The sequence below is a fragment of the Lepisma saccharinum genome, unplaced genomic scaffold (assembly GCF_977018435.1).
Source record: "Lepisma saccharinum unplaced genomic scaffold, izLepSacc3.1 HAP1_SCAFFOLD_768, whole genome shotgun sequence".
NCBI lineage: Eukaryota > Metazoa > Arthropoda > Insecta > Zygentoma > Lepismatidae > Lepisma > Lepisma saccharinum.
The window spans coordinates 20,916-93,004 of NW_028143431.1; the positions used below are offsets into that span (position 1 = coordinate 20,916).

General features: G+C 38.6%; 1 protein-coding gene across 1 annotated transcript; it reads left to right on the plus strand.

Moving 5' to 3' along the window:
• Nucleotides 1-25,384: 25,384 nt before the first annotated feature.
• Nucleotides 25,385-58,943, plus strand: LOC145983311 (dehydrogenase/reductase SDR family member 11-like; the record flags this gene model as incomplete). The annotated part of the gene is made up of 5 exons (XM_083116456.1): nt 25,385-25,573; nt 32,734-32,905; nt 52,006-52,135; nt 55,454-55,583; nt 58,782-58,943. Coding segments are annotated over exons 1-5 (735 nt in total), but the record flags the coding sequence as incomplete, so codon positions are not given.
• Between the last annotated feature and the right edge of the window lie 13,146 nt (nt 58,944-72,089).

The following is a 72,089-nucleotide window of genomic DNA, read 5'->3' on the forward strand; positions in this document are numbered from 1 at the left end:
TTCATTTCATTTTGTTGAGCAAACCAAATATTTTTTAGAATTTTTGTTGAACTATAAAATTATTGTGTCCATGAAGATTGTTGGAGATTATGTATGTAGTCTTATATGGTAAGTGTTCAAATACAAATAAACTTGGGATACATCCTGGCTCTTGACGAAAAAATACAAAATTGTCCTCATGGTCTCCAGGATTGATTTACTTTATTTTACTAAGCTTTTTGTGCCACTTTAGGCTAGTTTACGATGCTGGAGATGAGTGGATATGATGAAATTGATGAATGGACACTCACGAACATCCATTCCCAGGCCAGGATTCGAACCCGGGACCCCTGGCGTCCTAGCGCGATGTGCTAACCACTCTTTTTTTTTTTTTGTAAAAAGGAAATACCCCCTACACGGAGGTATCCCCCACCATTCATACTTGTTCTCACTTTTACACTTTTCAATTGTTACATTTTCTTTGTTTCTTATTATCTGGACAAACACAAATACCCATGCCTTAACCGGGACTCGAACCCGGAACCCCTGGCGTTGTAGCGCGCTCTGCTAACCACTCCGCCACGGAGGTCGACTAGTAAGTTGTACAAGCTCCGCCACGGGGGCCGCCTTTAATAATCGTCAATTTACCCATTCTTTGAGGAGAACATTTGGTTCAAGTTAATATTTCTTTCCATGCAGTAAAGTAATTGTACAACTTACTAGTTAGGTGGAAAAATAACTGAGTTACAATTACTAATTTCATAACGTAAGTAGTTTACAGTTACTGTTGCTTGAAAATGTTACTGATACTTCCAAAGATTCTACATCAGCTGCAGAACTGAAAACCAGAATAGACCAAATCCGTAAAGAACTATGAAACAGGACATTGTGTGGTGACATGATATGCAAATAAATTAGATGCGCTACAAAACTGTATTTAATGCTGAACTATTATAAAAATAACAAATATGTCTTCTATTGTGTATCCAGGATTCGTCTGACATTTTTTTTCAAAATCGCGAAAATCGCGATATTAAAACTCAGTAAAAATAAGTGTGCAGAATTACATGTTTATTCACTTGAAGGATAAAAGATTGAGGATCGTTAGAGAGCGCTAATATTTATAAATATTTACAAGATGTTCACTGAAATTCTGCAAATTTATGAAGAAAATCTGCTAACGTCACCGATAAAAGATATAAATATGTTCAAGTACTGTCATATAAAGTGAATTCTACAGTCAATGCAGCATTCGCTTCAAACGTAATTGCAAAATGTTTTCAATTGTTTCAATTACTCTTCTTACTTTATGCATTTCCTGTTTGAATTAACTACAGCTATCTTTGTATGTTCTCTTCTGCTTTCAAAATATTAAAAGAAATACATAATACAATACAAGGGATTTTATATTACTATTACGACTATTACTATCTTGCATTGCTGATAAATTGTTGTATTTTTTTCAATAAGAACGTACAACTAAAATCTCATGATAAACAATTATGTTGCTCCACATCTACTTAGATTTTTCAATAAAATCTGCTAACCAACGTGACGTCATATCTCATCAAGGAGTACCCTAATCGACAAACCTATATGTATCTACCTTGATTACGCGGAGATCTGGCAACATGGCCCTCGGTTGCCATGGCAAACGGTGCTGCCATCTGTTATCGAAAAATTACCACAAAATTGCCTTTAGTACGGCCTTAAATGACAAGAAAATACAATAAGAATTATGTCATGCGACAATAAAAACAATTTCAGCAACAAGTGCGAAAATACAACAATAAGTGTTAAGAATTTTTTTCTTCTGGAAACTCACAGGAATGTTTGGCTCTTTATATTCTGATTGATCATGCTTCTGTTCGTTGATCATTGTTTCATGGAAGCATGTCGGGAAAATGTTTGAAGTTTTGTTGTTTTGTGAATTTTGGGTGTGCATTCCAGACTTGGTGCTTCGTAACTCAATGAGGACTGATAAGACGAGGTTCTGCTATGAGGTACGCTAAAACTGGGACCATCTCTTCTTATGTGTGAGTGAATTCTGCTTCTGAAGTTTAATTTCGAAAAAGAAAAGAAAAAAAAATAATTTGAGCTTTTACTATTAATGATTCTTGGCCCTTAAACAATATCACAGTAGTCAAATAGAGGGAAGATGAAGAAGAAGTTTAACTTCATCTTAGGTAAGAGGTGTCTACTAGAAAATATAGTTGTCATCTCTTGTGAAGATAAATAAACATATACTAACAGTTTGACCAGAATTTGTTATTATGACCTTTTTTCTCTGTATTAAATTAATGGTTTTCTTACATAGAAATGTGTTGTTATACATCATAGAACAAATTTCGTGTGTAGCCACAACCTAAGAACTATAGCCCGGGCAATGGCGTATGCTGGTTTTAACGAGTGGGTAATCTCCTATCCGATTCATCCACATATGCTCCTGAAGTTTCCCTGCAAATTTACCTCACCATCTCTACCGGATTTATGAATGTTGTGTGGAATATTTTATCTTATTTTGGCGACCACTATCAATTAACTCTTCTGATCGGAGTTAATATATGTGTATAGTTTCAAATAATAAAACGAGAAAGTATCACAAAGCTACGAAAGTATAAAATGTAATATGAAAGGCATGTAACAGGTGCGGCAGTGAAACGGGCGATTTGGCAACCCTAGAAATAGCAAGTTACGTAAGGAAACAGATAACGGGAGTGGTGCCATCTGGACAACAAACCTTTGCCATTGACACTGATATCAGTGTTCAGTCGAGATGGCGTCGTGGACGACAGCTACGTGACCGCGCAGCGTTTTTGTAAAACGCCTTCACGGCAAAAGCGCGTTGTTCACCGGTCCACGACGCCATCTCGACTGAACACCGATATCAGTGTCAATGGCAAAGGTTTGTTGTCCAGATGGCACCACTCCCGTTATCTGTTTCCTTACGTAACTTGCTATTTCCAGGGTTGCCAAATCGCCCGTTTCACTGCCGCACCTGTTATTAGTGAAATAAAATCCCTCAGTATTACCTTGTTACCCAAGTACCCAGTGAGTTCATCATTCCCGATTTTTGTTTTTAGACACGGAAAGATAAGTTCAAGACCTGTGGATCAAGAGACAGTACTGGCCTACCTGCATTAACAATTTGCTATTCAGGGGCCTCCCCGATGGCGCAGTGGTAGCGTCGTTGCCTTGTAATCAAGGGGTCCCGGGTTCGATATCCGGTGGAGGCACATAGTGGTTCGGATCCCACTTTAAACTGTAGGTCCAGTCCCGATTAGCCTTACTGTGCATAAAGTGGACTTAAAACACCAAATCAATCCAATCCAATTTGCTATTCCTCTGGAAAAGATCTCGTTCGAAATGGTTTTACAATCAAATCTTCTATTATATCCATTGTCTTCAACTTCGTAAACACAGCAAAGTAGTAGAGGAATTAGATAAGCTCGGTCGCTATTTAATATTCGCAATTAATTTGTATGTAATTATAACTAATTTGCACGGGTTTTAATTAATTTGCATGTACTTAGAACTAATTAGCATGTACTTACAATACTTTACATTTATGTATTTGCATGTTTATAACTTTTATGAATATATAATTATTTATTTTATGAAAAATATGTATATAGAAGGTAATTAGAGGTACTAAATGTTATGCATATGGTTTTATATTCATTACTGCAAAGTATGTAATGTATAAAGCGATAATATTAATGTTTATAATATTGAAAATAAGTTTTCTATCGTTTATGAACCGCTATGAAAGGTGTTAATGGTACGAAAGAAGACGGTCCCGGTACTCGAACCCGCGATATGTAACTGTAATAAATGGTTAGGCTTATAGTGTATACTACGTATGTAATAATGTATGTTATTATTGTATTAAAGACGATGGTACGACATGCTAGACAGAAGACGGTGAACTCCGCACAGGTAGAGGAGAAACGAATTTGGGAGATGTGCGGTCAAGGTCAAATGACGTCAGAACGCCACAACAAAGAAAGAACGCGAGAACCTGATTCACCAATCAGAGAACGCGTCGGTAGATTTTCAGAACCGGTTTTTCCAAGGTTAACTAGTACGCAAGAACAGGGGAAAGGTATGTAATACTGTAGGGCAGGGGAGGGATTGAACCAGACAACAAAGGATGTCTGGAATGCGCAGCAAGGGTCAAATTTTTTTGAAACTGTGCGTCGCTTGCATGCTAGAACATGTTTCTGTCTAAGTAAGCCAAGGTTACCGAGAACACAAGAAAAAAGGATTTTGGATACCCAATTAGATTGGAGCGAGAACTTTAATTTGAACAAAGAGAACGAAGCGTAAGGGTTTATTATCTGTACTAGGAAGAAGGGAGAGCTATCAGGGACTGGGCCTACAGTTTTCACTATTTGTTTTTATCACGGGGTAAGGAACCTAGGACCCTTTGATTATTGATTTAGGTAGTAAATTTATGTTACTGTGTGCTATTTAACATAATATTGAGTTTATGTTTACCAAACTTTGACTTTATGTCAAATATTTTTCCAGCTTATCCTTATTTTTATCAAAATAACACAATTCAATCTGTTCAGGAAAGACTTTTAGTTACATTTTCGACACACAAAGTGTGTGTTCTCAACTTCTATCTGTTTATTTCACAAGTCTTTGGCTGTTTCTTCCTTAATGCATTGTAACAAGACTGGTTCACATTCTAAGTGAAATACATACTCATCGCTAGGAACATCATCTTCAGGTACTTCCATTAAGGGTAATCTTGATAACAGATCTGCCACTTCCACATGCTTAGTGTACTCAATTTTAAAATCATAGGTTGATAAAAGCAAAGCCCATCTTTGAAGTCTACTGTTACCCGTAGAAGGAATTTTAGCTTTTTCCCCAAAAATATATTTCACAGGAAGAGAATCGCTATGTACAGTAAAGGTTCTACCATACAAATATTTGTGAAATTTCTTCACGCCATGTATAAGAGCTAAAGCTTCCCGTTCAAACTGACAATAGTTCTTTTGAGCTTCAGTTAACGTTGCTGATGAACAAGCTACTGGGCGTAAATTACTTTTGTACACATTACATAATTGACAACCTATTCCTACAGGACTTGCATCTGTAATTAGTACAACATCCATTATTTTCCAACGAGACGGAGCACCCCCACATTGGTCTCATGATGTTCTTGATATTCCGGATAGACATTGCCCTGGAAGATGGTCGTGACGGACCAATCGTCCAATCGCCCCGCAATCTGTTGATATCTGCTGGATATTTTCCTTTGGGGTTACATCAAGGATTGTGTATACCAAACCTCTCTTCCAGATCTTGTTACACTTCGCAGAAGGATGGATCATTGCAGCTGTGCAAACAGTTGATGTTGATATGCTGCAGTGTGTATGTATAGGAGTGGAATAGCGCATTGACATCCTGATGGCAACCAAAGAGGTACTGACGTACAAGATAAAACTTCTTGAGCTATAGAACATTTTGCAAAAAACCGCCCTGCTCTATGTCATGTGGTTTCTGAGTTATGTTTAATTGTAGTGGTAACGAAACTTTAGGGACTCCCTGTACTTTCACTAACTAAGGTTGCAACTATCTGACACAGTTTGAGATGCAGGTCTGTACACTATTAAACTGGTACAAATATCCAGCAGCTGAGTTAGCGGTTCAGTTAATACCAGCTAATTTGTCAACCGACTGAATCTGTTAAGAATCTAAATTCAGCCTCTGAAGCTGAATTCGACCAAAACGTACGACAGTATTTGCTGCAGCAAGCGAGAAAACTGTTGTCGTTGCAGGATGTCTTTGTTCTTTCTGTGAGTGTGTTGCTAAAGATACAATCACAGTGCCTCGAAAGTGTGTTACCCAAACACTTTCTGCCACGTATGTGCTTCCTTCACAACAAAAGCCCAGCGACGTGCAATTACACCGGAACTGAATAACATGTATCTGTTGTTCTTTGGATGTCCATTGGGGGATCAAGGCAAGTGTTGGGCACCACACATTATGTGCACATCATGTTCAAATGGATTACGTGACTGGATGAACAAAAGGGAATGTACAAAACAAACGTCCTCTGCACATAAAACTTGGGTTAGTAAAGTGTTTGGTATAGGCACTGGCAAAAATAACTCTGAGGCGTTCCAATACCTTGCTCCTAAATTTCCAAACATAAGTACAGCTAAATTGAAAGAACGGATCTTCGTGGGACCTTAAACTCGAGACATTCTAAAAGATGGAACGTTTATGGAAAACATGACTGCTGAAGGAGGAGAAGCTTGGACAAGTTTTCATTGGGTTTGTGAATATTTTCTAGGTAAAACCAAGTTTGCGGATTTCATCAATGGCGTAGATAAACTTTTGCAAGCATGCAAGGAAATGGGATGCCGGATGTCAGTTAAACTACACTTCCTGCATTTCCATTTGCATTCTTCCCTAAAAACCTTGGCTATGTGAGTGACGAACAAGGGGAGCGTTTCCACCAGGATATAAAGTCAATGTAACAACGCTACTAGACTCTCGGGAATGACTATGTTGACAGACCACTGATGGATGTTGTATCGTCATGATCCTGATGCAGTGTACGACAGACATGGATATTCATCACATTTTTGAAAAATCTTTATTTGTGGTGCTGAAATCCATTATTGTAATATTTGTCAAACTAAAGACAGTTTTCATTCTAATAATGAAGGTTGTTCTGAAAAACTGGTGGGTGTCAGCACAAATCTAAATGTAAGTTCATGATCGGCATTAAAAACCGATCTAGAAAATTATGATTTTTTTCTGATGATTGGCTATGTGAGTGACGAACAAGGGGAGCGTTTCCACTGTAACGTGCATTTAATGTAGCGTTATAATGCATATTACAATTGTATGAGTTTGTTCTGAAAGAAGTAACAGACAGTTAAAGGAAGTTGATCTTGCCAGTTACTCAGCACTGGGCAGTTAAGGTTAGACGCCTTCCTCCACGTGTGAAGGTTGAAACTCGGAGACAGCGGTGGCTTAGCATACACCACTCAAAAGGCAAGGTCTTGGCCATGGTATGACAATAATATCAATCACCAGCTGTCAGTCGTGTAGTGTCAATCATATGATATCATCATATGATTAGGTGTCAGTCATCAAGTGCCAATCATCTGATGTCAATCAAGTGATATCATCATATGTCAATAAATGTGACACACATCCAGTGCAGATGTACCTAGAAGGTTACGCATCTAGTACGGATGTGCCTGGCAAGGCCTTTCTTATAGAAATAGGACAGTTTGCGAAGATAGCCACAAAAACAGGAAAGAACACACTTCTGATTGACAGGCTGAGTAATTAGGCAAGGTCAACAACAAATTACATATACTGAAGATTGGAGAATTAAGTAGGTTGTGTGTGTCGGAACGCTGCCCGAGCTGTTTCAGGGTGCAAGTTCAAGGTAAGCTTACAACTGAGTTCAGTCTTGCTGGAGACTTAGATGCTCCTTGTGTAATACCAAAACTTAACTGATATGATTGGGTTATAACATAGCTTAGGATTAGGATACTAACAAAATAATATTGATTTGCTACATGTTAAATAAATTATATTATTCCGAATTGTGAGTGTCTCTAATGTTCCCTGAACTACTGCCCTTAAGAAATGTCTCTCTCTAAAAGAGCGGCGTTTCATATTGGTGGAGGCGCCGTGTTCCCCCTCTCGGTGACTTTCTTCTCGTTTTCGTAAAGCGTCTGATAGTTTGAATACGTTGCTCCATTTGTCAAAGAAATCTTCGTGGTTGCTGTTGCATCTGTCGTTCATGGTTGTTCATTGTCTCTTGTAAGTGGTCGCTCCACGTCGGTTGGTTGTTCGATTGTCCGGATGTTTGGTCGTCGTCTGCGTCCTGGTTTCGACTCCGGTCTGTTCTCGTTGATTGTAGTGTAAAATCCCTTCATTAGGGTTGTAAATGACTTGTTCAGATCTACTATTGTTACTTGTTTTCCGCTTTTGAATGGTTGTAACACGTCAGCAGGCAACTGGCGAACAAAAACCCCTATTGTCTACTAGCATTAGATGCCCACTCCCATCTTGCTCTGAAGAGGCAATTCGTACACCCCTCCCTGACGAGCATAGTATAGAGACAAATATGCCGATCACTCCGCAAGAGAACAGTGGCGGAGACTCCGCCGCAACGATGCATTCATATGCCAGAGTCCCTGCAATACAGCCGGATGTTTTTAATGCAGACCCTGGGGACAGTAGTGCTGATTTCTTTAACACGTACAAACGTGTAGCTTCGATTTTAGGGTGGACGGAAGCACAAAAAATAAAATTCTTGCCAGCTTATTTGAAGAAAAGCGCTTTGGCTTATTGGGATTTGAATCGAACCACGTTGGAAAACCTACAGGGATTCCAACAAGTCGAAGACGCGCTTACTACGGCTTTTCAACCCGTCTTACCGGTTGGACAAGCCTACCTTGAGTTGGCAGCACGAAAGAAACAACGGGATGAATCCATTGAGAACTATTTTTACGATGTTCTCAAACTGTGTAAAAAGGCAGATCCAAATATGAATGACGACGGAAAGATGAATTTTGTTTGCAACGGTTTAGATGCACGGGATACGGAAAAGTTAGTAACAATGAAGTCTCAAACATTAGACGACCTATTAGCGAACCTGCGGTTGCTCGAACGTGCCAAACGCCAGGCGGATATTGCATCTCGTACTTATGCTCAGGTTGTACAAGGGACCAGCGACCGCCCGAAAAACTCGTCGAATCGTCCGGCTAATCCTACGCGATATGTGCACACCGTGGAACAAACAAGTTCAAAGGATACCGAGAAACAAAAGAATTCCCCAGCTTCGACTTCTTCACGAGGAAGGGGAAACAATAGAGGCCGAATATCATCTCGCGGAAGAACAGGCAATTTTCAGAATAACGATAAACGTTGTTTTACTTGTGGCTCGGCATATCATTTTGCTAGATCATGTCCACAAAGGGGTTCATACTCTACTAACCGTGGAAGAGGTTCTTTTTCACAACGAGGTCAACCTTTTCGAAGAGAAAGCAATCGCGATTTTCCAAGAGATCAAGTTTCAAATCTCCGACGTAGTCCTTCTCCTTATCGTGGGAACCCAAACGAGTAAAGGGGACACGCCTCAGGGGTCGTCTACACCCTCATCAACAAAAACCTCTGAAAATGCAATGTTATGGTGCCATTAATTGTTCCACTTTTTCGCAAAATGAGGTAAAACAAAATCAACGACCAATGATTATGATTTCTATCTTTAGACGTCATTTTCCTGCTCTTATTGATACGGGGAGTACATGTAGCCTTTTGCATTTTGGAATATTACCCCGACACTTTTCCCTCTCTGCTAGAAAAACAGGTTCGGTAACTTTATCTACGTTATCAGGAATTGCAGCAAAACACACGCCAGTGTGCAACTTTCATTTCTGGATCGGCCCTCACAAGTTCAGCATGCCATTAGCTGTCTGTGGTAACCCTTCATTACAAAATCGTATTATTTTGGGTGCGGATTTCTTTAACCTTTATGTTACACATTTGACGAGAACTGGTGTACGATTGTGTAAATCCAAAGCTTCATTTGTACCATATCTGCGGGATAAGCAGATACAGTCCTGGGGTAACGAGATCCAAGTACAGATGGGAAAGGAAGTACAGAACAAGGACCAAATAACATTTCCAACTGCAGAAACATCTACGGCAGTATATTTGGATTCGGATTCATTACATATCCCACCAAATTTTATTGCACCCCAAAAATTTGTCTCTTTCGATACAAAAACTAATCGAGAAGCATATTTTGCCAAGGGTAGTAAAGAAAACGTTGCCGTTAGTAAACAAACGAGGCAGGACGTTTTGGAGAACGATAATTTTCCCTCTTATAGGAAAAAAACCGCGGCACCGAAGTCGAGTGAGGATATAGATAAAGTCCTTTTCGAAGAACTTCCATTCGGATCCGAGAGTGTAAACAGGAAGTTTGCAGATAATCGGCGAATGTTAAAGGCATTTTCTGCACATTCTGCGATACTCGAACCTTATGAATATACAGAATTGGCGATAACTTTATCTCCTTCTGTTCCCCCTCATCAGGACTTCATTCTCGAAATCAATTGCGGCCTGTATGATCAGTATCGCTGCTTGGTCCCTAGGTTGCTCATAAATTCGTACACTACCAGATGTATTCCTATCATTAATATGAACCATTTCAAAGTTGCATTTCCGCCTAATTATGTAGTAGGAGTCTTACACAAACCAGAATATATCTCTTCAAATTTGCAAAGTGCTCCGTCACAACAGGTAAACGCCATAGACGCAGCTAACTTAAAAAGTACCTTGAAATCCCCACAGAAAGAATTTGACATTTGCACTGACTTAGATATATCACCTGATTTGACGGATCCCCAGAAACACGAGTTACTTCAACTGCTCGAAAGATACAAACATTGTTTTGCAGCCTCGCCAGAACAATTAGGAGTTACCAATGCATACGAAGTGACTTTACCACTCGAGGATGATATTCCGGTTAGACGAGCACCATACAGGGTATCACCAAAGCAGCGGGAATTTATAAAGGCGGAAATTGAGAAAATGCTCGGTCTGGGCATCATTCAAGAAAGCGAATCGGAATATGGCGCCCCTATTTTGTTAGTTGCAAAGAAGGACGGAAGTTGTAGGCTCTGTTGTGACTTCAGGGCTCTAAACCGGAAATTGAAAGTTCCAAGTTACCCTCTTCCGGCCATTTCTGATATCATTCATTATCTTAGTGGGGTAAAATATATTTCTACCCTAGATCTTTATACTGCCTACTGGCAACTAAATATCGCAAAAGAAGACAGGCATAAAACAGCCATAGTAACACCTGATGGAACCTTTGAATTCAAGAGATTACCCTTTGGTTTAGCCTCCGCCCCTGCAGCTTTCCAAAGATGCGTCGACAAAGTCTTCGCAGCCCTTAAATGGAACAGCTTATGTGTTTTCCTTGACGATATCATTGTGTTTGCTGAAAATTGGACACAACATTTGGAGAGATTAGAAAAAACCTTCATCGCCTTAAAAAGGTCGAATCTTAAAGCAAAACCTAGCAAATGTCATTTTGCGTACGCCGAAACAGAAATATTAGGCCATATAATAGGCAGGAATGGTGTTGCAACCGATCCAAAGAAAGTAGCTGCCATAAAGGATATTCCTGTTCCAAAGAATTTAAAGGAAGTTCGATCCTTTGTAGGATGTTGTAATTTCTATCGTAGATTCATACAAGGGTATAGTCTCATAGCTAAACCTTTGACTGATCTAACAAAAAAAGGGATACCATTTAACATGGGTGAAAAACAATTGTCCGCATTTAACCAGCTGAAAACGTGTCTGACGACCGCCCCTGTACTCCGACATTTTGATCCCAATCTGCCCATTGAACTCCATTGTGATGCATCTCAGCTGGGATTCGGCTCAGTTCTTTGCCACGTTGTTCCTGATCCCAACAATGAAAAGAAAACCATGACTCAGCCCGTGAGCTACTGCTCCAGATTGTTTACGGGAGCGCAAGTAAATTATAGTATTTGTGAAAAAGAAGTGTATTGCCTTGTCTTCTCCATCCTCCATTTTCGTCAGTATTTGACTGATATATTCTTTACAGCAGTGGTCGATAGTTCCGGTGCTTGTTGGCTGCAACGAGTAAAGGATTTATCGGGGAGGCTTGCAAGATGGAGTCTACGACTTTCCCAGTTTAAATATCAAATTAAACATCGCCCGGGGCGAACTAATTGCGTGGCCGATTGTATGAGCCGTGCCCCAGTTTCTCCTCTAACTGATGACGAAAGAGATTATATCGATCATGGTGACATGGTTGGACTGATTGACGAACTGACAGACTCGACTTTCAATGAAAGACAAAGGGAGATACGAACTAGACAATTACAAGACTCTGAGGTGCGAGCCTTAATTGAGTTAAAGGAAAACGACCCAGACCATCTGACTGTAAGATACTACACGTTAGATAATGGGGTATTGTATCGCCTATACAAAGATAAGAAACTATTAGTAATTCCTGACAATCTGAAGGCTGATGTGTTATCTGATGTACACGACTCACCTTATACCGGGGGACATACCGGACAATCCAAAAGTTTGCAGAAGTTATACGAACGTTATTTTTGGAAAACCGCACGGAAGGACGTACTGAATTACGTCCGTTCCTGCCCAATATGTCAAGAACGAAACAAATCGACAGGAAGGAAACAGGGTTTCCTTCACCCCCTGCCGGTGGGAAATATTTGCGAGAACTGGGCAAGTGATATTCTGGGCCCTATTACCCCTTGTAAAGGGGGGTATAAATATGTAATTGTAGCTATAGACATGCTCTCGTCATGGGTGGTAGCTCAACCCCTTAAGACTATATCGGCAAAGGCCGTGGCAATTTTTTTTGTTAACAGAGTGTACACAGTTTACGGACCCATAGCCAGTATACTCACCGATCGGGGCTCTGTTTATCAGGCTGCTTTAGTAGATAACTTACTTAGTGAGCTAAAAATCAAGCATTTAAACACGAGCGGATATCATCCACAATGTAACGGAAAGGTTGAAAAATTTAACCACACCATAGCTACGATGCTTAGCAAGTACGCAGCAAAAAATCAAAAAGATTGGGTTTCTTTTCTGAATTTATGCGTCTACGCCTATAATTGTAGTCCCCTAGAAGGCCTTGGTCTATCACCTTATGAGATTTTATTTGGGCGAAAACCTTCTTTTCCCCTTGAAACGGGACTAAACGCTAACCCCACTGACCCATTTTCTGAGAATTTTCGCCAACATCTTAAAACAGTTCAGGCTCTTGCCAGAGAATTGCATACCAAACGTCACCAACAAGGGAAAAAACGTTTTGACGCCACCAGACGTGAACCCTCATATGCATTACATGACTTAGTCATGGTCTATTTTCCTGCAAAAAAGAAAGGTATATCAGATAAGCTAAGAAGGAAATACGATGGACCATATCGCATTACTAAAGTTCGCGGCAAAAATGTATATGATGTTGAAATCCTAAAAGGAAAAAGAAACTTAAGGGTAAATATAGGCCGGTTAAAACCATACTGGTCGCGTGCGGAAGTCAAGGAAGACTAAAGCATGACTTTTTTTTTGCACCAAAGCTAATCGCTACATAAAAACTGTCATCTCTGCACCGAACTACTCGTTACCCAGAACTTGCTTTTCTGCACCGACATTAATCGTTACCCAAGGATAAGGTCTAAACAAGAAGCATTACACATGATGAAACAAGTTCGGTAAACAGTAGAAGCCTTTTACTGGTTCCGATTCAACTTGCAAGAGGAGGCATATAAATACCCCCCCCCCCCTGCTTTCTGCCTTCGAAATTTTTTCGTAACACTCAGCTGTAAAAACAACATTGGAAGGGACGAGAAAAGGACGAAAGCTAATTGTCGACAAATAAACAACTATGGATCCATTCGTTCTTCCCCCCTTTTCATATTGTTGAAGGTTGGTTGTTTTGTTGTTGTTGTTGTTTTCCTCTTTCCACGATAACTAAGGCAATGGAATTTTTAGCCAGAATTACTTATCACTACGGATACTGCATTTCCGCCAATACAACTCCGGACTGTTGCCTTGTAACGAAGTAGACGACAAAATTCTTTTCTTATTTTTAAGGTCAGACAAATTCAGAAAAGCGAAATAAAATCTCTTAAAATAACTTACGCTTACCTTTTCTTTTTTTTTACAGTTTGCAGAGTTGCCAATATTGTTTCCCGTGAATTAACGAGTATAAGGTGAATTAATAGTCAGGTACATTTTTTTTCTTCCTCCAACAGCGTGTAAATTAGCTACCGTTTTCTTGTACGCTTACACGAAAGACAGAACCATATGTCCGCTACCGTGTGGAACTTACCTGACGAAATTGTCATTATCATCGCCGAAGCTGTAAATATTGCTCTTTCACAAGCTTTAGGTGAATATTCCACCGAACAAACGCTTGGCCTATTTCCAAACAACACTCTTCAATACCTAGTCTTCGCCCTTGGCTATAATTTCATCGAAACTGTCTGTCATCGAAATTTAACCACGTCTACTAGGTGGGTTAATTGGCTCTACAACACTTTTATTCCATCTTTTGTTTACAAAATTCGCACTTGGGTTGCTACCTTTCAATTTGATTGGGTTCTGAGAGTTTCTTTTGATTCCTTGGGAACGATTACTATCACCAGAACTTTATCGTAGAATACCGCATACTTTGGCCTGCATTCTATTATTGACACTTATGTATTCCGGGAAGATTGTTGTGGAGGGTCTTGGTTTAGTTCTAACCCCTGAAGGGCCACAGTTCCAATCCATTGTCGACGAAATTGCAGCACAAATAAATGTCCCTTCTTCTCGCGTTCTGGAACCAGAAAAAGTTCAGAAGATAAACAAGTATTTGCTATGGTTATTCAGAACGCAAACGGCGGAGAAGTTCTTCTTAGATTGCACAGAGGTTACTAGAAATTTTATACGTATCCACTCTAAGGCGGGAATCTATAGACAATTCCCCATTGATACGGGCGACAAAAGTAATGTGGAAATATTAAATCACCTGAAACAATTAGAAGAAATGGTGAACCGTATAGGGTAGCGCCCTAGAAGCAGTCAGAAAAGCATTATTTATGTGGTACACAGTCTATGCTCAACCCCTCCCTTTTCTCCACGGCAAGCATATATACATATATATAACAGGCACAGTGGACAATATAAGCTAGCTTTCATTAAAATTCCTCATGCCAGTGGCGTACAATGGCCATTAACGTCGACTGGTGGGTATCGAGGTTTTCTCAGGACATATTTGATATATGTGAGGTGGGGAATATACGTGAGCACGTTTGTGAGGCTGTTGTTGACTCTGAACTTAGGCTATTTGTAAAATTTATTAATGATTGTGCTGCTGCTACCGATGATAAAGAGACATTTTTAGAGGAGTCCTTTGACAGGATCAAGTTATTTGTTCAGTCTTGCTATGCTAAATATACTTTAGATTGGACTTTCGACTGTGAATTTCGGGTGGCCAGTAAAACCTTAGATCTATTCGCATATTAACATGGAGGTCTCCAGTCAACCAGTAGGAGAAGCAGATTCTGATAACGACTCTCTCGCTAGTTTAGAGACAATACCTTTCGTTAGATCTCCCGTTTCAGATCTCAGTTTGGACGAGGATTTTGAAGCGATACATTCTAATATGGAATTCGATTCTGCTCTTTTACCTGAAGTTACTTTGGCCCCGCCAAACTTGTTAGGCATGGATGCCATTGATATACAGATTTCACTTTTACAAGAAGCTTCGGATGACGAAGCTGAAATCCTCATTTCACAATTTCTGGTGATAGATTTTGTTCGGGCATTCACTTCATGTGAGAATAACTACATTGAAACAGGAAGGAATATCCTCAACGTTGTTTTGCCCCAAGGATCAGCCACATATTTTCATGTGCTTTACGATCTGATTTCCTTCCTACGCCTAAGTTTGCGACACTTCACAAGTCTTAAGGAACGACTCGAATGGCTGTCGCAAATGTCATTCGAGTTACACGCACGTGTCAATTCTGTAATTCAAGTAGCAGGCGATTGGTGGACCCTTCACACATACTTCGATAGAGAACAGGGCCGTTTGCATTTTTGGCCCCTTTATTTAGAGGCCCGCATTGGTCTCTTTGAGGAATGAAGAGGATATTAATGAAATTGAAAGATTGTAAATAGTAATTCTCAGTTTGTAAATATTTTTACTGTTTTGCATTCGCTACGCTTACAATTTATTATTATATCTCTTTATATATTTATTGTTTTCGGATGACGGAAATTTTGCCCTCTTATGGACTATATATGCTCTCATGTGTATATATAAAAATAATAATAATAATAATAATAATAATAATAATACGAACAAAAAAAACAGGGGGCGAGGACATATCGTTCCCCCCCATTTTTCTTTGCACCTCATTCCAGTATAATTGAGCTCTAACTCGAAGAGGCTTCGGGTCGAAGCTCTCTGGTAAGGGGAGTAAATAGAGGATAGTAGGGTGTAGTACCGTTACTTATATATTTTTAATTTCAGATCAGTACCATGATATTTCTGTACCATATTTTCCTATTTTGGGGATATGTGTGGACTAACCCAACAATCAGGCTCATGCCAGGAGCCTACTGGAGAAGTCTGCCAAAGGTCATTCTCTACGAGGGAAGCGTGCCCCTCACCTATACGGAAAGTCTTCCTTCACCCACGGTGGTGGACCACACTTTACTGGAAGCCACAAGGGGACAAAAGATCACCTTTGAGGAGGAAAATCACGAGTATAAGGTATTTAATGCCTTGGAAGGGATGGTAAGTGACTTACAAAATTTGTTTCTACATCATTTGAATCACACTTACATAGATTTTCCCCCTCCTGCGGATGAATATGAGAGGACAAAGAGAGGGCTAGGCTTAACTTTCATTGGTGATTTCGCTAACTGGTGCTGTGGAGTTGTGAGCGAGAGCCAATACCATGATCTGCTGGTAAATGAACGTGTACTGAATGCACAAGTACATAAAATTACCACGAGTTTGAAAAATGAACACCAACAGGTTCATCTTCTAAAAACTCAAATTCGCGATGCTGTGACACAAATGAATAACACTATAGGCGAAATTGAAAAACAAATAAATCTCTTACGAACTAAATTGGAAAACAGAGTAACCGCTATAGGAAGGGATGCTAATGTGACTAACTACAAAATATATCTTATCGCCCTAAGATCCGTATTGTTGCATCAACTTTTAATAAGTTCCACTATTAATTCTGAGTTACGAGAACTAAGAACTTCCTGCTTTGCAAATAAAATTCCACTGTATCTAATTAGGCCACAGTTGTTAAAAAGAGATCTAAAGCAATTACAATTCACTTTATTTAAGAATGATTATCAACTGGCAATCCCTACCAAGAATTTAATGAAATATTATACTCTTCCTCTAGCTCACTGCTTATTTTCTCCAAATAAAGTAGTGGTAACCTTAAAAATACCCATTGTCAAAATTGGGGAAAATTCCGTATTGGAGGAATTTCTCACAGTTCCATTCCGTTGGGAAAATAGCACTTGTCACATTATACACCCCCCCTTGTTTTCGGCAACAAGCCCCTCCTTCGTAAGGTTATTATCAGGGACTTTTTTGGCCACCTGCGACCCACATAATTCCCCCTTATGTTACTTACCTCGTTTAGGGCACGACGCCACCTTGGGTAGTTCTTGCGCACAAAAGATAAGACAAGGGGCCACGATCCAAGAACTGGCCGGTCACTGCATGTTCCAATGTTACGAAGGAAATAACATTATCGTGACGGAAATTACGCAAGACCATTATGTAATCACAAACCCACCGCCAGAGATAACGGGCGAATGCAACGGTGAAAAGCTGAGAATCAAAACTTATGCTAATGAACCTGGCGCTTTGGAAATCACCCTTCCGTGTCATTGCTCTTTAACTATAGCTAACGAAACCTCTATTTCCCGAACTTTTCCATGCCCTAGTCAGTCCAGCGATAGCGTACAGAGTTATCATATTTTACCTGCTTCGTGGGGTAAAATCCCTACGATGAAGATTAATGTTTTGTTCGCAGGAACAAAAGCAGCTGAATTCAAACATTTTAATGACTGTCTGGACGCATCTTGGCCCGAGAAGATTCCATTTCTGAAAATTTCCACTCAAACGGAAGCTGTCGAGAGTGATAGCGATCTGACGGATATTTCCGATATTCCCTCGTCATTAATAGCGGACAATGGTCGCTCGAAACTTTCGTTAATTATTATATGGAATTTGTGTCTTACATTTCTGATTGGATGGACTATCCACAGATACCGAATGCAAGCAATTCAACTCATTGCCCTTAGCCAGGTCCGAACTACCGAGGCTCTAGATTTCTCAAATGGCATATTAGATCATATACTTATTTATGTAATTATCATCTTTCTTTGCATTTTGATGATTTTACTTGTGTACTGGGTAAGCAGACAATATTTACATTTTTGTTGTATTCGAAAATCCCTGATTAATACACCACCGCACACTGGCTCTAATCAGGTTCTATTCATAAACGATGACGATCCCAGGTTACAAGTTGCTCGAAACACTGGAGCCATACCAAAACCTTTACCTCGCAGGTACAATCCTGGCCGAAAACCAGTGCACTTAACCATGACAGCATGACTAGCTGTCCTTATCTTAAACTGGCCTTTCTTCTCAACTACTTATGGACTATCAATGAAAACCTTTGTAACGTCTGGATTATATTTAAATAAAATTGATCCTCCCATTCTGTACGAAACTTCTGTCCCATTACTATATCGCCTACAATACAGCCCCCACACGTCCCATATCAACTGACCCTGCACTTCAAGGGTGGAGTTATTTCTCGGCTACAAAGACCCATATTAGAACGCTGTTTTTAAAGGACCAAGATATAGCTCAAATTCAGCAAAGAATCGAAAACTTTCCTGCAACAGATTGGATTAAAATTCAAAATCTTCCGCTTCGAGACTTACCTGAAATGTTGCATATCTTAGTGTCCGCTTGCCAAAGTAAAACAATGCACCCCGCATTATTACCATTTAAACTTCTTGAACAACACGTAAGATCATTACAAAATAAATTAAACTTCTTTAATTATACCTTAGCCATTTCCCCTGAGAAATTAGGGCAGTATTATAACCTCCCTATTCTAGAATGTACGATTGGTTCTGTGATCACCTTATTAGCACTTAAAATTCCTTTAATTCATAACTATGCCAATTTTCAAGTGTATAATTTAAACCCTCTACCGTATCAGTATTATGACAATACGTGTCAAATACAATTATCAACAGAGACTGTTATCCGAGATGACAGCAATAATGTTTTCTATGATCATTTATGTTCTCTTTCCCAAGACACCCTTTGCTTTATCACTCCAGTAAGAAACATGTTCACCCCTGAGTATCAATGTATCGACTCCGTTCTACGGAACGATGTGGTAGCTCATGTGGAACGATGTCCTTTACATTGCACCAAAAACCCACAAGTGGTACCACCCATCTTGCTAAATGTTTCCACTTACCTTGTGTTAGCCCCTCCTCAGGTGGAAATAAATGTTAAATGTGAAAGTATTCTTTTTAGTTTCAGAAGAATATCTCCTTTTGGTACATTAGTTATTCAACTGGGTTGCCAATGTGTATTATGTGTATTATCTAAATGTTTCCGAGCGCAGTTCCCCTGCATCCTTCCTAATCCTACCAAAGCACAAATCTCCCGATTCTTACCAGTGCACTGGGTTCATTATCAATTAGTCGATCACGCTAATTACGAATGTACCGAGGAAATGACGCATTATTCTAATTGTACAGTACGATCACAACTCCAAGCACCAGAACTCTCCAACGTACCTTCTCACGTAACTGTTTACACCTGGCTTACCTTGTTAACTTGTCTAGTCACAAGCCTTATCTCTTGGATCCTATATAGGATTCGTAAAAGTAAAACACGTTCTCATACCTCAATTCCAATGGCTATGAGAACTTCTCCAGTAAGGGCACCCTCATATGAAGCTCCCAAACGCCCCCCTATTTACGAAACCATTCTTGAATAGTTAATACACCTTTAAACCTAGGTATTAATATTCTGTTTTGAGTTCCAGATTCCCAATTGTGCCTTTGATGTCCAAGATGTCTCGGGTGTGCGGCCAGCCTGATATTCTAATCTTAAAATGAACAGTGATATCGAAAAACGCATCCCTGTGAAGTTAACCCCGAAATTTGGATCACATCCCTAAAAAACGCTACTACCCTTCAAGTGGACCTGCGATCTAGTGATACTCAACGTCACAAGTGAACGCTGTGAATACTATACTAGTGCTTGTGAATTATAGAGACACACTTTAAATCACCTATATTGTTAACTACCATATATATATATATATATATATTCATGGACTTTCAAAGTTATATTGTTATCAAAGAAGACAACTACCATGAGATATATTCACATAATCATGTAAAATGTCTTCATTTCATGTGTTCTTACTAACCCTAGATTTAAGTGAAATAACCCAATCGTAAATTGGTTCGAACCCAGAGGAACTTTTAATGTGAATTCATGTGAAGGTAATTTTACTCTTAATGTTACACTCAACAATGTCATTTGCAACACCTGGAGCTGCAATCATGTAAACGCTGCCTTATATATATATTTTTGTATATGTGAGCTCCGCAAAGCAAATATGAGGGTACTTAGTTAGCTAGGAGTTAGATGGGGACCATCTAAGATCAGGTGGGGCAAATTGTAACGTGCATTTAATGTAGCGTTATAATGCATATTACAATTGTATGAGTTTGTTCTGAAAGAAGTAACAGACAGTTAAAGGAAGTTGATCTTGCCAGTTACTCAGCACTGGGCAGTTAAGGTTAGACGCCTTCCTCCACGTGTGAAGGTTGAAACTCGGAGACAGCGGTGGCTTAGCATACACCACTCAAAAGGCAAGGTCTTGGCCATGGTATGACAATAATATCAATCACCAGCTGTCAGTCGTGTAGTGTCAATCATATGATATCATCATATGATTAGGTGTCAGTCATCAAGTGCCAATCATCTGATGTCAATCAAGTGATATCATCATATGTCAATAAATGTGACACACATCCAGTGCAGATGTACCTAGAAGGTTACGCATCTAGTACGGATGTGCCTGGCAAGGCCTTTCTTATAGAAATAGGACAGTTTGCGAAGATAGCCACAAAAACAGGAAAGAACACACTTCTGATTGACAGGCTGAGTAATTAGGCAAGGTCAACAACAAATTACATATACTGAAGATTGGAGAATTAAGTAGGTTGTGTGTGTCGGAACGCTGCCCGAGCTGTTTCAGGGTGCAAGTTCAAGGTAAGCTTACAACTGAGTTCAGTCTTGCTGGAGACTTAGATGCTCCTTGTGTAATACCAAAACTTAACTGATATGATTGGGTTATAACATAGCTTAGGATTAGGATACTAACAAAATAATATTGATTTGCTACATGTTAAATAAATTATATTATTCCGAATTGTGAGTGTCTCTAATGTTCCCTGAACTACTGCCCTTAAGAAATGTCTCTCTCTAAAAGAGCGGCGTTTCACCACCAGGATATAAAGTCAATGTAACAACGCTACTAGGCTCTCGGGAATGACTATGTTGACAGACCACTGATGGATGTTGTATCGTCATGATCCTGATGCAGTGTACGACAGACATGGATATTCATCACATTTTTGAAAAATCTTTATTTGTGGTGCTGAAATCCATTATTGTAATATTTGTCAAACTAAAGACAGTTTTCATTCTAATAATGAAGGTTGTTCTGAAAAACTGGTGGGTGTCAGCACAAATCTAAATGTAAGTTCATGATCGGCATTAAAAACCGATCTAGAAAATTATGATTTTTTTCTGATGATTTAAAAAAAAACTTTTTTGTAGACCAGTGATATTAGTTTGAATGGTTAAAACCACGAAGAAACCAGAGTGCGTTGTAATAGGTTAATTTTTCTATTGCATCATCTCACATCCTTACTAGCAATTTGCATCATAAGATGTAGAAGGGGATACATTTTCAGCGTGTGAAAAAGAGACTAAATTCGAAACCCTCTTTAAATATGGAATATTTTTAAATGCGTCTATTTCTGGGCAGGGCTGGGTACTGGGAAACATATTTTTATACCAAAATCTCTTTTGCGAAATGTTATATTTTTGTATTATTCAAAAATACAGGAAAGGCAATTTACTGCAGGAAAAAATCAATTTTGCTGATACAATGTCTCGGTTATTGCTCGTCAAAATATTATTGTATTCTTGTGTATCACTATTTAAATTGTTGTGTCCATCCGAAACAGCCACAAAAAAGGCGGGAACGCTTTTAGCACCAATAACTCCTTTGAAAAATATTGTACTGTCTTAATTTTTTCTAATGTACCATTCAATGTATCGCAACATTAGCAACACAGACTGTCGTTGGCACCTCATCATGTCCTCATTGAAGATCGTCTTCATGAAATATCACGTGGTTTTTATTTAATGACAAAAAGAATCACACATCTGGTCGGTTGGTTGATTTGGTGTTTTAGGTCCACTTTATGCACAGTAAGGCTAATCGGGACTGGACCTACAGTTTAAGTGTGATCCGAACCACTATGTGCCTCCACCGGGCATCGAACCCGGGACCCATTGATTACAAGGCGACGACGCTACCACTGCGCCATCGGGGATGCCCGAATCACACATCTGACACAATGGCATAAAATGATTTACTTATTAGATCTGTAGATATTGTAATAGAATATGAAATTGCAATAAAAAGTGTACAAAAATTGTTATGGATGCATAGCTAAATTAGTAAAGAAAGAAAAATAAGTTTGTCGGTATTGCACTGGGACACCCTGTATAATGTAGTTCTGTGCCGAACTAAACGGAGAGACACGCGGCAAACGTATGCAGATAAACTTTGAACCCAACGAATATAAACTTTATTATTTCTTTTAGACTGACCAGTCACATGATATCTAAGGGATAAATGAACAGACAAGTCGGGACAATATCAGGTCTTTTATTTCACAAAATGCTATTTTAGTTTCTAATAGTTTTGCAGTGTAAACCTTTGCAATAAGCTAGTAGAGGAGGATGAACGAATATTACCAGGCATTTTTTCCATCAACGTTTTCATTTGTATGAACATTTCTCTCTGACACCCTGTGTACTAATGACTGAGTTATGGACATGTTTTAATATTTGAACGTGTCATTGGGTGAATCGATGAAGTAGAAGATCTAGAGTGGTTGAATCGGTCTCCCACCTGAAGGAAATTGAATGCGATGTTGACTATGTTTCGGATGGGAAGGAAACGGCTATTGCCGAAGCTCCGTGGTTTCCTTACGCAGCTGCAAGGTGTGTCTCATTGGATAATGCTTGTAATGATGAAATCACTACATGATCCTTTTTATTATTTTTTTATGTATGTGAATATTATTTTCCGTTTAGTGAAAGTAATACATTTTTTATGCGTTTTCAATGTAACGTGTTGTAAGGCTGGCCTACATGCCGGTGAAAGTCAGCTTGCAGAAGGTGGTTAGTTTTAATATCTTGTCCTTTCAAACCTGAAGGGGGTGGAAAATGACAGTGTACTGGCTTTTTTGGAATCGCCTATATAAGGGAACCGATTGAGTAACGGGGGTTGACAGTCTTACGTTATTTTGGGCGAGAGGGGAGGCCTTGGAAGGTTCTCTCGATGCCGGTAGGGCTAGCGGTAACGATTCAACTTTTTTCATGGAAATGTAAAGATTTAAAGTCCTCGAAATTTTTGATTCGTTTGGGGACAACACAATTCTTAGTTTTCGGAGGATAATTGTTAATGATTTTTAGAGAAACGTCTTTGGAGCCTCTCAAAGGGAGAGATTTCGTAAACAAGAAATGGTGGATTAAGGGACGCGTTAATTTTTCAATATAACTATATCCGTTGGCGAGGAGACAAGCATAGTGAAACCACAAGCAAAAAAACCTACGCAGACCGGCGACTCCTGTGCACCGTACTCCCGCGTGGAGGGAAGGGGCAGAGTGAAGCATGCTTCCTTATGGTCCGAGTTGAAAGGGAAGTTGCGCGGAGACTTTTGGGTTAAGGTTCTTTTCATCGTGGTATATGTTGTTCCTCGTACCGTCGTACAATGTTGTGGATTCAACACTGTCAAGGTGTCTTGTTTTTTCTTTAATCGGGTAACAAAAGGAACAATGGCAGAAATTAAACCGTTTGCCGTATTTCATACAAAGTTAGTATATTTCTGGATGGCTATTCTTATAAACACGAAAGAGAGGAAATTAGAGAAACATGTCATGTATACAAGTGTCAAGCTTCAATGTATTTTTGAACTAGTACTGCTGGTCTAGGCCAGCGTACGAACCACTCCTATATATATTTCAGATAAGAATTTCAGTGTTTTAATTAAGGAGGATCATGTAATTTTTTTGTGGGGGTTATTTATTTTGTAACTTATTGTATATATTTAATCAAGAAATAAATATAATTTTTTTTAAATATATTTTTAAACTGAACATCTGGGCTATCATTCAAAGATAAAATAACTGAGTTATCCCCTAATATCCATGGTAAAGAATATGGTAGTTATTCTACGTCTTTTAGTTCGATCGAACGTTTTCTTATTCTTGATTGTGTAATGCAGATAATTTGCCTTGGGAAGTAATGTATACCCATAACAGGTAGAGCAAGGCTGGTTACTCTCCCCTGAAGGGTAAGTTTAGTATAACACGCCACACTCTATCATAAATAGTAATGCAAGACTTCGCGTTCATTTGCTTCAACAAAAGAAGAACGATTTCAGCATTTCTCATTTGATCTAGGTATCATGAACGCCGAAACCAGGTAGGCCAGGGTCCCGCCTCCAGTTTTCGTTTGGGCCCCCTATAAGAGGCCCAATTTATAACTTTCAGAATTATTTCATCTTGCAACAAAATATTATTTGTGTGATGAAAATTTCGTGTATTTATTGACGATTCTGCGCGATAACATTTTAGATCATTATTCCCTCAAGTTTCTAATTTGAATTATTTACTTTGCATACAAAGAGGTTGAAAATTACGCAGGATTCTAGTCTGAAATGGGCACATACGTCGAAATATCACCCAGCTCAATCTTCATGCTTTCCGGTATGGCTGTGCGTTTACTCTATTTCAAGTTTTTATTCTATGGAACACACAGATCCAAATCAATCAATCGCTCGCACGCACAGTGAATTAAGAAAACATATGGTATATTATCATTATGTGAGGTAATAATGGAAGAAGAGTGGGATAAAATGTAGTCATCAATAATCATATTCTGAGTGTGAGTCAGTCAATCGAAAAATTGAAAACTTCTTTGTTTTTCTAACGAATGTAATCTACTTTTAACGTCCGTTGTCAGTGTCTATTTTCGATGAGCCTGTGAGGCGAAAGTATACGAAAGAGACACATTAAAAGAACGCGAAAAAGGAGAATTGATAAGCACTCAGATACTAAAAGAACTAAAAAGATGAGCTCAGTAGCTAATTAATTATAATTATAATTTTCGAAACGAGGAAAAAAACGTTATCTGTGGTTTACTTAGTTTTGTCCCCCAACCTGCAATATCAGAAGAAATCGGCTCCTATGCTAGGTATATTCGTTGGGTGAAACAAAATGGACAATTCGTCTGCTAATATTCTTGCATTCCACTGTACCAGATGTTTATTTTAGTGTTAGACGTAGCTCCTTCGCCACTCTAAAGTCTCATCTGCACAAATACGTTGTCTTTATCTTATCATTGCCTTTTTAAAGATCTACTCGAGCTGTTATCTCTCGAGTGCTCCGTTGACTGCCAAAGACCATTCTGTTACATAACTTGAATCGCCAAAGAAGCCTGAAGCCATGCTGCGCTGGGAAGGACGTGTCGCCCTTGTGACGGGGGCCAGCTCTGGGATGGGGGCCGCGATAGCCCAGGAGTTGGTGAAGAAGGGGATGAAGGTGGTCGGATGCGCCCCCACCACCCCAACTGTGGAAACAATCCAGGTGAGCTCAGTGTTACAAATTTTAGTCTTCTTTACTTAAACTTTCTTCAAACAGGCTCAAGATAGGGATGGACAATATCGGAAATTTGATATCGCGATATATCCCTTTAGATAATAACGACATGCCGTACATGCCCTTAAAATATTGCTCGCCAACACGATGTATATCGCCAAATATCGTCGATATATCGCCTACATGATATATAGCGCAAGAATATAGTGACGATATATCGCCAATATATCGTGAGGATGTATCGTCTAGTTGATATCGCCTGGACGATATTTTTCAACATCGCGATGTATAGTGTGGACGATATATCGCCCAACCAGGGGCGGTTACTGATATTGTTGCAGTGTTGCACAACGACCGGATATTTTACAACAAAATTTCATACTTTTTGTTAGTATATTTTTTCATTTGTTTTCCTATTAAATATATTGAACATAAACAAACAATTTTGCCCTTCATTGCTTCATAAAGCAAATTCCATTATGATATGTTAGAAAAAAGGAGGCAGCCTGCGAGATTTCACAGTGTATGAGTAGACGCACAGGTAGGCGTTGCAAAGCCGGAGCAACTGCCTGATATCTACAGCGAGGAGTATTGGAGCGAAGTTCAACGCTGTTCTTCCTATCCCCTGCTTCAGTCGACTTGGTCGTTGCAATGGGTTTACAACACAGCAAAATCAGGCGACCCGTTTCGGACCAACAACAAACGCTTGATTGCTAATTCTTTCATACACCGTTAGAGAGCAGCAGCTAAGTTCTCACTGTCCTGTGTCGTAAGGGCAACAGACAAAATGTCCACGTTAAGCAAAGATAAATATTTTATTTTGGGGAGAATCTTAACCTAATTTAAATTATGATTGAAACTTATAACAATTTGATTTGATTTGTTGTTTTTTAAATCCACTTTATGCACAGAAAGACTAATCGGGACTGGACCTACAGTTTAAAGTGGGATCCGAACATTAAAGTATTTCTTATGTAATCACAAAAAAACACAATTCTGCATGCTGCCGAATAAATGGAAACTTCAAATTTTGTATGATGATTATTAATTGGACGCCTCGAAAGTGTCACGTGTCAGTCACATATAAACATTATAAATATATATATATATATATATATATATATATATATATACACACACACATATACATATATATTTTTGCTGCAACCACCAACATTTTGGACCACGAGCCGCCACTGCGCCCAACACAACTCAAGATCACGCTTCTCCCATTCCAATTCTTTGTTTTTCTCTCTCTCTCTCTCTCTCTGTATCCCTCTCCCTTTCTCTCCAGAAGCAATGAGCGAACAAGCTGGAAAAAGATATATATATATATATATATATATGGTGAGCAATAGTTTCGCAATATATAATAAATGTTCCACAAGGTAGTTACGCACATTCACAAAAATGCATTGGGAAAGTCGAATCGTAGTATATTGAACGTACGTAGTGCACGCTGTATAGGGCAAAAGGTTTAACCTGGTACGGTTCCCGCCAAAACCTTCTCTGTCGTCTGTAGGACGCTGTTGCCACTGATTTCGGTGCAAGCGAGCAAACGTGGCGACAGGCCGGGCTTCGAGCGGTCATTTGGAGGTGCAAGCACAGATGTCCCCACCACCAGAACATTCACGTTCTTCACAACGTGGCAACAAAGGACACGTGAAGGAAGCGGCGACCCCTGGTAGGCGGAGGACAAAGAACATGCTGTCTCCAAGGCTTCTGCCAATGGTTGAAAACACTCACGTGACGCCCGGGAAAGTCGGCTAGCAGGAGGAAATGGACGGTTTGGCGCGAACTGTGCCAGGTTAAACCTTCTGCAGTATAGGTGGAGGATACCCAGGCAGCGCCGAGGCATCAGCAGGATTTTTTTGAAGAGGGTGTGAGGCAATACATTTTCTCCAAAAACCAGCATAAGAAAAACTAGCGTCTTTGGTTGCGTATATCACTATTGTGATCCATATATTATTTTCATTTTTACCCAATATTTGTCAAAATTTCTCTGACTTTATAGCGAGAATGTCCTTTTTGATGTATTCTGGTTCTTTTAACAAAAAAATATTAGTTATTTCATTCAACACATTAAAGTAGGGAAAAAATTCTAAATTTGGTGCATTACATTTGCCTGAGATGAATCCAAACAAAAATATATGTCTTAAAATCTTACTTTTGCTATTCTCTCTCCCAAACATATCACAAGGAGGTTTGGACACACCCACTGCTTATATTTATAACAGATTTAGAAACACGTACTTATGTACAATATAAATACTACGTATCCGAAAACACTCCCTTCAATGGACGTGCGGATCACTATTGTGCTCCACTGAAATATGAGCTCTAACTCCATTCTCCGCGGCGACGTTGGTTCGCAGTGTTGCAACGTGGAGGGAGCGGAATGGTCTGAGGATTTTCAATGAAATTTGTATTCTCTTTTGCCTGGGTTGTTTTCTACCTGTCGGAGTACAGAAATTCAGTTTACCTTTCGCCAACAACTCTTTTCCTTCTTTTAAATCTTGGCCTCCCCGATGGCGCAGTGGTAGCGTCGTCGCCTTGTAAGCAAGGGGTCCTGGGTTCGATTCCCGGTGGAGGCACATAGTGGTTCTGATCCCACTTTAAACTGTAGGTCAAGTCCCGATTAGCCTTACTGTGCATAAGTGGACTTAAAACAACAAATCAATCCAATCCAATTCTTTCCAAACTTGAGAAACCATCCATTTAGATACTCCCCTGGCGGTGATTGTGGACTCGACAACATTATACTAAAGTTTATACTGATTTCGCAAATATGTTGTAACATTGTAAACAATTTCTCTGGCCTGTCCTCTAAGGGGCTTTCCAGAGTAGATTGTGGATTTCGTTGGACCCGGCATGATTTGATTTTTGCATTTCAAAAATATGCAGCAGTAGTAGGAGAATACGGTAACGTCGGTCGGTGTTTAGTATTTATAATTTATTTGCATGTACTTAGAATTGATTAGCATGTATTTAGAATAAATTTGCATATCATTATAATAATTTACAGTTATGTATTTGCATGTTTATAAATTTTATGAATTTTTAATTTTTCATTTTATGAAAAATGTGTATATAGTAATTAGTGTTACTAAATGTTACGCATATGATTTTATGTTTATTACTGCAAAGTATGAAACGATAATATTAATGTTTATAGTATTGAAAATAAGATTTTGTGGTTTATGAAACGCTATGAATGGTGGTAATGGGTGATGGTAAAGGTCCGATTACGATTTAGGTCGTTCCCGGTACTCGAACTAATTCATAAAAGTTATAAACATGCAAATACATAAATGTAAATTATTATAATAATATGCAAATTTATTCTAAATACATGCTAATTAATTCTAAGTACATGAAAATAAATTATAAATAGTACTAAACACCGACCGACGTTATCGTAGTCTCCTACTACTTGCAGCCAAGAGTAAAGAGCAAGAACATTTCAATGCTTTAAAAAAGAACACAAGCAAACGTGTAATCAGATTGCCTTCTCGTAGTGATTGTTGCACGATAAACAAAAGAACACCCGCCCCACTCGGCTTTAAAAAAAAAAAGGCCACTGCTCGATGTCGCATTCAGAAAATGAAGTCATTCGCCCTGTAGTTTCTCTTCGTTATAAACCTTAACGCGCGTGCGTAATACTACAGTTTACGATCCGCGCACCGCACGCATTTTCAAAGACCGGATTAAATCAAATGAACCACTGATAAACTGATATAATACGTATGAGCCGGTACCGTCAATGTAAAATCGTTTATCATATACGTATGTGTTTTAGCTTAATTTTGCTGAGTTGGCACCACTAGTACCCTCAAGGCCAGATCAGTACGTAGAAGAGTGGTGGGGAGGATGACGTAATAGGAAGTGCTCCGTAGCGATCTGCGCATATTGGGACTTAACTTGTCAGGTTATATTTAAAACAACGGCTGAAAGAAAATAGGCCTTGGACTGTTCCAGGAAGGTATCTCAAGAGTGTTGTCAAACGACAGTAGCACGAATAGTGGCGAAGGAACTGGGGGTACGGGGATCCCACCCAATTTTTTGAACGGGGGTACTGTACTCCCTAAATCCGTAAATCGAGTTGTACCCCCTGTACCCCTTTTTGTAATTTGACAGCAGACGCAAGGTGCTACTGTTAATAGAACCTATTTTCAATTCGCCCAATAAAAAAAGTGTAGGGGAAAGTCTTGCAGTACGGACCACCTTAAGTATTTTGATTATAACTTTTGTTAAAGTGAAAGAACTGTGAATTTCAAAGCCATTTTCTATTCTTCCTTTGCTATAAAAAATATATTATATATTTTATATTTACTTATAAATAGCTACATATTGAGAAAAATAAAAATGTATTATTTTCGACAGACTGAAAAATGTCATCTAGTACCGACCACCAAATATGGACGACAGTGAAATACAAAACAATTATTAAAATCAATAAAACAAGAAACCTTTTACATTATTAATGTCTGCCCAAATCTAATAACTATATTTTGTAATACTGTGATATGCAATTATTAAATTGATGAGGTAGCTTTAGATGCTCTGCCAAATCATATGCGAATTTTAGGAATTCCTTCATCTACAGCCGCAATCATAACTGCTTCTGCCCAATTTCCTATTTTCCTCTCCTTCGGTGTTGCATTTTCCTCTGCAATGATAAAAAAAGGATCTGACCACTATCTTCAAATTAGACTACATTTTCTTCTACAGTTAATATTTGTCAGTACTGGACGACGATGGGGTGGTCGGTACTGGACGACACCTTGCAGGTGATGGCAAACCATGTAGTGAATATATAACATAACTTTTACCATAAACATTAACCTAACACATGTACCTTTCACAGGCATTGCGAAACACATGATGGACTTACCTTAGAAAGAACCAATGCTGTCCTAAAGATAACTTTTCTCACTCAAAATATCGTGAAACTTATTCAACGCCTCGCAGTTCCCTCACTACTGAACAAAAGACATCGCACCCGAACTATGTGGGGTATGACTACAGAATCCCTCCACGTGTCACTGTAGTACCCTGCAATCTATCAGCGGAAGTGAGAACTGTAAGCCGGTCGGTACTGTAAGATTGTTGGTACTGTAAGACTTTCCCCTATATTGTTTATAGCTCATACGCATTATCTTCCTTACCACAGAAATTCAAACCATTGTAAACTTATTCTACTACATTGTGCTTGCTACTAGTTACGTCATTGACCTATGTTCTTGGAAACCTCTCTACGGAGAAAAACATTGTTTAAAATGTGTGAGGAGGGTACGCTTTTCTAAAGAAGTGGTCGCGTCGATTCGAAGGTAAGATTCAAATCTTCTTCAGAAGAGTATATGAATGACCGCATTTTCTTTGGAATATATTAAATTGGAATTTTATGAAACGAAATACTTGCACAAACAAGACGAGACACGACAGACCAACTTGTACTCTTGTACATCTCCTATATTTTTCATAACTTCGTAAGTGGGTTTTCGGAAAACTATACTTAAAACCTATTTATTAATTTTTAAGATAAATAGAGTCCCGATTAGCCTATCTGAGCATGAAGTGAATCTAGAATAAGTTTTAATAAATTCAGAGTGGAGACCGAAACAAAAATAAACCCAAACAAGAACGAGAAGGACTTCACCACACACGAGACGAGATGAGGCTGTGACAATTCTCGACTCATCGCATCGCGATATCATTCCTAGCTAAAATTATATATTTCCTGGACATTTGAACAGGGTGCAATTTGCGATTTTATCAGAGGGAACTTATTTTTACCTATTTAGCTATTAAGTATACTTATAATTGGATAATAATTGCTTAAAATCTAATTTTGATATCGAATGCAACAGAAAAACAACGCCATTTTATGTTAAACACTAAAGTCAAACTGTAAGAAAATTATATTAGTCAAATGAATGCACAACATAAATTAGACTCGCTACGGGTTCTATTGGTAGATTTTTGATTGGATTCTCAAAGTCTTCGAGTGAGATGGGAAAGTTTGATTGATTTATTTTGTTTATTTTACTTCGCATTTCTGCCACTTTTGGCTAATCGCGAAGATGAGGATGAGTGGTGATATGATGAAATTCATGGACACACACAAATAACATCCATGCTAGGCCGGGGGATTCGAACCTGGGACCTCTGGCGTCATAGAGCGCTATGCTAACCCCTCCGCCACGGAGACCGGCGTGTTGCCAATGTGTTTTGGATTTTCCTTGTAGATGCGAAAATCTTTGACGGTGACTCGTACATGCTTTTGCTTGCATTAAAGTTTACCTTTTCACATAAACGAGAAATTGACATGTCACCCTAAAACACGCGCATGTATCTGTACCTCTACATGCGAAAATAAACCTTTGCCGGCTAATCATATTGTTCACCAAAGATTGAAAAGAAAAGAAAAACTTTTGAGCGTATGGCTTTCCTTGCTTACTCTGAGATCTGAAGGTTTCGGTTTTGTATATGTATGTACGTACATCATATATATCAGTACTTGAAGAGTGTCATTAGTTACAGCTAATTATATAACAAATAAATGATTTGTCAAATGTTTCACAATATTTCAAAGTTAGACTTCTTATGAATTGATCGGGTACCATCTCAAATCAGTTTTTTTTTTTAATACAACGCCCTATAGATGTCTGAGAAAATACTAAATACATGGTTTCTACATGTGTATGTGGCACACATCTGCCATACATTGTTTAAATATATTTTTATGGGTAACTATGGGACTTTAAAATTAGAATGAACTGAACTGAAGAGGGTCTCTATAAGTATGATATATTCAATAATGTGGTTTCTATACCCAGTGGGTGGAAGATGATTATTCCTGGTTGTTGTAGTTCAAGATCCTCCTCACCCACTTTAATCTCAACCTACATTAAAATGAATAGGTGCATCTCTTTCGCAATTCTTACATTTCGAACTCTTTTATTTTCCGTTCCGTTAAATCCAAATGAGGTCAGAACGAGGTCCAGAGCATTATATGTTTCAGAATTGTTATCTGGTTTTAAAATCTGTTTAAAAAGCAGATAAATTCTAATAAAAAAAATAGTTATGCAAATTCTGCATTAAATAACAGGACATTCGTGTGTTAATTGTGTTTTTATTTACTTCAGGCAATGGCCGATAAATTGAAAGATCAACCTGGAAAGCTGTATGCTAGGAAATGTGATGTCAGAAATGAAAGTGAAATCCTAGATATGTTTTCCTGGATCAAGAAAACATTGAAAGGACTGGACGTTTGTGTCAACAATGCAGGGATTATGCCTATGGATGATTCCCTCATGGGTAAGTACAGGCGTACCATACCCCGTTCGGTTTAGAAATATTGACCCTGGCAGGCCTTGTCAGCTCCTGCTCAGAATGTGTAGAATAAGCTTTCTACAGGAAATGGTAAGAACACTGGCCTTTGGCAAGAGGTGACGAGAGGCCAAGCGAGGGTTTATATACGTGCGCATGAGAGCGACACGAGGTCTTTTAATCTGGAATCATCGGAGAAGCAGGAGCTACTGGGCTTATTTCTAAACCGAACAGGGTAAGCTAGTCTACACCCATTCTGCCATTTGCATTGCTCACTTCAGTCTAGAAACGAATCATGAGTCTATTTTAATGAATAGTTAGATATTTGTACCTGCCCGTTCAGGGCTGTCTCTACCATCAACTAGTTCTAATAGTACATCCCTATTTAAGATCCCCGAGTTAAGATGAACGTTACGTGGTGAGATGCTTGGGCTTTTCATCCATTTTACGGAAATGTGATGAAAATTAGAGCTACGTAGTGGAGTTGCGGAATTTTTTCATTTATTTCACTCTGAAATAAATGAAAATTGAAATTTGTTAAATAGTGACATGTCAGAATTGTTTTTTTTTTCTTCGCGAATCTTTATTTTTGGGGAAAGCTGCGTAGCACGCAGTTTTAATGTTAATGATGGTTAATGTCGATAATCAGCTTTAATTCAGTCCTTACCCACCACACCCACCCAATAGGCTAATCACCCGCTGCATTAAAGCACATTACAATGCGGAGGAAACGAAAATAGAATGTTTCCTTTGGTAGCCACGGGCAATGAGGCAGCAGCTCTGCGCTCTTGCTTCGTCGCGGTTTTCCGCGTCGGTGCGATGTGGCATAAGGTACGTCCGTCATTCCGCGCGCCGGAAGGTTCGATGTCGGACATTCGAGTGTCATATTCCGCCCAGAATTTGGCCAGCCCGGGCACGTCTACCGACGAGCCTTGTCATTCCGCTCCTAGTAACGCCGTGGTTCGCTCGAACCCGGTACCTTCGGTCAGGCCCTGATGGCTATGACAAAACTACCACCTGGGAAATTTTCATCAATTCCCAGGATTTTATCTAAATTTTGAAAGTGGCACTTGATTTTGATGACCCTTGTTTTTGCAGTAGTCTCTTGAACAATTTGGTATTTTTTTTAACGTAAATTTGGTGCGTAACTTATGATATTTCGGGTATAAACGATACGACTCAATCACACCATGGTGTGTGTACTTAGTGGGTCACAGCAGAGAGTATTGCTGAAGTTAATTGTGTTTTAATTAATTAAAGTCCTTTAAAGTTTCAATTTCATATATATTTTTAAAACAGACCGTAACTTGTTAATGATCCGAAAAGTAACGCCAGTTGTGTTTATGTGTTTTAAGTTTAAACTGTTAAAGATTATCGCAAGGAGGATATTTAATTTTATCACGTATAATTTTGAAATGCACAAGTTTCAGTGGTCGACTCCATCGTAACTAAAATGACTGAAATCTCCTCGCCCCGAAGATGGGAGCCTTGGTACTAATAATTGTAGTGCAAATTGATAAGGAGATAGTCGAGAGAATACACGAGTCAGTCGCAGAGCATTTTTATTTTTACCTTGTTTAAGGAATATTTTTTTACTAAAGTAAAGTTAATATGTGAAAAAACGAAACGCTAATTATATTTCTAGGAATAGAGGAGCAATTATATGTCCGCTACTATACGCTGGCGTAAGTAGTAAGAGTGACGCTACCATTCGTTTAGAGTATAACCCGCTCGTTGATTCAATGTTCTAGCTAAGGGATAATAATAGGTGTTTTTAGTTGTACGCGCAGAAATACCGGTAGTGAAATATAAAAGAGTGCGCAAGTGTTTATATATATGTTTTAAGGAATAGAGGAGCAATGATGTCCGCTACTAAAGGTAGTAAGTGTGACGCTCCCTTCCATTAGTTTTAAGGTTATGTCTTCCCCTACGAATTAATTGTGTACACAGAGGTACCCGTAGCAAGAGGAATGACACTGTCATTGTAGCGCAATGACATAAGAATGACTTAGTCTGCATGACTTTTAGTTGTTAAAACACCATAGTTAGGCGTAAGCCAACTTGTAATGAAAAGTAGAACGAGACGTAAGCGGTATTCAAGGCGTAGAGTATTTCACATATTAACGAGATTTTTTTGTTATTATCCATATATTTATTGTCTCCTTCAGCTATTTATTAAAGGATAGCTTAATATTCCTCCTTTTGCATTTTCTAGCTCTAAATTTTAAATACCTTAAATTTCATGTGTATTTATATTATGATATTTATATTTCAAGTTACGGCATTCCTTAATGTTTAAATAAACATTCTTTAGCGTTATTCAACAGATTTCGTGTGGTTATTTAATCGCATCGCAAATAACTAAATCACTAAATAGCGATAAAAGTTAAAAAGGTTGTTTAAATTAAGGCAAAACTGGTTGTCATTTTTTTTTTTTTCATTAAATAACGATGAAGTATTGCGAATAGTATAATCAATCAAGCCCTCCCTTAGGTATAATCACGTTTACATTCCGTCAGCTTACGATAGGTTTAAACACGCAAGTTTAATCTCTGCACCGAAAGCACGATTCATTCGTTGTTTTCCTTTTGTTCCTTCGAACTCAGGATATGTGCAGTCGCAAGACTCAAGTCCAGGATCTTCCTCCCATGTAAGTCGCCAGATTTCCGTGCGGAAATTTTCACATTCGAGTTAGCGGAAGAAACATATCTTATTTCAGTCTCGGAGAGAGAGAATTTGATGACACCTTTCTTTGTTGTAGATGAACTTTACACTCAGCTGGCTTCGGCAATGAAATTCCTAGTCTCTAAACGAGGTGTGAATAATAGCCTCTTCAAGGGCGCTTATTTATGCGATTTTTTTTCTCGTTCCTTCATTATTTTCAAAAGTTTCCCGAATGAAATTTAATTACTTCTTACAGATTAATTTCGTGTTAATCTTCGTAAAGTAGGTAATAGCGAGTAATTGTGCTTATATTTTAATCTCCCACACGTCATAGACTTTAGTTGAAGTAATATCATACGAAAGGAACGTGATAGCCAAGAAATGTTTTCTAAATCAATAACCCAGATTAGTTTTACCTTTGAATTTACATTTTACCTAAGAGAGACAAATGCGCCGCCCCCCTATTTTGCCGACGGTTTCAGACCGGTCAAGGCAACCTCTTAAGGTCACACCCGGGATGTTTATGGTTTGCTTTGAGCAATTTTAATTTGATTTTTTTTTGTTTGGTTAGTATTCTAAACCGTTTTTTTTTCCATTTTTCACCGTTTATTTAGATCAATTTGTTTCATGAAATATTTTGTCCCATTTTCCCGTTACTATTATCCTATTACTAATTTGGAACTTCATTTTAACTGTTTATTTATGCTATACGTCAGGCGTATGCAAGCACAAACCAACCTTGACTAGTGAGCGTTAACAATGCGTCACTATGTCGCCTTGATTTATTCATCCATTTTTATGTATCTTTCGTAATTAATGATCTTAACGTCATTGGAGCCATGTCATTTACTCTTTTATTATATCTTAGTGATCCCGAATTTACTTGTGGCTAGGTCCGTTTTAACAGCTGTGACGTTACCAGATTTTGGGCTAATTATTTTTTTTTCGTCAGTTCCTCATTTTTTTACAATGCTTTGACACTTCTGACATGGTATTAATGGATTTCGTCGGGTTAATTTTCTGATACCAGGGGATATATTTGATACCATCTACATATTACTTTTATATATTTATCAATATTTAATCCTAGATATTTTCGTTCATTTTGTGCCATGTCATAACTTTAGTTTTATATTGCACATTATTTTATATTTTGGGAGAAGCCAGGGGCTATATATATATATAATTTAGTCAATATATACATATATTACTTTTGATGAAGTCAGATTTTTCATTTTAATGGTGTTCCTGTGTTAAGGCGTCAAATGACATTTTCCGCCTTTTATTTCTTTAGCCTTCATTCAAACTTTGTTTTATACTTTATACCACTTATTGGACAGTTTATTTTTACTTATTTTTACTCATGATTTTCACTTGCCTATAAAAGACGATTACTTTACACATTTTTTATTTCCTTTTAATATTGAATGACTGTGAGCAATGTAGTTTATTCCTATGTCCAACCTGTTTCCTCCCCTGTTCGGGAATTCCACGAGTTCAAGGAATTTCGAAAGTCGCCCAGCGATTTTTTTTTGAGGCCGCAAGAAGAACGCATTCCTGAAGGCTTTGGAGCCCACCAGCCTCCTTTGGTTTTCAGCGGTGTATGTCACCTAGCAGCACCGAAAATCCTATTCCAAGTGACATCCCAGGATCGGATCAGCGTCAGAAACATCAGAAGAAATGTCATCTTACAGAGCAAACCCCCCCCACGACTCTAACCCCCTTAAGAAGAAGCATGAACATCTTTCATGTACATCGTCCCCTTTTGCTCTGTAAGGCCAGGCAATGTCCTTCACCACATATTGGAACTTTCCGGGTACAGTCAACGACCCAAATGTGTTGAGACCCAGCCCTGTGGATCAGCAACCTGCCAGGACACCTGTGACGTTTTCATCCTACCAGTGGCCATAATTACTGTATGCAATGGCGTCTGCTGTGAACTTTCGGGGGCCTATCCTAACATCCCCCCAGTGTTCGCCATTGGACAAGGCATATTTTTGGGGCTTGGAACCGCTACTTGGAGTGGCTTCCAATGGACTACCCTGTGTTCGCCCGCCCCACGGCCACGTCTTTTCATCTGACCTTTGCTGCCCAGTATTCCGGAACTTTCCACACCGGGATTCGACTCCGGTCCCCCAGTGAAAATGATCGGTCAAGGACCGTGTAAGTCACAGAACAGTGCTTCGTACCCCAGGACTCCGGGGTTGGAATGTATTTGGATTGCCCTGCCGTCTCATTTCTCAGGTCATAGTGTGCACACATAGTGTGCTAAGAACGTCAGTGGCATAGTGCAAACATAACCTTCATCTATTTTTTAATCTTCGTGTGGTTGTGCGCAGTCCAGTGGAGCTTGGTGTTTACCACGGTCTTTTTGCTCTCGCCTCGAACTGTCATCCTGATGAGGCGGAAGATTGCGATCATGCGGCATTAAAGTTTCTCACGGATTACGTTCTGTGCTTATTTAGCACTTGTTCAGAAGCAAGTCGCATGTATCGCGTTACGATGCAGTGTGTTGAACTTTCCGCTGACCTGCGAACAACACTTTATATCGCTTGTTGACAAACCGTCAGCATTTTTGATTACGAAAGACTCTTCCAGCGTGTGGCTAATGAAAACAAAAGACTTTCTTTCAGCTTTCAAGCTTGAGCTTAATTCTGTTAATTTTCGGTGAAGCGTCTCCGACATTTTTTTTTATTATTTTCTTTTATGTAACCTTTTTTTTTTCATGTAATAAACAAAAACCTTTTAAATTTTGGTGAATGGCAGAAGGTTCAATTTAAACCTTTCATTATTACAATTTCAATTTTGGAAATTGTTTCGCAAGAGGGGGTGTCGTACCATACCCCGTTCGGTTTAGAAATATTGACCCTGGCAGGCCTTGTCAGCTCCTGCTCAGAATGTGTAGAATAAGCTTTCTACAGGAAATGGTAAGAACACTGGCCTTTGGCAAGAGGTGACGAGAGGCCAAGCGAGGGTTTATATACGTGCGCATGAGAGCGACACGAGGTCTTTTAATCTGGAATCATCGGAGAAGCAGGAGCTACTGGGCTTATTTCTAAACCGAACAGGGTAAGCTAGTCTACACCCATTCTGCCATTTGCATTGCTCACTTCAGTCTAGAAACGAATCATGAGTCTATTTTAATGAATAGTTAGATATTTGTACCTGCCCGTTCAGGGCTGTCTCTACCATCAACTAGTTCTAATAGTACATCCCTATTTAAGATCCCCGCGTTCAGAGGAACGCTACGCAGGGAGGTTATTTCAGTCGTTCACCGCCAGCGTTGCGGCCGTTCGGCGGACTCTTCATGCAACAGGTCCCGGCAAATTGCGTTCAGGAAGTCCGTAACAGAAACCGCTTGTTTTGTACTGTTTCCACTTTTCACAATTACAATTGAAATAAGCACGTACCTTGTCGCAAGGATGCTGTGTGTGTGTGGAAAAGGTGTCCTCCCAAATACAAATATTTCTGGCACCTTATTTCTGACAGAAAATCTTAGATTAGACATCGTTACTTTATCGTCAGTTGTCAGAAAGGGAAGACAGCATCCCGGCGCATAAAGCAAACCGAAAGCGTAAAATGATATTTAAAAGTAATAATAATGATGATCACTAACCTCCTGTGTTATAAGAGATGTTGAAAATGACCTCCTTTAACAGCAATACAACACGTTTCTTAGGTTCAAGAGATCCTGTCTATCGTAATTCCCTGACCACTTTTCTGCAAGAATTCGTTTTCACGTAATTATTAATAAGCACGTACCTTGTCCCAAATACAAATATTTCTGGCACCTTATTTCTGACATCTAATCTTAGATTAGTCATCGCTACTTTATCCTCAGTTGTCGCGACAGCGCCGTCAGCTTATCGGGGGTTGGGTGAGTTGTCAGCCGCGAGAGGGCGCTTCATACTGCACGTGTCGGCAGTGATGCCTACCGTAGGGACATGTCCCTAAGCATAGGGACTTTTCACTAAATTTCGCCCGCGTAGGAAGGTAGGGACAGATTTTGCCAAATGAGGGAAAACGTAGGTACTTTTTTCAATCTTGGTAAATGACATTTTATGAATTAGTTTATCTGGATACTTTAGCGAAGAGGAGAAAAAAGAACTAACTAACAAATCTCCATCAGAATTTTGGAACATGTTATCGGTTACCAAAAACTTTCAAGGCAAGTTCCTTTTTGAAAACATTTCCATTCTCGCGAAAATAGTGCTAACATTGCCACATTCTAAAGCGGAAACGGAAAGAATATTTTCAATGTTAAGTGATACAAAAACAAAAAAGGGAAATAAAATGGGACCATAATTGTTAAAGACTGCAGGAAATACAGCATCACCAACCAACATCTATCTCTGCACAGCAGCAGCATGTATGACTTCAAATAACATAATCAACAGTAAACGACTCAACGTTATTCATTAGGGGTGTGCGGGATCCTTTACTTTAAAAAGTCGTTAATTCTCGACGTTTTCTGCCTTGTAAGTTTCTGGAACTTATCGAAAATTGTAAGTTTTTATTCTAGAAATGCAAAAACAATCACTTAAAGTGAAAATGACTTGTAAAATTCGAGATTTCCAGTGCTTCGGGAAATTTCGAACATTTCCCGTCCCGAAAATTTTCCGACTTGGTCGGGAAATTGCAAATTTTTCAGTCCCGAATGTCGGGATTTAAAAAAATTACCGTCCCGATCCCGTCCCGACCCAAAAAATTCTGTCCCGCACACCCCTATTATTCATTAAGGCAAGAATTTACAATACCGGACCCTTCTGTAATTTCTGTTACGTCTTATACTCACGAAATAATTATTCGTGATGATTTATCTCAAGTTAACATGTTGGGGTGAGGGGGAAAAAATGTTAATTAACGTGTAGAAGTTGTAAAATAAGCATTTCAATTCTCGCAATGATTCTCCGTATACAAGTATGGTAGCCATATTTGTTGATATGAACAAATTACAATTAGTTACGCTGTCTACAGCGTTGCCACACTGTTGATTTCATACTTGGAGAGCATGGATTGTGTAAGAATAGCGGAAGAGAACAGTAAAAAAATTGTTAATGTTATACAGATTGTTAGGTGGAGTGTGCAGGAGGGCTAATTAATAAACTTATTCATTTCAGTATAATGCCCAAAGAACGTGCTTACATGTGACAGCGACAATCACGATGTAGAAGAACTGATTTGATTACAGGTAAATTTGGCAACATTACATCAATCATAAAATTGCAGGATACTAAAATGGCGTCTTCGATGATGTTAAAGTGCTACGAAAAAAATATTTTTTATCGGTTCGTAATCACAATTACCGCAAAACCATTCAGGAATAACCCCACTGAGCATTCTCGGTAAGGTTAGGTTAAGTTAAGTTAGGTTAGGCAAGGCAAACATAGTTAAAATTTGGGCTCGAAAAACGGGTAGCCCAACAAACCATTGACGGATAGCCCCACGAACCATTCAGGTACAAAAAAGGTAAAGTGTTCCCCTGTGCCTAGCACCACGCCATGAAGGCGTATAGGGGGTGTGAGGGTAACGCCCCACACTTTCTTGATCCGGTCGTGAGTGGGGGTGATGTGATCAGCATCACGCCCCTGACCGCCTTTACCCCCCAGGGTTTCCCCCAGGTACCCATGTTATTCGACGCTGGGTAGGCGCCGGGGCCGCTTCCAGGTACGGTTAGGTTAAGTTAGGATAGGCAAATGTAAATTCGCTCCTTCATTAATTGTGGAAGCACCGAGCAGAAAGATTTGGTAAGTAAATGTGTATATTTTATCTTCTGTTTTGCATGCTCATGAGGTGATAATTTTTTTAGTCGCTTTACTTCGCGTAGGGACATTGCCGAAAAATGGTTAGCAACACTGTCGGCTACCAGACGTCAGTGTACGTTCATGTTCACTTCTGTTTGCGTTTATCAGTACACGTGTTGCTTATACTGTGTTATTGTAATGTGCTACTCATGGCCAGTGCTTTATTGTGTGTTAATTGTTATTCATTCATTAGTTATGTCGTTAAACAAATATAGTCTTGAACAGAGAGTTTTTATGTACGATAATTACGTGAAAACGAATTCTTGCAGAAAAGTGGTCAGGGAATTACGATAGACAGGATCTCTTGAACCTAAGAAACGTGTTGTATTGCTGTTAAAGGAGGTCATTTTCAACATCTCTTATAACACAGGAGGTTAGTGATCATCATTATTATTACTTTTAAATATCATTTTACGCTTTCGGTTTGCTTTATGCGCCGGGATGCTGTCTTCCCTTTCTGACAACTGACGATAAAGTAACGATGTCTAATCTAAGATTTTCTAAGGTGCCAGAAATATTTGTATTTGGGAGGACACCTTTTCCACACACACACAGCATCCTTGCGACAAGGTACGTGCTTATTTCAATTGTAATTGTGAAAAGTGGAAACATTACAAAACAAGCGGTTTCTGTTACGGACTTCCTGAACGCAATTTGCCGGGACCTGTTGCATGAAGAGTCCGCCGAACGGCCGCAACGCTGGCGGTGAACGACTGAAATAACCTCCCTGTACATCAGTTAAAATAACTGGGACACGATGGACACCACATTCTCAGTACTTGAAATGAAACATAGTTGTTGAACATTTATCTAGATTTAATGCTGTGTGATAATTATGTAACCTTCTCACGTCGGAAATAAGATTGTATCGTGTGCAAATTTCACAAACTAAGATTGTTTCATCATCACTATCAATTCATGTGCATGAACTGTTGGCGCACTTATTACAGCTTGTGCAGGAAACCCATGCTTCGTTGGACTTTAAGTAAAAAGTCGTTGTTTCATCTTCACTTGATGACTCTGTTGTTTTCCTTGCCGATGCACTGAATTTAGTTGTTGATTAATGCAATAACATACCAACATGAGGCAGAGTCCATTCCACTCTCTCTTTCATATGGTTTTGATACATGAGGTTAAAACGGGAAATGCTGGAGAAACATGCAATGGAAAATATTCAATACTGTAGTACAAATATGTCTTTGACATGCACACTAGGAAAGTCATGTGTCACTTTCAGATTCGAGACGTGCAAAAAGTTACAAAACAAAACTAAAATCCCGCTAAAACATCGTTGACACGACACCGGTCACTCAACATGACACGAACTACCTCTCAGCACCTCGCTATGGATAGTTTGTGGCAGAGTGGTTAGTACATCGCGCAACGACGCCAGGGGTCCCGAATTCGAATCCTGTCTTAGGCATGGATGTTTGTGAGTGTCCATTCATCAATTTCATCATATCATCACTCATCCTCATGTTCGCAAATTAGCCAAAAGTGGCACAAGGAGCGAAGTAAAATAATGCAATTCAGTCAATCAATCGCTAGGGATAGTTCATTAGTTCCAGAGACTCTAACTTAATCCCCCCCAGCATACAGAGAAATTAAGACGGGGCTCCGTTCCACTCCTTGGTTCCATTCCATCGCTGGTTCCCCTATGTCTAGCAAAACAAAATTGGAATCAGTAGTTTAAAGGTTAAAGAAAGAGTACACAAGAAGGGATGAATTTTTAACAAGTCATCAAGGTGTCTTTTTTTATTTTCACTACTTTTACATGCTATTCAACAAAACAAAAATTGAGCAAAAGGGTTAATTTTGCGGATCCACCTGTTGGCTTCTTTGCTGGCATGATCCTGTTTACGCAGAGTACTAACGTCATGCTATCCGACAGATAAAATAAATGTTAGTGGCAACAAGGAATCTGTAGTGCAAGGCTGCATACAAACACAATGAAATATTTTACTAGTGCTTGTCACACTTAAACAAGGCTTGAACTATCTATAAATTTATCAATAAAAGTTGTCTGCATTGTATGTTATTCAGTGCTTCCACAAATAAAGTATACACCTTCAGGCTCCTTGCAAAATGAAACGATGATATAGAACAAAGAATGTTTAAGACTCAAACATATACCTCAAGTGAAAGTTTTGTTACACAGTCAATCAGTCAGTCAGTCATTCAGTATGTCTCCACATTACTCATAGGATATCCAGACTATAGTCCAGTTCCATCCATGAATGCAGCAGAATGTCCGGTGTTACATGACTGAAGTCTGCATTAATGTGTTCTCGGAGATCAGTGTTACATTGTTCCAAATTTTCACTGCACTTATTTTACAGATGTTTACTCCACAATGATACACATACCTTTTTTTGCGCATATGCTATTTCTGTTTATTGAGCCACACAATAAACTTGCTGGATTCCTGAACTAGATCAACGTTGCCAAACTTTCACAGTCGCCAATTAGTTTTCCTCTCACTGAAAAGACATGTGTAATTTACTTTTCATTCTACAGGGAAAGGAAGTTGTATACTGAATTAACTCAATTAATAACACAGCTTATGATGTATTACTATGGATATAAAAATAATAAGGTTGAAAATGCTAGATATTGGAATTTAAGAGCATTTATAGGTAAAAATGAAGAAAGCCAAACTTTCAGCAAATGATCACTTCACTAATAATTCCAATAATAAATGTAAGGCAGCTTGGGATATTTTTTAGAACTGTGCTAGGCAAAGTGAAGTACAGAACAAATTAGAATATCTCAATTACCCCAGATGAAATTCATTACTTCTTTGTCAAGTCTGGTAAAGGTGACCCCACAAAGAGCAACACTGCAAAAGATGGTAACCGTGATGATGTAATTGATATACTAATATCACATGACAATAGTAGAAATCTGCCTAGATTCAGATGGTATCAAGTTAAACCAATGGATATTATTAAAGCAGCACAAAAGTTAAGCAATTCAAAATCTGAGGATTTCTAAGGTTTATCAAACTTTGTCATAAAAATAATTATAGACATTATGCAACACCTTCTTAGTACTCTTATTAATTGGATGTTCGACTGTGGGTATTTTCCTACATGTTTCTAAGTCTCAGTTGTTGTTCCAATACACGAAGAAGGAGATGAGTCCAATCCAAGTAATTACTGACCAATATCACTTGTGCCTATATTTCAAAAATTATAGAACACTGTATCAGTTTTTAAATAATAATTTATTCAGTATTCTCAATATGGCATTAGAGCTCATTCGTCTACCACGAAAGCTAATGAAAGCATTGCCTCAAGAGTACTGGATGTTTTTGAATCTAAACTTTCCGTGAGTGCAACGCTTGTTTATTTAATTAAGGCTTTTGATTCAGTTCCACACCAAATGCTAATAGAAATGTTACGCTCTTATGGTATCCAAGAAGCTGAGCTCTCCCTCATCAAATCGTATCTATCAAATAGGCAGCAGATGGTCAATGTAAACAGTAAACAATCAGATCTGCTAAATATTGAAAGCAGAGTCCCCCAAGCTCATGTCCTTTCTAACATTTTTAAATGATCTACCCAGCTTCATACCCCATAAAACAGTTTTGCATGCAGATGATACTACTTTCCTCACAATTGGCAATAAAAAATGCATATTTGAATAACTGGATAAAGAAGTAGAAGAAAAGTCCACTTTCTGGTTTGAAACTAATCAGCTGTCTGTTAATCAAAACAAATCAGAGAAAATAATCTTCACCTCGTGTAAAGCTTCTTAGTCTATATCTAGATTCAAAATTATCCTGGGATGTGCAAACAAACAAATTATGCTGCAAACTGGTCAGAGTTGTCTTTTTATTAAATAAACTAAGATTCTGCGTAAGTGAGAATTTATTGGTACAATCTTACTACACATTTTTTCATAGCCACTTAACATGCGGGATTTTATTAGGGAACAACTCGTCAACTGCTGGCAATGTATTCGTTTGACATAAAAAGGCAGTAAGAAATATGGCTCGAATATTTAACCAATCTGTTTCATGCAAACCTCTTTTCAAACAATATAAAATATTGACTGTTCCATGCCTATACATATATATTCAGCTGCCTAATGTTCATTAAATAAAATATTAATAAATTCAATGTAAGACACTCTGTACGCATCCCACAATTGGCAGAAGTGGGGTACGGTTGGTGGACTACTATGTGATCCTCCCAGCTAGATCCGAGGGTTCCGCTGACCAACCACATTCATATTGAGGGTTAGGCGTAGAGCTGACAACTCTGCACTGTAAAAAAGACATGTCAAGAAACAGCAATATGAGGCCATGGTTGTTCCCAAGATAAAATATTCCGGAGGTAAAATAGTCTCCCATTCGGATCTCCGGGAGGTCCCTGGACTAAGGATAAGATAAGAATATTAAATTTGGCACCTGGAATGTTCTGAGTCTTTACCGGCCTGGGGCATTTCAGTGTACAGTTAATGAGATAGTTAAGTATAAATTAGATGTAGTAGCTGGCCAGGAGAAGGGAATTGTAAAACTAAAAATTATACTTTTTTCTATGGTGGTACTGAAAATCATAATTTTGGAACAGGCTTCTTCATAAATAATAGAATTATCCCGGCCCTTAAAACAGTGAAATTTATTAATGATAGGATATCATATGCAGCTTTACAAGGTAGGTGTAGTAAAATTATTTAAATAAACATACATGCACCAACGGAAGATAAAGATGACAATACTAAAGATGATTTTTATGCAGAGTTAAAACAGGTCTTTGATAAATTTTCTCAGTATGATATGAAAATTCTGTTAGGTAACTGTAATGCACAGATTGGTAAAGAAGAGACATTTAAACCCACGATTGGCAAAGAAAGTCATCATGAATTAAGTAATGATAATGGTATAAGATTGATTACTTTTGCAACCTCAAAGAATGTAATTGTGAAAAGTACAACTTTTAAACATAAAGATATCCATAAATATACCTGGTCTTCTCCAGATGGTAAAACACATAATCAGATAGATCATATTCTCATTGATAAGAGAAGGCATACTAGTATAATTGACGTTCGTTCACATAGAGGTGCTGACTATGCCAGTGACCATTATTTAGTAATTGCTAAATTAAGAGAAAGACTCGCAGTGATAACTCGTAAGCAACAAAATCTAAAAGTTCTAAAATTTAATACAGGAAAATTTTCTGATGAAAGAATTAAGAAAGATTACCAAATTAAACTGTCAAATAGATTTGATGTTTTGCAGGATATAAATGATGATGAAAATATAAACGAAACAGACGTAAATAAGAATTGGGAGCACATACGTAATGCAAAAGAATAAGCAGCTAAAGAAAGTATAGGATACCATAAATCAAGAAAAGGTAAGCCATGGTTTGATAACGAATGTCATAATCTTATAGAAATAAGAAACCAGGCTAGACTTGGGTGGTTAATTAACTCTGATGATACAAATCTAAGCAATTATAATAGAATAAAGCAAGAAGTTAACCGCACCTTTAAAGTAAAAAAAGAAATTACTTGAAAAGTAAAATTAACGAAATTGACACAAACAACAAAAACAAAAATATCAGAGATTTATATAAAGGTGTAAATGAATTTAGAAAGGGGTGGCAACTTAAAGTAAACTTGATAAAAGATAAAAACTGTGATTTTTTGGCCGATCCAAGCTATATTTTAAATAGATGGAAGAACTACTTTAATGACCTCTTAAATGTTCATGTAGGAGACAAATCAGAAGTAAATGAAGTACTCACAGCAGAACCTTTAGTTCCAAAACTTAACTTGACTGAAGTTAAACATGCTATTAAAAGGCTAAAGAATAACAAAGCACCTGGCTTTGATTTAATACCAGATGAGTTAATTAAATATGGTGGGAATTCGTTAATATGTCAAATTCATAAATTAATTTGTTTCATATGGAATAAAGAAGAAATCCCTCAAGAGTGGAAAGAATCCATAATGGTTCCTGTGTTTATAAAAGGTGATAAAATAAACTGCAATAATTACCGTGGAATTTCTCTACTCTCAACCACATATAAAATATTATCTAATATTCTTTTAACAAGACTAACACCATATGCTAATGAAATTATAGGTGATTATCAATGTGGATTTAAATGTAACAGATCAACTACAGATCAATTTTTTCTCATCAGACAGAAACTTGAAAAAAGTGGGAATATAATCAAAGTGTCCATCAGCTATTCATTGATTTCAAAAAAGCATACGATTCAGTCAAAAGAGATAAATTATATAATATATTAGTCGAGTTTGGAATACCTAAGAAGCTTGTTAATATGATAAAAGTATGCACCAGTGAAACGGAAAGTTTCTGACAAATTTAGAATTGATGATGTGTTAAAACAAGGAAATGCATTATCTCCATTGCTCTTTAATTTTGCCTTAGAATATGCTGTTAGGAAGGTAAAGTAAACCAACGAACAGTGATCAGAACGCTACATTTTAAAAGTAGCTTCACTACAACTACAGCTACTCTTACAAAATGTAGCTTCGCTACAGCTACAACTACATTTACCAAAAAGTAGCTCGCTACGCTACTCCTGTTCGCTACTCGCTACTTCGCTACTTTTTGCATAAAAAAACAACTTAAAAACAACGATATGGGTATTAAAAAAAATCCCCTACTACTGGTAAATAGATTCTGTTATTCATTATAATGATTCCAGTCATTTGATAATTTTGATAGCAATGTTACTTCAGTTACTTATTTTTACTATAGTTTTTGAGAATACCATACCTATGCAAGTGGCATATCAATTCAAATTTGATATATGGATATTGCAATTAGGGTGTTACCCAAATTACATAATTATTACAATTATACACAAATAAAATTTGGTAGAATTAAGTATTTATGTTCACATCAACATATTTTTCTTGAGAATAAATATTTCATTATCATTCTTCCTCGTTCTCACAATTAGCCGAAAGTGGCAGAAAGCAACTATAGATAAGAGAATAATTAAATAAACCATTTATCCTCATTGTCATGATTGAGAGAAGTGAAAGAATAGATGAGGAGGTAAACAAAGGAGGACAAATGAATGGTGGTGGACTATATCAAAGCGTTCGAAGATTAATATGGAATAGGGATGTACCTATGAAATGCAAGAAGGTAATATGTAACACATACTATGTGCCAATAATTACGTATGGAGCAGAGACTTGGACAGTGACATAGAGAGACAAAGAAAAGATGCAGGCAGTGGAGATTATTTTTTTAAGGAGTCTTGTGAGGAAGACTAGAAGGGATAGAGTGAGAAATGAGGAGATTTGACAGACAGTGGGTGTAGTGAAACTTCAGGACAGAATAGATCAGGCACAGATGAGATGGTTCGGACACATGAAGAGGATGGATGCAGAAAGATTACCAGTAAGAGCTTACAATGCACAAGGAGTGGAATAAGGCCAAGGGGGAGACTAAGATGTCGGTGGAAAGAGCAGATAGTGGAGAGTGTTAGGAGACAATATTGGAACACCTTGGAAAGAGAGGAGTTGTGAAAGACCAGGAAAGAAATGGAGAGGCTTGACTTCTATGCCGACCCAGCCAGAGGCAGGAAACAGCGAAGGATGATGATGTCATGATTAGCAAAAGTTTACAGAAAAGTGACGCAAAAGTAGGAGAAATACATAAATTTGAAAACTATGTATATTAACTAAAGAAAATTGTCGTTTCTGCAGGAAAGTCAATAAAATGTACATACTTTTTGCAATATGATAAAATTATTGAGAAAACTGTCGTGTAAACCTGAGTGTTCTAAACGTATTGTAATTTTAAAATTTGTGAACAAATACTATCTCGAAAATAACTGTAATTCCAGAAACTCTATCATTCTTGTAACAATAATTTCTTGCTGGTGAGATCTTATATACTGACGACGATCAATGCTGTTAACGTACTGAGCCATTTATTGCTGGCACTATTCCCTTGTCAGTGCAGTGGAAATTCCATCGCTCGTTTTTGCACTGCAAGTTGTGTCTTACACAGCAATTAGTGACATTTTGGTGTCTCTTACACCATGAATATCCACAGGATTTGTTCCGGGGGTCACGCAAACGAGGCACTTTTTTCCAGTGGTGCAGCAAACGAGGCATGTTTCTCCCCAAAATAGCGATGCAGCTAAAAAAAAAAGTAGCTGTTAGCAGGAATATATTCATATATGTCACTTAGTTATCTGGATATCTGAATTCTTCAGATACTAATTAAATAAATTACGCAGATATCTATAATCTACAATCTAGATAATCTGTATCTCCATGTAATAGACTGTCTTTATGAACCACCTGCAACATTAAGGGTTATTGTCGATTTTTTCTGACACTGTTGCCACATTCAAAATTCAACTTAAAATGCCAAGAAAAAATGTAGCTGTAGCGAAATTTTCGCTACAACTACAGGAATTTTGTAGCTTCGCTACCGCTACAACTACAATTTTCAAAATGTAGCGTCGCTACAGCTACAGCTACAAATTTTGTAGCTAGCTACAGTAGCGACGCTACAAGTAGCTCGCTACTTCAGACCACTGCTAAGGAAGGACTAAAATTAAACGGCGTGACTCAGTTTTTAGCATATGCAGATGATGTAGACTTATTAGGGGATGATATAAATACAAATAAGAATAATGCTAAAATATTTTTCAAAGCAGCTAAAGAGATAGGTTTGGAAGTTAGCAAAGAGAAAACTAAATATATGCTTGAAGGCCGAAATCAAGTGTTAGGTAATAATCAAAATGTAATTATTGAGCCCGACCCTGTGGCCGAGTGGTTAGCACATCGCGCTGCGACGCCAAGGGTCCCGGGTTCGAATCCCGGTCGGGCTTGGTTGTTTGTGACTGTCCATTCATCAATTTCATCATTTCCTCACTCATCCCCATCTTCGCAAATTAGCCAAGAGGCACAAAACGCGAAGTAAAATAAACTAAATCAAATCAAAAAATCAAAAATCTAATTATTGATGGATCGTTTGAACCAGTTTCTAAATTCAAGTACTTAGGAGTAATACTAACAAATGAAAATGATATTAAAGAGGAAATAAAAAGCAGGCTTAATTCAGGAAATGCATGTTACTTTTCTCTTCATAAACCTTTGTATTCTCGTTGAATATCTAAGAAACTAAAAGTTAAAATATACAAAACAGTAATTTTGCCTGTATTATTATATGGATGCGAAACTTGGTACCTTACATTGAAAGAGGAACATAAATTGAGAGTATTTTAAAATAAGATCCTTAGGAAAATCTTTGGACCTAAAAGGGATGAGGAGACAAGTGAGTGGAGAAGGTTACATAATTTAGAAGTACTTAATTTGTATTCATGTCCAGATAGTATTATTAGAATGATTAAATCAAAAAGACTTAGGTGGGCAGGCCATGTGGCACGAATGTGAAAGGAGAGAAGAAGATTCTTGTTGGGAAACCTGATGGTAACAGACATGTAGGAAGGCCAAGACGAAAATGGAGGGATAACGTTGAGATGCACCTAAAGGAAATTGGTAGGGATGGAAAGAGTATATAGATCTTGCTCAGGATAGGGACAGATTAAAGGCCTGTGTTGCTGCAGCCATGAACCTTTGGGTTTAAGATGGCTAGAGAGTTAAGTAGTTAGTTAGTTAAGACACTCTGTACACAGACACAACACAAGATTCAGTTACAAGTTGGACACACCATCAACCAGACTAAGCTAAGTTCAAAATAATTACAAAAACATAGGAATTAAACTCTTCAACCTGCTGCCAGAGACAGCTCACTACACTCACTCCCATTGAAAATGTTAGGACACTTCAAGACTGGCTAAGAGAAAAGGTTTTCTACTCAAGAGATGAATTTATTCTGCACTGAAGAGATGATTTAAATTTCTAGAACTCTTAAAACATGTAATACTGTCCTCTCCATACTCACTCTATATATTTATGTATATATGTTTGTGTTATTCTTGAATTATATTTTACATTTATATGCTTATGCTATTCTTGCATTATGTTTTATGTTTATACTATTCTTGTATTATCTTTCTTATTTTTACTAATGACGACATCTATTGCATTATTGTAATGCTTAATGATGAATAAACATCTTGATATACCCACTGAAACAATGTTAATAAGTGGGCTGCAAGACGTAACCCTTTCAGAAGGTATATAAATGTCAACCTCACTTCCATACATCCATGTAGTACACTGAATTTTGGAGGCTAATAAGTCTCTAGTCAGTTCTCTGTTGGACTAGTGTTTTATGCTGTCCTCTTTAAATGATTTGTTTGTGATTGTCCTTGTGTCAATTTCATCTTAACAGTATTCAATAAAATAAATCAAATCGATCAATTTGTAATAATTATGCTGTGACCTCACATTTCCTGACAGCAGCCCTGCACCCACCTCCACAAAGTGCCATAATTCTCCATCATTTCGTTTTCAACTACCACCCCCAGATGAATGTATCAGAATCATAAGTCTTCTCTCTTCACTTTCTTTTAAAAATTTTGTTACGGCAGAGCAGTTGTCATATCAGTATCTGTTGAAAAGGTGCAATCATTATGTTAGTCATGCAGAAGTTGCAGCGATGAATTGATGTTGCAATTATCTTTTCATACCTTTCAGATGGGAAGACTGAGACATGGAGAAATGTCTTAGATGTGAATGTCCTGGCACTCTGCATCTGCACCAGGGAATCCCTGAGGTCAATGAAGGAGAGGAACGTAGATGATGGACAAATAATCAACATTTCCAGGTGAAAGAAATCTTCATTTCAAATCTTCTTATCTTACGGTTAGGTGGTGGACCAAGAAGAGCTGAACTACATTCAGTAATAAAGTCAGTTCAATTCAATTTAATTCATTTCAGCTGCAGTTACTGACAGTTGAATTGAAGGGACTCTGCCCGCAATCCCCTGATTTTGAGAAATTATAAACATAAAATGAAAGCAGTAAAGTAGTCTGGAAAACCTAAAGAGTTAAATGCAAACTCTCTGAAAATTCTCTTAAATTCCACACCGGTAAACATATTGGTCTTTGCATAACTTTTAAAGTGTTAGTTGAAAATGGCAATTAGAGCTTACATTTAATGGAAAAAAAAAACAATGGTGTATCACTGAAATTTATTTATGGCAACGTATTCTGTGTTACAAATAAATCTCACTTGAAGTCATCAAAAGTACCATTAACTTGAAAATTGTCATAAATGTGGAACACCAGCTATAAGTGTTGCAACGCTTAAATGATATTTCTGACCAGAAAATGTCATGGCTTTGAACCCATGTTCATTTATAGCTGTAGATATTGGTACAATTTCTATTGAATTCAGACTCTTTGAGTGATGTGGAAATGTGTTTTGGATTTTCTTTGTAGATGTGAAAATCTTTAACTGGTGACACTTACATTATACAAGAATAGGAGGAGTTATCTTTCAGTGTCCTTAAGATATTAATAAATATGTATTATAAATTTATAGTTACAAATTCATATTGTTAGTAGTAATGGTAAATTAAGTTTATAGTTAATTAATAGTGCATTTCTAAAGTGACAATGTAAGAGAGAGAGTCAAATGATAATCTTAATTTGTTTTTGTTTTTTTATCTCCCTGATTCCTGCATGTAGGGTGGCATAAGCAGCTCTAGAAATGTTTTCTGGCAGGAGGGAGGAACAACATGTTCTGAAATATCTATTGGGGTTGAGCTGGTCCTGATGCGAATGTATTTATATCAATATTGGTTTCAATTTATTTAATGATACCCACCAATACTTTTAAGATCGGGAGATGCGGCGATGACGAAGCAAAATAATAAAAATATTGCATTTTATATATTTTAGAGAAGATGTAAAAAGAAAGTCAGAATACTCGCATATTTGTGCGAAATAAGCCAAGTGACAGCATGAAACAGCTCGGAATACGCAAGGGATTCGCTAATCTTAGCGCATCGAAATGAGGCACCAGTACTACCCCTCGCGCCGAACCCTCCCGCAAACTTTCCTATTGAAGGCATTGGTATTCGATGGTCCAGCTCGTCGCAGAATGGTGCGAGTCTCCCTGGTCTCTGACCGTGCTGAGAATAGCCGAACCCTTCCGAACAGGAAGACACCCTACAAAGTTCAACGACCTGTACTTTCCCCCACTCTTGAATGTCTGGGTAATAACATGCTCTTCTTTCAGTCCCCATCCCCAGTTTACAGCCACGGCTTCTCTGGAGTCATCACGACTCTTCAGAGTGTCCAATGGCGTGCTCAAGGGGGGGTTGGTGGTATTCATAATACCTGCTTAGGCTCAATATTATTTTTTTAAAAAAAAGGAAGAAAGAAAAGGCAGGAAAAGATGGCAAAATGAGGAATTTAGGAATGACTACTAAAAAGTACACGTAACCCTTTCCCCTTCGAAAATCCTAGGCACATCACTCGAATGTCTGCTATTTCCACTTGTTAAGAGGAAAACACACATTGAGCGATATGAAATCTGCTTTTCATTATCAAAACAATTTGCTAGGAACCATGGTTCGCGTGGACCTCAGCTTCGAGGTGCGGTAAGCGTCGCCGCGCTCCAGTTGCGTCGGGTGTGAAGAAACGGGACACTCACCACTACGGTTGCCTTCACCTGCCGGTGAACTTCAGCAAGAACCAGAGGTATGGCACGTTGACAGTAAATGAAGCAGACCTCGGTGACGCTTACCTCACCTCGATCGCGTGGACCATACCTTCAAGGTGAAGTAAGAGTCGCTCCAGTCGCGTTCGGTATTAAGGAAAACGAAAAAAATGGCCTAAACAGCTGATTCTTCTTAACTTTAAAAGCAACATTTGAGATGTTTGCATTTCAGTTTCCATCATATTTAATAATTCTCGTCGTATGGGATAGAATTATGTGTCTTTTGTAGTCGTAAGGTCTGTGGTACACAGGCGCAACCACGAATTTTTGTCTGAGGGGACAAGTACCAGGATAAACATACCAATAATAATAAGAGTAATAATAATAATAATTTTAATAATATTAATTCTAATAATAATCATATTAATTCTAATAATTATCATATTAATAATAATAATATTATTATAACTGTATTTTATTATTATTATTGATTTGCTATATTTTTCCACGTCTTTTGTGCCAGTTTTGGCTAATTTGCAAAGATGGGGATGAGTGATGATGATATGATGAAATTGATGAATGGACACTCATAAACATCCATGCCCAAGCCGGGATTCGAACCCGGGACCAACATTATTATTATTAGTAGTAGTAGTAGTATTAGTAGTGGTATTGGTAGTATCAAAGATGTTATTACCCTTATCAATTATGCAAGAAGAGGGTAGAAATTGGTGCTAAAGCATTTGTGTTTGAACAAAATATTGGAATTACTTTTTCAACACGTCTAATTTCACATTAATAATGAGAAACAAGCACACAAACTATTTTTGACAGACAGAAAATGCTTGATAAATGCATTCCAAATAAAATTCCTTTTTAGATTAGCATGTATAACTTTCATGCGCGATATGTGTTTCACATGCATGCAACATGGAGCAACGTGGACACTAAATTGTGTACGTATTCAAAGTTTATTTAATACATATTATATACAACACATATATTGCGAGCGAAGCCCTTGGCCGTCAATGTTTGCCCCCTTACCCCTCCTAGAATTGACTTCCGTCAAAGATTGCAAGGGGCAATGCCCCCCTGCCCCCCTGTGGTTGCGCCACTGGGGAGAGGAGAGAGGAGTTTGCAGGATTGTTGTTGGGAAACCTGATGGTAGGAGACCTGTAGGAAGGCTAAGACGAAAATGGAGGGACAACGTTGAGATGGACCTAAAGGAAATCGGTAGGGATGCAAAAGAGTATAAAGATCTTGCTCAGGATAGGGACAGATGGAAGGCCTGTGTTGCTGCAGCCATGAACCTTCGGGTTAAAGAAGGCTAGATAGTTTGTTAGTTAGTTATGTATGACCATCGATATATGTACGTACATTATTCACATAAATCCTTATGAAATAGATCATGCTTTTCTGAATAATTGACTTTTGTTGCAACCTCTATAATATGTCTGTGAAATTTTGTTTCATCCAGTGTTTCAGGACATTATGTCCAACCTTTGATAACAGCCCACTTCTACATTGGAACGAAGCATGCAGTGAAAGCCTTCACAGAGGGCCTGAGGCAGGAGTTGGCTGTTGCTGGAAGCAATAATCGAATCACGGTTAGTCAAAAATGATATTCAATCTACTATAGACATTCATAAAATGTTCATTGCAACCAAAAGTTCCAACACTTCCATTACATAATAAGTTATTTTGACCTTTCCTTTCTCCTTCAACTGGACTGGCAAGTTAAAATCTTCCACCTTTGAGTTGAAAATTGAAGGTGGCTCTGGAAACTTAACCAATTTACTTTCAACATGCTTTTTTCTTAGTTACACCCATTTTGTTCCAAATTCTCCTTGGTTTCTGTTCAATTTCATATTTCCAAAGCAAATACATGGGAGAGACGGACAGAAGCATTAACCTAGGAGAGACATTAAAGAGGAAGATCGAATAACAGCATTGAGAGAGCATACTTTGCCATATGGGCACAGGATTAAGAAAGTACAAATAAAAGAGAAGAGGGAAAATGATATAGAGGGAAAAGTGGCAGAGACAAAACATATCTGCATAAACAGGGGAGAGAAAATGAACAAGAATGAAGGGGAAATTGGAACAAAATGAATGAAGCTAATAAAAGAGCACGTAGAAAGTAAATTGTAGAAGAGGAGGGAAGACAAGAAGAGTAGTCACAGGATGGAGGGGAGGGAAAGAAACGGCCAGTTATGACACCTGGGTAGGAATAGGAAGGTGGGAAAATCAGTTTTCCTAGAAGGAAACAAGGACACAAATTAGACATTAGAGTGCCTAGCCATGTAAGGTTGAGTGTGTGTGTGTGTGTGTGTTTATCTTGGTGTAAGCTTGAAAAAGTTCTGGGAAACCAGGACAAAACAACACAGAAAAAATAGAAACCATTAAAAATTACTGTATTATATTATTTTTTCTACAAGAAGTGGTTACAGGAAACTTTAAGACAAACATAAAATCATTAAGGGCATCTCCTACAATGGCGGCTGACAAAGGAATCGTGAGTGACTGCAAGTTAAGAAAAGCTTCTACTTTCATTTTATAAAATATTCTTCCACTATGTGCTTTGACTGAATTATTCTAAAATCAACACTGTTATATATCACTTATTTTACACTCTAGAATTTACCGCATACTCTTGAAAGTTGTCTTAACAGGAGAAAGTAGTTTTTAAAATGCATTTTGACTCATTTCTCCATGGTTAGGAAAGCGTTGGTAACAACCGTGGCCCAACGTAAGACCAACTTTAACTTGCCAACCAACGTAGATCCAACCTTTCCTACGTAAAAACTGCAGTTGGCCAACGGTTGTGGTTGCTTGGGAATGACAAGCTGTAAGCTTGCATAGGGTTGAATCAAGCCAACTACATATCATGTGTCAAAATTGCAGCAAAATTTACATGACATTACTTGCTCCAAGCTCGTCACAGAAAGCTGCATGCTTGAAACAAGCTTGCATGATGCTTGCATCAAGCTTGCCGTATCCAACTAGATTTCATGAGCTTCAAGCTTGCTATCTTAAGCTTGCTACAAGCTTTCGTGCTATCTGGTACCCATTCTCTGCAGAAACAAACCTTCTAACCATTGCCTTGATGCATGCTCTTACACTGATAGTGCTGTGTACAGGTAAAAAGGTAAAGTTCCCCGTGCATACAGCACCATGCCCTGAAGGCACATTTAGGAGGATGTGGGGTTATTGCCCCATATATTCTCGATCTCGGCCATTTAGGAGGTGATGTGATCAGCACCACACTCTGGCCACCTTTACCCCCCTCCCCCAGGATTGCCCCAATGTACCCATTGATTTGAGGCTGCATGAACCCCAGAGCCGCTTTATGCGGAAAGATGGCCAGAAAAATTCCGACCTTTCTGATTTCATTTGATTTATTTGCCGTCCAAGCAGGGGTGCTCACAGGTGAGATTCATGTCATGGCGTAACATTCTGGCATGAACGTGGGAACAAACCAAGAACCATGACCATTCTGGTGGGTGATGTGACTCGCTGAATCATTAATTTTCATTATTTGAGCACTCGCTCCTCATGGTAAGCTTGATGGTAATAAGCAAGAGGTACTAACTACACACTTGGAAATGGCAAAACACAAGCATTTGGATCTACACCTTCAAGTCTAGATTAACATGGTTTGGAAAAGGATAATACCTGTCTGTCTCCGATGATGAAGTTCCCCGCTGAGAGCTGTTAGAATCAATTCATATTCGATCGCTCAATCTCCCCAGTTGCTTCTCCTTCCAAGACTCAAGACAAAAGACCCCTCGCCACCCGTTGTTCTCTCTTTTGTTACTTCCCATCTCTCACTGGTCATTGGCCTGCAATACCTGTTGATCAGCACCTTAACTCTAATAAACCAAAAAGATTTGTTAATAACTGACATGCCATTCTTTGAATGCCTGAGAGAGCAACGGCCGGTGATTGAGGTTTATGAATTCTGGTTTGATATAATTCTCTAGTTAGAGGAGATTGATACAATGGGATTCATGGGAATTTTTCAGGGGCACAAAATTTTAAAATATTTCTATATATCTTCACACAAAAATTAGGGGATCGTTTCGTTTGATTGACTTGTTATTGATTTTTAGTTATGGTTATTATGTACAGTTTTTTCTACTCTACCTACCAGTGGGTGATTGTGGCGATGGGGTTGAAATGAAACACCACCTCTTTAAAATAGGTTTGGAAAGGGGCAGGACTGATCTTCACATTAGTGCAAGATTAGTCAAGCAGACAAACTGTTAAGAATAAGGTTCAGTACACTAACAATGACAGTGAGCCTAAGCAGTTTTGTACATTTTATGTTAGCAAACATGAAAGTGAGCCTAAAGTAAACATATACTATTGCTTAAATTTTATGCCTGTATTATATTGTTCCGCAAATTTTGTCTAACCAAAATGAATTTACTAAATAATTTTGCATGAAGGGGGGAAGGAGGAATGTTTTACCTTTTGGGGGGAGTGCGTCATAGGCCTGGGGGAGGGTTGGCACACCTGCATCCAAGGACTACAGGTTTTGTACAATTAGTTCAAATCTTAGTTCAGCAACCAGTTGGTATTGAACCTTGGTCTCCCACGTGGCAGTCATATGCCCTACCGATTAGTGCACAGTAGCTCTGACAGTATTGTGTTGTACACAGATTACACCTCTCTATCCAGTGCAGTCATTGGTACCACTGTACTACCTACCAGTAATAAATGGTGGACCATGAGTTGTGGTAAATTCTAAATTGTAAATCATATTGTACACTTTATATGATGTCGTACTTTTCTTTGCACAGGCTATAAGCCCTGGAATGACGAGAACAGGATTGCTTGACCAGCTCCAGGAAGCTGGAATAAAGATGGGAGACGTGGAATTCAGCAAAGCTAAAACTATTATGGAGTCCAAAGACATTGCTGATGCAGTGGTCTACGTGCTGTCTACACCTCCAACTGTTCAGGTACGTCTTTTATAGAGGTGAAAGGTTAGTCAAAGATTAACAAAGAAGAACCAGTTTAACAATGGATCTTGTCACTGTTACATTGTTGTAACGTAGCAACTTAACTGTGAAACAAGCAGTCTGTTTTATTATTATTTTGCATGAGAATTTTTATCACATTTCAAAATTATAAATCCCAAATACCACAGGCAATTCAAACTCATCATTACAGAGATTCTTAATGTCTTCTGTTACATTAGGTATTAAACATCACAACAGGAAACTGTGTTTTTATGTGTGTAACAACTGAAGACCACAAGAGATAGAGAAATAATTCTCCAATGCAAGTAATGCATACATACAAGAAAAATGGATAGTACTAATTGCTGACCAATTTGATTACTACATATTATTTTAAAAGTGAAATTGGGATTTTGTTTTTGGAAATAGAAAGTGTTATCTAGCATCTAACAACCCCGTAGATAGTCATGGTACAACTTTTTACTGAACACAAAACTGACATTTTTGTAAATACAAGACAGTGTTTTCATTACTGTACTGTACGCTTTCATTTATACTAAAGAATTAATAGTAATACACTGTAAATAAATTCTACTTGGCAACATAACATGACTAACATAGTGGAAGCCAGAGAAGGTAGAATAAGTCCTCCGATGGTAATATTTGAATATTCAGCAATAACAGGAAGCAAATGCACAAGAAATGTTCTCATAACTGTGATTCTTTATCAATACACATATTTACTATTATGTTAGCAAAAATGAGGAGAAAGTGTCTTATTTTTAATTGAACTAAGAAGTTATTACTTACCCCTCAAAAGTGGGATAAAAACATAACTGCCCATTTCGAAAAAAGATAAGATAAATTACAGACAAAGATGAATGAAATAATTTTACTGACTGGAGGAGGTGAATGTTGTGTGGGGTGGTATGCATATTTAATATACCCTTAAATGTGTATGAAATGTGCATAATAAATATGTATAAAAGTTCTCAATCACAAAGAATGAGGAATCTCATGCTACTAATTCAATACAGAAGAAACAAGCATGCCATTTTCTATGAAGTAATGTTTCAGTTTTAAAACCAAGCTTATTAAACAAATTTTAACTTGAGCATTATTAACTTATGTAGAAAATGCCTCATTGTAAAAATCGTGTAGCCTCTTGAATTCTTAGTTACTGAAGATGGAATGCCACTACATCAAATTTTAGTGTCCGAGTTGTGAGCAATAAAAATTAATTAGAACGAGATACTTTTCTCCTCGAAATCAGGTCTCAAACAAGGTGTTATTGTGTTTTTGGGCTACGCGATTATCACCCTTCACGCCCTTAAGTGTATGCGATTCTCACCCCTTCAGTGTAAACATGACCACGTGTGGGAGGAGTTAAAAGTTCGACGACCAATAGAGAAAAAGGACAATTGCTCTCGGGGCAAGGGAACTCGAGGAAAGGAAGTAGGGACTGGAGAAGGACAGTTCAACATTCACATTCAGACTGAGGTTTCAGCACTTTTACAGGTCGGAGAGGAAATTATTTTCTCCTCTCTTGACAAAGCCTAGATTCTCAGCTTTCAGATTTCAACTTTAACTTTTTAACTTGTTAGGAAATGGTGCTCAAGTAAAGACTAGTGTTTGAATGCAACGCTGGCCATCAGCGGTCTTCGCTGCTAAATTGTTTTAACCCAGTGCATCACTGTTAAGTGATCGTGTTTTGTCTGCATGGTGCGTGTGGAGATGAGTTGCAAAGTTGTAACGTGCCCACCGTTACATGGTGGTATGGTAAAGTGTGTATGGTTTGGTAAAGTGAGATATATATATATGTATGTGTATATATATATATATATATATATATATATATATATATATATATACAGGGTGTTTCTAAAGGTCGTTTACAACGCTTGGGAGGAGATTCCTCACACAAAAACAAGCAAAAAGTCTAAGTTCCATTTTTACGACTGAGGCTTCGTTTCCGAGATAGGAGCCTCGCAAAAGGTGACAAAGTGATCGTCACACCTAACTGGGACGAATACTATAACAGATAGAGAGGCGGTTCCAAGGGAATCATAAAGGAATCGTATGTGCTCAGTCCGGAAGTCACTATGAAAAGTTCACTGCACGCATGCGCAATGGAGTCCTCAAAGGAATTGGGGATTTCCAGCAAGAACAATGCATGGAAAAGTATGTAACGCAGCAAGAAGGAAATTGACAATGAGAAATGCGTTAAAGACAACACATTCCGACCTCAATCATCAAAACATGAGCACGGAACACAAAATCCGAAAAGTTGAGCAATGTTGCATACCCCAGTTACACGCGAGGAATGAACGAATCATGTCATGTGGCATACGAGAGACACATTACTACACCAGGAGGAGGGAAAGAAAAACACAATATCAGAAGATTACGACAACGTGTATTTTTACACGCGACAACTACGTAATCCCCCTCCCCAACACACAACAAACAACAAATGCTACAATGTCTTACACACAGACCGTGCGTGTCACTGTACACCAACTGAAGATGTCACTTTCATCACATAAAGGGGGTGGGGAGCAATACCAAGAGTGTTCGCAAGCGATCACTGTGACGTAAAAGAGACCAGTTTTGAAAGCGTTGCGCAGGCAAGTCTGGCTCTCGTAGACTACGTTTGACCTTCATGGCTGCTGTACCCGCGAGAGGAGCTCGAAGGGTTGGTTCTCTCAGGCAGTCGTCCCAGTCGTGTTGCAGGTACTGGGATATGATCAGCAGTTCGCTCTAGGTTGTCATACGCATTGAAGAGTACTGGTATGTTGTATTGAAAGAAGTTGACGTGGTGGAGTGGGCAAGTCAAATATCGCAACAATTGGTCTGTGGTGTTCGTACGGTGATACGGCCAATTTGTGCAGTGTGCCAGTGTTAAACAAAAACGATACTTTGCAGTTCCAGCTCCCTATTACACAGATGGCTGAGTGTACGACCTAGCAGCTAGCAGACATGCATCTCATGTATGGGGAGGTACGTGGTAATAGCCATGAGGCAAGGCGTCTTTATGGAGAACGCTTTCCACATAGACGTTTACCGTCTCACGCCTTCTTTCAGGTAATGGACAGTCGACTGCGTGAAACAGGGTCAGTGTTTCCACCGCGGCAAGAAGTTGGAAGACCCCGAAGTGTACGCACACATCAGTTTGCAGAAGATGTGTTAACAGCGGTCGCAGAACATCCTAGCACCAGTACGCGCGTGCTCGCTTGGGCACGAAACACGTCTCATGTGAATGTTTGGCGAGTGTTGTCAGAGGAAGGAATGCACCCGTTTAAACTGCAGAAAGTAAAGAACTGTTACCTCGTGACTTTTGCCCTCGTATGGAGTTTTGCCAATGGCTGTTGCATCAGCTGGACACAAACCCTCACTTCGGGGCAAAGGTATTGTGGACAGATGAAGCCATTTTCACCAGGATGGATGTCTTCAATAGTAGAAACAGTCATATGTGGGACTTTGACAACCCACATGCACTTTTTGTGGCCCATCAACATCACAGGTTTTCAATGAATGTGTGGTGCGAGATAGTACATGATCATTTAATTGGACCATACATTCTCCCTGTTCGCCTGAATGGTCGCACGTATCATGCATTTCTTAGTGAGGTTCTGCCTGAACTGTTGGAGACCGTACCTTTGGCACTGCGGCAAGAAATGTGGTACCAACACGATGGGGCACCAGCTCATTTCGATCGTAATGTACGACATTTTCTGCATGACGAGTTTCGCAATAGATTCATTGGTAGGGATGAGCCTGAGCTTTGCCCACCGAGGTCACCAGATCTCAACCCTCTCGATTTTTCCTTCTGGGGAGAAACGAAAACCCTCGTATACGATACACCTGTCACATCAGCTGAGGACCTCGTTGCTCGCATCAACGTCGCCGCCGCGACGGTAGCAGATACACCTGGCTTGTTTGCTCGTACTCGACAATCCTTGATTCGTCGCTGTCATCTCTGCGTAGAAGTGAACGGGAGAAATTTTTAATACCGTCCGTGATTATCGCCCTCGGCAAATCCCAGTGAGAACACTCTTGGTATTGCTCCCCACCCCCTGTGTGCGGTGAAAGTGACATCTTCAATTGTTGTACAGTGACACACACGGTCTGTGCGTAAGACATTTTAGCATTTGTTGCTTGTTGTGTGTGGGGGGGGGATATTACGTAGTTGTCGCGTGTATTGATTGATTGATTGATTTAGTTTATTTTACTTCGCGTTTTGTGCCTCTAGGCTAATTTGCGAAGATGGGGATAAGTGATGAAATGATGAAATTGATGAATGGACATTCACAAACAACCAAGCCCGACCGGGATTCGAACCCGGGACCCTTAGTTGTCGCGTGTAAAAATACACGTTGTCGTAATCATCTGATATTGTGTTTTTCTTTCCCTCCTCCTGGTGTAGTAATGTGTCTCTCGTATGCCACATGATATGATTCGTTCATTCCTCGCGTGTAACTGGGGTATGCAACCGTGCTCACCTTTTCGGATTTTGTGTTCCGTGCTCATGTTTTGATGTTTGAGTTCGGGGTGTGTTGTCTTTAACGCATTTCTCATTGTCACGGTCCTTCTTGCTGCGTTACATACCCTTTCCATGCATTCATCTTGCTGGAAATCCCCAATTCCTTTGAGGACTCCATTGCGCATGCGTGCAGTGAACTTTTCATAGTGACTTCCGGACTGAGCACATACGATTCCTTTATGATTCCCTTGGAACCGCCTCTCTATCTGTTATAGTATTCGTCCCAGTTAGGTGTGACGATCACTTTGTCACCTTTTGCGAGGCTCCTATCTCGGAAACGAAGCCTCAGTCGTAAAAATGGAACTTAGACTTTTTGCTTGTTTTCGTGTGAGGAATCACCTCCCAAGCGTTGTAAACGACCTTTAGAAACACCCTGTATATATATATATATATATATATTGCCGGCACACTGTCTATGGCTCACATGTTAGTTTCGTAAGAAGGACGCTATTGATTTAAGTTATCTCTCTTTCGGTCAAATAATGTGTTCTTCCCATTGTTGTTGGTTTGTAACTGATAAAGAATTGTCTATTTTCTTCTGTATAGAATCGGTACAATGCAATGTGCTCTTAGTTATTTTTATGTTTGGGGATTTTTACCGAGTAGGATTGAGAGAATTTTGAACGTACGGTTTGTATCTCTGTTTAAAGTGAGTTGGCAACGCGTACTCATAGTTAGGATTTTCGCCGCCCATGCGCCACTCCCAAACTTTATAAAAGCAGCGCAGACGGGCCGAGAGCTCAGTTGACTGCCAGATGCCAACTGCGGAAGGATCGGAAGATCTGGTCCCCAAGACTTCGGTCTAGGATAAGTCCCCGGCCAGATCTTCCCTAACTGATGTTTCCCCCTTACTGATCCGGTTCCAGGTTCAAACCTCGGACAAGCCCCCGACCGGGTCCTTTCTTCAACAGTACCTTGGTTCCCAGGTGCAAACCCCGGGAAGGTCCCCGACCAAGGAACTGAAATGAATGAGTCCCTCACAAACCGGTTCCTAATAATGTACTAATAATTATCCGGGGCCACGTGACTAATTAACAAAAACCAATTAACAGTAAAAAGGGTCCCACGTGATTACATAAAAGAAAACCACAAGTGACCAAAATAATCGCCCTCTATCAAAATTGCCAACTGGGGGGGGGTAGAAATAGAAGTTAGAGAAACAGGATGCACAGGGTCCGCGGATAATTATTAGTACATTACGGAACTCGCGTATTTGTATCAAGTGGGATAAAGTAGAGTAGTGTGTTGTTCCCATGAGGGCTAAGGGTTGTATTATTATTATTATTATTATTGGTGCCTAAGTTGAATAAAATTGTCACGTGGAATGAAAACAGGAGGTCCCTAACTGAGATAAACTTTGGCTATTTGGATCCAACTGGTACTGTAATTAACTCTAATCTATCAGGGATAAAATTGTATGCAACCACCAGAGTAAATGTAAGGTAAATTATTTTCTCATGTAATAAGTTTGTTAACGGGTCAATGCTTTACCCGGGGGTCGAACCGGTTATCTTTTAACACAATATTTTGTTGTAAAGATCTTGTATTCACTTTTTGCGGTAAAATATAAATGACCATTGCTCACACTCAAAAAGGATATTCATGGTTTTCATTTCGAGCTTCACTGTTATTCACGTTACACCCAGCAAGCCCTGAGATATCCAGAATCTGTGTTCTCCGACTGGAAGGAAGTTAGTACTTATGGGTAGACTTTTGCCTCGCTCCCCCCATCTTGTAAGGTTCTGTGTAGCTCCTTGTGTAAGGGCTCTGCGTAGCCCCTGTGTGTAGTATCTGCGCGGAGGGGGGGGGCAGTCTGTTGCAAAGTGTTGTAAGTATGTCAGCTACAGTGCATTAAATACTATGTCATAATATGTTTCAGTGTCTTGATTTCTCATTATTTCTTGTAATAATAATTTTGGCATGAACTTGGCTCGTGAATTAAGACCAACGCATTGGGAACGTAAGTGTCTTAATCCGTTGGCCGAACTCTTGGACCGTCGACACGATGTATAATCCCGTGTCTTAATTGTTTTGGTACATTTATTTCTTTTACATAAGTGAACATCCATGCTTAATTAACGTAAGACCAGATTCGAACCGGAAAACACCCACATCTTTTTTATCTCTAATATAATTTCAGAACTGTTAGATAACGTTTGAGGAGGTGTAAAAATGTAGCACCTTAGTGGACACCCCTTGGAAGTATTAACTAATTTAATATCCGTCTAAATTTAATTTTGTGTCAGAAATCGTGATTTCCAAGACATCTGGATATGATTTCATATTTACACGTAACGAAACACCTACTGTTTTCAGTTGATGAACTGTACTGCTAATGTTTTCTACTGTTTTTAGTAGTCCAACTGTGTCTCATGTCTTAAGTAGCTGAGCTGTACTCTCAATGTTTTCAGTAACATAATTGTACAACTAACATCTCTTATTGTGTTCATTATATTGCTATGTGAAAACAGTACTATTATAAGTAGTGAAAACATTATATATATCACTAATGAAAAACTATCTATTCCTGGAGGCAATAAATGAGTTTATAACATATTGTAGCAAGTATTATGCATTATTATTCACATTGTTTCTTCAGTGCAGTAGCCGTACTGCTGAAGTACAGTAGCTGTACAGTAGACCTACAATTTGTTTTCAGTACATTTCATAGTACAGTGTCTCTCAAAAGTTTTAGGACAACGACATTTTAAACTAGGCAACTCAATTTACACAAGATGTTGGTGGGTTGCGTGAAGAGTTAGGCTCAATTTCAGGGTTGCCACATGCACAATAGATATTTATAAAATACACGAAAGTAATAAAAACAAGTAATATTGTACAAAATTATTAAAAATATCACTATTATATCGCAAGTGACAAAATTCTTTCTGAAAGAAAAAAAAATAGGTTTTCTAGTATTTCATCGCTGATGAGTCTACAGAAAGGAAAAGAGGTGAGAGAAAACGAAAGGTGACAAAGGAGAGGAGAAGAAAGCGAAAGGAGAAGAAAGCGAAAGGATAAGAGCAAAAGTAGAGGAGAGACGAAAGAGAGGATAGACGAGGAGAGGAGATGTAGTGAAGAGAATGGAGAAAGATTCTAGGAGAGATGAGGAAAAAGGAGCAAAGAAGAGAGAAGAGGAGTGGAGATGAGTGGGTTGGAGATAAGATACGAGAAAAGTAGGGAAGGCGATATGAGATAAAAGCAGAGCGAGCAGAAGGAGGGGAGAGGAGAAGGAGAAGAGAAGAGAAGAACAGAAGGGACTGAAGAGAAGAGGTAGTTGCAGAAAATATCGTCTCAGCGTCAAGAATTGATGCATTGGTCAAATTATCGACATGAAACATTCAATAACATTTTGAAATGTATTGGAGAATGTTTTGGCTTAGTTCAGAGCAAGCTAAAATCTTCCATGTAAGATCTTTGATTTTACCTGCGATTATACCACTAAAAACATGAATGTAATTTGAGCATTTATAAGTATTATCCAATTTTTGTCCACTTCTCGATCGATGAAATGGAGATTTTGTAATTTAATATTTCCCTTCCCCCCATCGTTAATTTCAAAGTGAATCATTTCCTTTCACACGGCGTGGACAATGAACACAATGGGATAGGTCTAAAACTTACGAACATTTTCTGCCACCGGAAGGGTTTGAACTTACGACCACCAGATTGACAGCCCTGAACGATAAACACTACCCTACAAGCTTTCGCTCCTGAAAGTAAGTAGAAGGAGCTGACCAATGTGAAATGTAGATGCAACTCTCCTCCTACATGTAATGTGCAAAGAATACTTGTTTGTAACAAAGAAAACGAAGGTAGTACGACTCGGCGAAAACATTTAATGGAGAATTGCACATGATGAAAACTTTTCATTCGAAATTTGCGGAGGTCTCCTTGCATTGAACTCGAGTGGGAAAAGGGGTAAAATTAGTATGTCCTGAATTGCCACAAATATAAATAGTTATTTCATTAATATTTGTCAATGTCTTTGAAGCAGTACACAATTATCGTTAGAGTATCATAATTCACGATTATATACATGAAAATATCTCTTTGAATGTGTGTCAATTCATTTATTTGTTTATTTTTTTATAAATTCCATATGCATAACAACGTAGCCTCTATACACTGCTATTACAAATAATGTTACCATGCTCTTGTTTATAATAAAAGAAGAATTAAAAAAAGAACACCTAGTATGGAGGATCGAACCTGGGACCGTAATCAATGCTTTCAAGAACTCTAACCAATACACTACGCCCTTTGTTTCCCTTGGAGCAACAGTTCTTAATTATTCTGTCGCGTGAATATTGTAAACGTTATCCTGCAAAAAGAAGTTCAATACTCTACTCTGATATAGCTCTGTAGTAGTGCATATTGGGCGTTTCAAAGTCATACTTGGTACGAGTGTTTTTGTAGCCTCTTTTTTATCAATTGAAAATCAGTTTTTGACATATTTTGACAAATTTTTGTCGATGTTTTAGCGTTTAGCGATGTTTTTGTAAAACTTCCTATTTTTCTTTTTTTTTTCCACTCATACTTGGTACGAGCACACACAAGCATAGGTTCTATTCATACTTTTTCTTACGTATAGATGTACATGATGAATCTGCAAACAGATTTTTCCTAAGTTTTACCGTTTCCAAGATAACCCCAATTCCGGTCGCTATTTTGGATTTTCGAGCATAGGTTCTATCCATACTTCTTCTCACGTATAGGCGTACATGACGAACCCGCAAACAGATTTTTCCTAAGTCTTACCGCTTCCAAGATAACCCCACTTCCGGTCGCCATTTTGGATTTCCGAACATAGGTTCTATTCATATTTTACTTACATATAGGCGTATGTGACGAATCCGCAAACAGATTTTTTCTAAGTCTTACCGTTTCAAAGATAACCCCACTTCCGGTCGCCATTTTGGATTTTCGAGCATAGGTTCTATTCATATTTTACTTACATATAGGCGTACATGACGAATCCGCAAACAGATTTTTCCTAAGTCTCACCGTTTCCAAGATAACTAGTAGTGCAGATTAGAGAGTTCTGCAACAGAAAATGGAGCTCGGTGGAGCTCGGTGGGGCTCGCCAAACCTCAAAAACTCACTTTCTCTCCACGTTCCGCGCCTTATTTATTGCGCTGACGATGTTTCACAGCGTAGAAAACAGCACCAAAACATCAAAAACTCATTTTGATTATTTGGAGCTCACCAAAACCTCAAAAACTTATTTTTATTAATTGAGGTTCACCAAACCTCAAAAACTCTCATTTTCTCTCTATGTTCAGCGCCTTTATTTGTTGCGCTGACACAACGTGATGAGTAAATAATACAGTCTCTTATTCTTGAAGGATGAATGCACCTTATTGTAATTTTCCAAGCCCCGGTCAAATGTTTGTATATCGTGACCTTTGTAAACCTCTCTGTCGGGAACGATGTACCACACACATACACACACACTTTCTCTCCATGTTCCGTGCCTCATTTATTGCGCTGACGATGTTTTATAGTGTAGAAAACAGCACCAAAACATCAAAAACTCATTTTGATTATTTGGAGCTCACCAAAACCTCAAAAAACTTATTTTTATTAATTGAGGTTCACCAAACCTCAAAAACTCCCACTTTCTCTCTACGTTCAGCGCTTTTATTTATTGCGCTGACACAACGTGATGAGTAAATAATGCAGTTTCTCATCCTTGAAGGTTGAATGCACCTTATTGTAATTTTCCAAGTCCCGGTCAAATGTTTGTATATCGTGACCTTTGTAAACCTCTTTCTCTCGGGAACGATGTGATCTCTCTGCCACACACACACACACGCCTCTCATTATTTCTGTATTGTGACGTGTTTATTTTGGTATGGGAGGACAGAGGACACCGAGACTCGATCGACGCACTAAACCCAACCTCTCTACGCGTACTCTACGTCACCAAAAAAAGGTTAAAGGTTCCAAATAACAATAGTTAAGAGTTTCGCCAATCTAGTAAAGTGGATTGGTTGAAATCTCCAAGGCGTATTTTTGCATTTTTTTCAAATATGAACACGTTAAAACTGAACTGTCTTGGATTTTTGAGTTTTGTATTCGCCCCTGAGAAAATTCTATATAAAATAACATACCTGAAAATTATATTCGCAGTAGATTGATTTTTTTTGAGTTTTGTAATCACCTCAAGAAATTCTATATAAAATAACATACCAGAAAATTGTATTTACAGTAGATTGAATTCTTGAGTTTTTGTATTCGCACACAAGAAATTATATATAAATAACATACCCGAAATTCTATTTACAGTAGATTGAATTTTTGAGTTTTGTAATCACTCCAAGAAATTCTATATAAAATAACATACCTGAAAATTGTATCGCTAGACACTTTTTGATTTCTGTGATTTTTTGGAGAAAGCATAATGGCATCCACCACCAGTTTCAATCGAAAAAATGATAAAACTGAATGTGTTACTTGCGAAAAATTAATATCTAAAACTAATATTAGCAAGCACAGGGCAAGATGTAGCGAAACAGGCTCGAGAATTAATTGTTTGTTACCTTCTAAGTCTTGTGCTCGATGTGGAAAGATGATCAGCATTGCAAATTTAAGTAAACACCTCAAAATTTGCAAACCATCGATCGAACAAGGAACATTGAAAAGGAAAATCGATAATCCAGAAACGGAAGCTTCCACTTCCAAACAAGTTAAATTATCGGATGAACGCAAACCGATTAGATCTGCATTCAACGACCAACTCCAGGATTTCTCTTTTACTTCGGAACCAGGCCGTGACATCCTTAGTTTCTTGCATGAAACGAAAACATCTGTACTAAATATTCTAAAAAATAAACTTGAAAATAATTCCATAAAAGTATACGTTGTTCTGTTTTCTGAATACGAGAAAGTTGATGGCACAACGAGTATTTTTTATCATCGTACAAAAAACCAGACACTTTATTTTGCTGACGTCGAAAATTTGGACAATTTTTATTATAAAGTTTCCAAAGAGCTGGTTAAGAAACACGACGATTTCGAGGCTAAAGGGTCGGGATGGGCTCTGTGTGGAAGTCCTCACACGTTAACCGTTTACGTGAACCGATTCTCGCCTCTTCGCGCATCCAGCTACGTTCCTCTTCCACCGAACATTCAACACAAGAGGGCTGTGTTAAATATACAGAACAGCGATAACAAGTGTTTCCTTTGGTGTATATTGGCTGCACTGCATTCTGTTTATTGGTCAAATAATCCAGAACGGGTTTCTCATTACAAGCAATACGAGTCCGAGTTTGAAAGTGTAATGTCTGGCATCGAATACCCGGTGACATTGTCGGATATAACAAAGTTCGAAAATCGTGCCGGAAAACGCATCGCTATTAATGTATATTCCTTCACGTCAGATAAATATCTTGTGCATCCCGTCAGGATAAGCGATATCGACGATGACGATGCTCGTGTGATTAATCTCCTTCTTATTTCAAACGAGGATGTTCATCACTACACGCTAATTCGTTCTCTATCACGTTTGGTCAAAAGTCAAACAACCAAGCATGAACATTGCATCGAAGTTTGCCCGAGATGCCTAACCACGTTCGACGATCGAAAACAACTCAATTATCGAAATTACACCGGACGTCAAATTGCTATCGAGAAACTTGCCGAACATAAAATTTATTGCGGCGACAACAGACCGGCTAGAATGTTGATGCCCAAAACGAACGAAGTCGAAGAATTCAAAATGCACAAGGCATTGTTGGAACATCCCGCAATCATCGTCGCAGATTTCGAGGCGTTCCTCAAACCACTCTCCTACTGCGAACCGGATCCCGAAATTTCCTCCACAACGCCGTACCAGCTTCATCAACCTAATAGTTTCGGCTATGTTGTTGTGCGACGTGATAAAATAAATGAAGCATATATATACCGCGGGCCAAATGTAATCGAACACTTCCTGGAAAAAATGGTGGAGGAGGTTGAGGTAATTGGTAGCGTACTGCTTACATCAAAACCGATGGCACCTTTAACTGAAAATGAACTTCAAAATTACAATTCCACTGAGGTGTGTCCGGTATGTGATCAAAGTTTCACTGATGAGAACAAAAAAATATTCCACCACGATCATTTCAGCGGAAACTACATAGGTGGAATTTGCAACACGTGCAATCTTAAAACCCAGAAACCTAAATTCATTCCCATATTCTTTCACAACGGAAGCGGATATGATTTTCACCACCTGGTGAGACATCTTGGATACGATCCGAAACGTATAGGTGTCTTGGCCGAGAATGAAGAACGCTACATTAGTCTCAGCAAGCAAGTGTCGATTCCGGGAACGAAAAATACAATCGAGATGCGCTTCCTGGATTCGTATAGATTTCTCTCTGCCAGCCTGGACGCTTTAGCGAACAAACTCACCGACGATCAATTTAAAATAACTAGAGCTAGTTTTCCCAACGTAGACATAGAACTCGTTAGACGTAAAGGGATTTATCCTTACGAATACGTTAGTGATGGTTCTAAATTTAACGACGACGCTCTCCCACTTCCAAGAGAATTTTACAGCAGACTCAGAGAGAAAGGAATCACGGACGAAGAATACCAACACGCGCAACTCATGT